This window comes from Rhinoraja longicauda, chromosome 5 (genome assembly GCF_053455715.1).
Source record: "Rhinoraja longicauda isolate Sanriku21f chromosome 5, sRhiLon1.1, whole genome shotgun sequence".
In the NCBI taxonomy this organism is placed as follows: Eukaryota; Metazoa; Chordata; class Chondrichthyes; order Rajiformes; family Arhynchobatidae; genus Rhinoraja; species Rhinoraja longicauda.
In genome coordinates, this window is record NC_135957.1 from 25,111,968 (window position 1) to 25,184,056 (window position 72,089).

General features: G+C 41.8%; 1 protein-coding gene across 3 annotated transcripts; it reads right to left on the bottom strand.

Moving 5' to 3' along the window:
* Positions 1-3,390: 3,390 nt before the first annotated feature.
* On the bottom strand, positions 3,391-56,163 carry extl3 (exostosin-like glycosyltransferase 3). Of its 3 annotated transcripts, none has more exons than XM_078399158.1 (6): positions 55,939-56,163; positions 17,961-20,592; positions 9,596-9,723; positions 9,347-9,491; positions 6,666-6,758; positions 3,391-4,235 (listed from the first exon to the last, which is right to left on the bottom strand). In XM_078399158.1, exons 2-6 carry the CDS (start codon positions 20,091-20,093, stop codon positions 4,026-4,028), a joined length of 2,709 nt encoding a protein of 902 aa, XP_078255284.1. In that variant the 5' UTR covers positions 20,094-20,592; positions 55,939-56,163; the 3' UTR covers positions 3,391-4,025. The 3 variants fall into 3 exon arrangements, with proteins under 3 accessions (XP_078255284.1, XP_078255282.1, XP_078255283.1); XM_078399156.1 differs by having other exon boundaries at positions 6,666-6,794; positions 55,939-56,162; XM_078399157.1 differs by lacking the exon at positions 55,939-56,163 and adding an exon at positions 55,665-55,870 and having other exon boundaries at positions 6,666-6,794.
* Between the last annotated feature and the right edge of the window lie 15,926 nt (positions 56,164-72,089).

Here is a 72,089-nt window from a genome sequence, read left to right on the forward strand (position 1 = left end):
TTAAATAATTTTTAAGGCCCCATTTCCTAGTCTGCCATGTCTGTTGTTTCGGCTCGGTGCCAAGTCTGGAAAACTGTCAACATAATCTGGATTCCACATCAAAGGAGATCCAGTGTGTGGAATGCATGGAATTCTAATCTTGGGAGCTAGTGTTTACTGTGACGATATACCCATTCATTATTGCTTTGCGAACTTGGATAGCACCAGGAAATTCTAAATAGTTTGAAATGTGAAAGGTAACAAATTCACAAGATTATTGGAAAGTGCAGAGGTAACAGGGGCCTCTTTCATAGAACTAATCATGATTACCACGGACCGTTCATTCAACGTTGGTTCGTGAATGGGAAATCCTGTGTGTGAAATTGCCGATTTGGGTTGACTACGAAGAATTAAGATAATGAAAAACCTGTGGGACAACTTCTTCTCTCCACAACCAGCATAATGTTATGCTGAGAGAGTGGCTTTTACATAACCTGCCAGTCAAATTGCATTGGGAGTGATGAGACTGAGAATGCACTTTGAAAAATTGCTGGTTCAGGGACTCAACAGCATCTGAAAGGGAACAGTCAGTAAACTTTAGCTATGAACTAGAAATATACAAGATGTTTTCTTTCCACCCACATGTGTGGGGACTGATAATTTTCAACACCCACCACAAAATTTCATCAATTACTATTGCAGCATTGTGACTCAACAGAATCTCAGTTTCTCTCATCTCATCATAACTAGGCCCAATAAGGCACACAAATATTTATTTGAAAATGTTCACTCTGCTCCCTCTGCTGATTGAGACGTGTCCAGGAGATCATAGTGTGTTATCTTTTAAGAAAATTTACTTCCTGCACATTGCAACTTTGCCCACTTAGGTACTGAAAGAGGTCCCTTGGAGGTCGAGTTAGTACTTACACCAAACAACACATTCAAGTCTCTGGTCAATGGAAAAGTTCAACCAACTAACTTGCTTGCTTTTATTCTTGGATAGTTTAAATTTGAACACCTTGACCTCATTAATCTGTTGAAGTGGAAGAATACTCATGAACCAATTGGTTCTTACAATTGCATCTAATTGGTCACAGCAAAGTCCTCTGCACTGGAGTAGATGTAAATGCTTAAAGAAGGAATTATTCTTACAGCTTTCTTTGTAAGATTTGAACAGGCTGAGAATCAAATACTATTAAAAAACTGGTATTTCAAGCCTTACTGAATGTAAGCTTAACCCATGAGTTGACAAAGAATTATAATCAAAAGGACGATGCTGTTTGTGTAACCAATTATTTTTAAAAATTGGTCTGTTAAAATGGGTGGCACAGTTACTGCCTCACAGCTCTAATCCTCACCTCTGTGGAGTTTGCATGTTGTCTTGATGACCACAAGGGTTTCCTCTGGGTGCTCCAGTTTCCTCCCACATCCCAAAGACATGCAGATTTGTAGATTAATTGACCTCTGTAAAATTGCTCCTAATGTTAGGGAATGGATGAGAAAGTGGAATAACATAGAACTGGTATTAACAGGTCAGTGTGTGGACTTGGTAGGCTGAAGGGCTTGTTTCCATGCTGCATCTCTAAACACAACAGCTAATTGGGGAAAGCTTACAAATTATGCAAGACTCAAACCAAGTTCAATATTAGATGCTGTTGCCAAAATATAGATCTAAAATAACTAGCCCAAGTAATCTATAATAATCCATTTAAATGAGAACTGGACACCTTCTGTGGCAGGGCAGAGGATTTTTTTTTGGGGGGGGGGGTGAAATCATGTCACAGAGCCAGTCAGTTATTGTTCAGAATGTGTTCCTGGACTGGTATCTATCACCTAACATATGACATAGATAGCGTAGACAGAAAGTTTTCACAGGGTGGAACTATCAAAGATTAGAGGGCATACCTTAAAATGTCAGAGGGGGTAAAAGTTTAAAAGATGCGCAGGGCGAGTCTTTGTTTTTACACAGAGTGATGGGTGCCTGGAGCAGATTCAGATACAATAAGGCATTTAAATAGATGTGCATGGAATGGAGGGATTTGGATCACATGCAGGCAGAGAAGATTAGTAACTTGGCACCATGTTTGGCCCTAATATTGTGGGCTGCAGAGCCTGTGCCTGTTCTTGGGTTGGAGAGGAATATTAGTGAACTTTCCTCTGTCTCTCCCACCCACCCCTAATTGGCTAGGTTCTAAAATGTTTCTCCACACTTACCTGGACTAACGTTCCTCTCTTCCAAACCTCCCGACCCCCCTTCACATTTATCTTGTTTTATGTCTACCCCCTGTGCACACACTTTTCCCCACATGTAATTTTATGTATAGTTTATGTTTTTATGTTCAAGTCTGTGTGTCTGCAAAACTGCTTGCATGTAAGGTTTTCATTGTACTTGTATCACACCATACCATGGCAATAAACTCAACTAGTTGGACCTGTTGTCAGATTAGAAATGTGATAAATGCAAGGGCTTTTATTATAACCACATTTATATCAAACATCCTGGAAGCAAATTAATTACTGCTGATGTTCTTATATATCCATTATAAAAATAGAGATTATCCAGAAAATTTGAGTTTGTTTAATTTTTGAAAAGAGTAAAAAAAACAGTATCAGTAAAAGTGACTAAGGTTTTTGAACTGTTGTTAAAAAACTCAACAAGTTCATTAATTCTCTCCAGGAATATAACCAGATGTTCTTTCCTGTCATGGGTATAGATAGATTCTGGTTCCAAGGTAATTGTAACTGCTCTCTAAAGTGACTCAGCAGGTTGCACAAGATTGCTGCTAGTGCTCCACTACTCTCTTCTCTGGGCAAGTGGGAAAGGGAAACAAATGGTGATTTTCTCATTGTTGCCCACATCACAAAACAAAAATGCTTTTTCGTAGTATAAGAGAGCTAAAGAGAAATGTGTCCACTAAAGGATTTGCATGTCATGGTATATTTGTGGATTGTCACACCCTAGAATGTGGACTGTTCCCAGGGTCAATGGATATGTTGTATATCAAACCAACAAACCTAGGAAGAACAAAGACAGGAGGAGATTGTGCAGCCTCTCGAGTCATGTTACAGCATCACAGAATCATGGAGCACAGAAACAGGCCCTTTGGCCCAACTCATCCACGCTGACCAATATGTCCCAAGTGAAGGTAGTCCCCATAGAATGCATGGGAATCCATAGTCCAATTCTATAATGTGATGGTTAATCTGTGCCTGCCTCTGTCCTTTCACATATACCAAATTCTTGAAACTTTGCCTGCATGTCACTGCTCAAAGAATGAGCTACTCACTTGTTGAAGGTTAATTTGACATCACTGGCTGCATTGATAAGAGTCAAATAAAACCGCAAAATATAACAACATAACTAAAGAAAAAAACAATGTTGTAAATAAAATCCAAAGTTTAATATCTTTAGGAGAAACAGTGTGTGTGGCAGTGAAATGACATTATCATCATACCACCAGCTGATGTAATGGACTAAATTGTTGGCCTGCTAATGTTTAACATTGTCGATGAGATTGGGAGAAATGATGGAAATGACAGTACAATTTTACATTTCCTACTCTCCTCATGGCACCTCAACCTATTCCTGATGAACATCATCTCATATTAAACAGAACTGATAAAGAACACACCAGAGAAAGATGAAGACATCGCACTCAGATTTGGCCAGCATGGAATTGGCATTTGGTGAATATAAAGTCTTCTTTCACTGACAATTTGGTTCATGTAATCTCATTTTACGCCACAATTACAAATCAGCAAACCAAATATGGTCTCTCTCTCCACAAATAGGGGCAAGTTCATGCACCATAATTTCCACATGGTGAATCTTTGCATGTCATTTCATCAGACTTTACATACCAAGTCTTTAATTTAAAAAATAAAAACCAGCCAGTCGTAACTAGCCATGAGATTAGGTTGCGGGTGGACAAGAATTTAGTGAACTTTTCCCACTCCTATTCCCTCAGGTTTACGTTGGTATAAATGGAACCATATGGGCTGGGATGAAGTTTCATGCCCTTTCCCATCTCATGTGGCAGGCCTCTTCAGATAAATTTGAAACACTTGGTCTTGTCATGTGGTAGGCGTGTTTTGAATAATACAGAGTCCACACGGAATTGGGTGTAGAGCAACGGCATGTACCCATATACTTTCACAAAGAAGTTGATGCACTTGTGCCTCTCGTGGAAGTGGGAGTCATCATGCGATAATGCCTGGGGGCAACCTGGGCAACGGAAAGTCCAACGTGATGTGACCTGGAAGGAGAGCAGACAGACAGATTACAGATCTGAACTCTCAACTGGGAGGGTTGTTGTGGGAAGGGAGGAACACAAACAAACTGCTACAACCTCTAAAGTCTCTGTAAAGTCAGACAATGAATCCTCTACTGTTTCCATCCTGTAACCCGCACCTTTCCGCTCCAGTTACATGCAAGAAGCAAACAGGTTTCCATTTAAAATTGTGGTTGTGACATTTTATTATGTGTACAATGTAGTAAATGTAATTGCTTTTAAAACAGGAAAACACCTCAAGGTGCTCCATACAAGTATAATTGGAAACTACGTGGGAAATATTAGGAAAGATGGCCCAAAGATGGCACACTACTGCAGTTAATGGAGCTACTGCCTCACAGTGCAAGAGACCCAATTTCAATCACAGTGTTCTGGTTTCCTCCTACATCCCAAAAGTAATAGGTATTAATAGATTCATTGGTCACCAAATTTCCCCGAGCAAGGGAGAGTGATGGAATCTGGGGGAAACTGATAGACATTTGGGGAGAACTAGGTTTAGGAAAGAAAACCCAGAGCATAGACCAGGTGCGAGGCAAGACGAGCAGCAGGCTTAAGTTTAAGGCGTTAGAGCAGTGGGCTCAAGTTTACAGAAGGTCCAAGGTGGGAGGCAAGTCAAAAGAGAACTGAAATAGTCAATTCAGGAAGTAATAAATTCTGCAGGTAACAAATGAATGAATGAATGAAAATAGAGACATGTTGTAGGACTGCAGATATTATACTGAACTAATGATCCAAAGATGAACTCTAATCTTATATGGAAACTGGGGCATTTAAATTCAGTTAGTTAAATTAATCTGGACAAATTCATCAGGTCACAAATCCATCAGGTTCTCAATGGTTCAACAGAGGGGGAAGGGGAGTCAAGGATTTTCTTGAAATTGGAGAATTCAAAGTTCAGTTTATTAGGTTGTAGGCTACCCAAGGTGGAATACGAAGTGTTGTTCTTCCAGTTTATGCGTGGCATCACTGTGGCAGTAAAGGAGGCCATTCTACAATGCTGAGTACTCCCAGAACCCCTTTCTCATTATTCCCCCAACCCTATCTAAAAGACTACATCTCCAGTAGTGTGGTGTTCTCTTATGTGGCACCAAGAAATATCAGCTTGGATTACGTGCTCTGGTTTGTGACCCGAAACCACATTTTGACAAAACCTGCACAATACTGTCATTACTGTAAATTAATGCTCCTTCACAAGTCAGTGATGCTTAATTAAAGTGCCTGAATTTACGGAAACAATGCTGGAGTAACTCAGTGGGTCAGGCTACAACTCTGGATAACACGGGTAGATAATATTTCAGGTTAGGGCCCTTCTTCAGAAAGCTGGAAAGGAGACAAAGCATGCCAAGTGATAGGTGGATAAGGTGAGGGGGGTTTGGTTGGCAATTGGGTGGATCAGCCATGATCTCATTGAATGGCGGTGCTGGCTCGAAGGGCCGAATGGCCTCCTCCTGCACCTATTGTCTATTGTCTATTAAGACCAGAGATGAAAAAACAAAACAGCTACAAATTAAGGAGAGAAGAGGAGTGAAACATGAAGCCAAAGGAAGGGATATAGGTGGAAGGGAACAGGGATGGGGAAAAAGGGGCTGGATAGTGCAAGAAATACTCGTGTGTCAGTCTATTTCAATTATTTTATTGAGGTGGTCTCATTAACTAACAGCCATGTAACAACAATTAATTATTTCAGTCTCAGTAACACTAACCTTTGTGGTGCCTTCCTAGTAATATGGGAGAATAGGAAGTTCATAAAGTCAGAAGGAATAGGGATAGAATTAGGCTATTCGGCCCATCAAGTCTACGCCGCCATTCAATCATGGCTGATCCGTCTCTCCCTCCTAACCCTATTCTCTTGCCTTCTCCCCATAACCTCTGACACCTGTACTAACCAAAAAAGGTCAATATCCTCACAATTAATGTACTTTAAGTAGGTGGCCTGCGATATGACATAGGAGTATAGGTACAAAGAAGAGAGGGGAAAGAAAAAAGCCAGAGGTGGGGTTGGGTTGTTACCTAAAGTTGGAGAATTCAATGTTCATACTGTTGGGCTGCAAGCCACCCAAGTGGAACATGTTCCTCTAGTTTGTGTGTGGCCCAACTCTGGCAATGGAGGTGGCCCAGAACAGAAAGGTCTGTATGGGAATGGAAAGTACCTGACCACACTTCCAATACAGACAAAATGCCTCCACTCCAAACTTTTCTTTAACATGTCTACTCCAAGATTCTTGAGAAAAAACAAACTGCAAGAGGAACTATTTGGTGTACTCAAGATTCCTTGATCTTGTCTATCACAAAATAGTTTGAAATATCGATTATTTCCATTATTTTATTGCAGTGGTCCCATGAACTGACAATCACAGGACACCAGTTAATTATTTCAAATCCAGTAACACCAACCTTTATTGGTGGCTTCCGGGTAATATGGGAGACGAGGAAGTTCATGGCAATATCCTCGCAATTAATGTACTCATCCACCATGTCTCGGATAGCCTGTGGCATGACATAGGAGTATAAATACGCATAGTACTGGAAGAGAAGAGGAAAATTATCAGATGGCAGTCTGCAATTCCCCTGCAAGTCAAGTGGAGAAAGAAGGAAGGGATGGGTGAGATACGAGATGAAGCTCCCTCCCTAACGTCTGACTCATTCTCTCTTTGACCAAGCTTTTGCTCACGCGCTTTATTATCTCTTCCTTTGACTCATTGTTAATTTTTATTGGAAAATGCATTCTTAAACCACAATGAAATTATTACTAATGAAGCAGAACGTCAAAATGCAAATCTACAGTGCCCTCCATGATGTTTGGGACAAAGACCCATCATTTATTTATTTGCCTCTGCACTCCACAATTTGAGATCTGTAATAGAAAAAATGTGGTTAAAGTGCACATTATCAGATTTTAATAAAGGCCATTTTTATACATTTTGGTGTCACCATGTAGAAATTACAGCTGTGTTTATACATAGTCCCCCCCCATTTCAGGGCACCATAATGTTTGGGACACAGCAATGTCATGTAAATGAAAGTAGTCATGTTTAGTATTTTGTTGCATATCCTTTGCATGCAATGACTGCTTGAAGTCTGCGATTCATGGACATCACCAGTTGCTGGGTGTCTTCTCTGATGGTGCTCTGCCAGACCTGTATTGCAGCCATCTTTAGCTTATGCTTGTTTTGGGCGCTAGTCCCCTTCAGTTTTCTCTTCAGCTTATAAAAGGCATGCTCATTTGGGTTCAGATCGGGTGATTGACTTGGCCACTCAAGAATTAACCATTTTTTAGCTTTGAAAAACTCCTTTGTTGCTTCAGCAGTATGTTTGGGATCATTGTCTTGCTGTAGAATGAACTGCCGGCCAATGAGTTTTGAGCCATTTGTTTGAACTTGAGCAGATAGGATGTGTCAAGACACTTCAGAATTCATTATGCTACTACCATCAGCAGTTACATCATCAATGAAGATAAGTGAGCCAGTTCCTTCTGCAGGCATACATGCCCAGGTCATAACACCCCCACCACCGTGTTTCACAGATGAGGTGGTATGCTTTGGATTTTGGGCAGTTCCTTCTCTCCTCCATACTTTGCTCTTGTCATCACTTTTTCCAGAACTGTGGTTGCTATTTTAAGTACTTCTTGGCAAACTGTAACCTGGCCATCCTATTTTTGCAGCTAACCAGTGGTTTGCAGCTTGCAGCCTCTGTGTTTCTGTTCATGAAGTCCTCTGTGGACAGTGGTCATTGACAAATCCACACCTGACCCCTGAAGAGTGTTTCCGATTTGTCAGACAGGTGTTTGGAGATATTTCTTTATTATAGAATCGCGGGGCTTGGGTTGGCCCACTGCGAACCTTTCACCATCCGGCGCGGCCTGGAACAGGCCGTGGGATTTTCTCCGCCCAGCGGGGGCTTCAATGTCGGGAGTCCCGACCACCGTGACGTGGCAACTTCAACAGCCTGACCATGGGAGAAGACGGCAGGGGAAGAGAAAAGACATTCTGGCCTTCCATCACAATGAGGTGACTGGAGGAGACTCACTGTGATGGATGTTTCTTTTTTTTGTTTTGTGTTGGTTTGTGATTGTGTGTATAATTGCTTATTTTTATTGCTCTTATTGTTGGACTGTGGGTAATGGAATTTCGTCCAAAAGACCCTTTTTGTTTTGGATGACAATAAAGGCTATTCTGATTCTATTCTGATTCCGATTCTTCTCTCATCAGCTGTGGAGATCTTCCTTGGCCTGCAGTCCCTTTGCAATTAGTAAGCTCACCAGTGCAGAAATTTTGGTTTAAACCGAACAAAGACACAAAAAACTGGAGTAACTCAGCTGGTCACACAGCATCTCTGGAGAAAAGGAAGATGTATTGCTATATACAATCAAATACCAGAGTTATTCTTAAAAGTGACCTGAACAGACCATGCCAATCGGACTGACCTCACTCTGACTAGCTAATTCCAACTCTGTAGTGAAAGGATAATGGAGCTGCTGGACACCTCTTGAGGCAATGCGAGAACTAAATTCTACAATTCCCTCTCTAAATCACTAATTTTTTCTCCTTAATATTTTTCCTGGATTCATGTTCTAGATTCATACTAGTGTCAACTTCAACTGTCCCAGCTGGTGGAATTGCTGAAAAGGATGTAGTTTAGAATAAAGTAGAAATTGGTATCAAAAATAGCGCTTGGCGTGGAAAAGATGAAATGCGCACTTGCCAGCTGATCATGATCCCAATGTAATTCTTAATAACAATCTTCACTGTCCCTGAAACCACTTTTTTAAAGTGTCATCTGCAAATGTATTAATTATGCCTTGTGCATTCTCATCCAAATCCTTGATATAGATGATAAACAGCAATGGCCCTACCAATCCCTGAGGGACAGTACTAGTCACAGAACTATTAATAACTAGGTTCACCATTAAGTAAACAGTCAAAATGGGGCTTGTGAATTGATCTTGCCACAAATCATTTTGAATTGGCAGGAAATTAGGGGGTGTGTATAATAAAGGTTTTTGGTAATTTCCCCATATCCCATCCAATTTCCTCTTCTGATCCTGAATCACACTTAAGATGGAGATGAGAAGGTACCTTGTGAAAGAAGGCAGCACCCGTCAGTACCATGGAGAGTTCACAGGAGTAGTTGGAATTGTACAGCCAGGATTGGTGGGACATATCCCAGGCATGATACCTGCCAGGAAAACCCACAATTCGATCTCTTGCCTCTCGCCAAACCCTGAGGAAGACATGGTGAAAGGAAGTTTAGTGCCAGTCTTTAGGACAGATACAATTCTCCACAGGGTTACCAAACAGACAATTATGAAGATGTGTTCCACTCACCGAAAGCCAAACATGATCTCGTCATGACGAAGATGGGCATCATCATCAATAGAAAGAATTGCCTCAGTTTCAATAGTATCCCAAGGTAGGAAACGATTATTTAAACTATTCTTATCAGTGTGAACAACCTAAAAAGGAGAATAAACCACTTCAATGGAGATTTTTTTTTAGACTCTCGCATTCAATCCAATGATTTGCATTTCAAAATCATAGCAGCATCCATGAAGATTGTACAAAGCATTGAATTAATTACACGATTCAAACTACACGAGTCTCCTCAGTAGCAAATACCTGAACCAACAAGGTGATGTGATAAGACGGTCCATCGTTATTTTCTTTTCGCTATCTACTCGTTCTTGATTTTCTCCTGCTTTTGGACTTCTAGTGCCATAATCACGGAGTTGTGAAAAAGGGAAATCGGTTCCCAATCTTCTATATTAAATCATTCCAGCACAGTGGGTAAGATATATTATTGCTGCCTCATACTACCTGTGACCTGGGTTTGATTCTTATCTTTTGGTGCAAACTACACATTCTCTCCATGACCACAAGGCCTTTGCGCTGTGCGATGCAGTTTCCTCCCACATGGCAGGTTAACAGGCTTCTGTAAATTACCACTGAGTGCAGGTTATTGGCAAAATCATTCAAAGGGTCGTCGATCGGTAGGAAATAAGGGGAGAAATGGGACTGATGGGATTTCTTCCCTGAAGGCCAGCACAGACCTTTTTGTGTTGCTATCAGTGTCAGATTTAACAACAACTGAAGTGAGCAACAAGAGGGGATACATAAGCCACATTTATGAATGAAAATAGTTGACATTTGGACAGATACATGGATAGGAAAGGTTTAGACAGATATGGGTCAAATGTGTATGTGAGCACATTGCTTGGCATGGACAAGTTGGGCTGAAAGACCTGTTGCTGTATGACTGTCAGTGCAGTTCAGAGGTGCTACCATTTTTCAAATGATGACAAACTAGGGCCATTCTTGCACTTTGAAATGAACACAAGATTATGGTAACAAAAAGCAGGAGCACTATCCAGCACATCCAAGTCTTTTAAAAAAAGGTCTATGATCATTGGATCTTTATACAGTTCTGCAATTGTGCTGTGGAAAAATTAGTTCCTATATTTCCCAATTTAGAGGTCTGACAAACCTCCGACTTGACTATTCCTGCTTGTCCAGATGCTGCACGATCAGAGTATTTCCAGCATTTTTTGCTTTTCTTTGCATTTTACAACATTGACTGCACATAAAAACTAATTTGAAGCAATTCGGGCATAAAAAGTTCCATATAAAAGCAAGCCTGTCTTTCTAAGATGACTTTATCTCCATGTTAATTAAATATAATTTTCTGCACCCAGCTGCTCTTTGAATTTACTCTATCTTAGCATCATTTTTCTCAACTCCTCTACTTGCTAATGTGATACCCCTTAACTTGTAACAAATCTGAAGCTAGTGATGTAGTTTCTCATCGAAACCAACCACATCTATATGAAAGTGCTTGAGTTGCTAACAGTGTTTTTTTTTTAATCTTGTGGATTTTTTTTTCAGCAACCTGAAGTGTTTACAACTCAACGGATGCACTTTCAGTTTTCATTTCAGATTTCTAGTATCTGTGGCATTTTGCATCCCCTAGTTCCAGTTTCTGCAACACATTCCAGCTTTGTTTTATTTTCCTTTCCTTTTCTGTGTTCAGCTGTCCCATTCTACTTTCATTTCCCCCAGGCAAATCATCTGCAATTAACAAGCCTTTGCCATCCTGTCCTAGTGAGCACCACAAGTCAGAATCTCCCAGTCTTCGTCCTATTGCTGACACTGCATTCATAGTCACCATCCCTTTCCTTTCCCCAGTTTTAAATATTCTGATTCTTTTTTTTTCTCTGGGTCTGCAAAATCAACTTTCTCTTCCCTGCCGTGAGGTGGGGAGTGTATGTCTGTAGAAGTTGGATTCAGACCTAGTTGGCCTAAGGCAGGAACAAAAAGAGCAACATGGATCACCCCACTGATGACCAAAATGAGGCTAGAATATTAGTTCAAGACCAAATATGTCACCAGAATTCCATATTAAAGTTGTTACGCAAATGTTGGTTGCTATTGTTGCAAGTAGGTAGCGCGTTTGTGCAAAGTCTGTAATCAGGAGAAAAGGTTTATCAGAAGCGAGTAAGGTTTATTAAAAAAATGCTGACTAACTTCCTTTTTTGGACATTCGCCAAATTAAAGAATTAATGATACCCGGTTAAAGTTCAGTATTCTTGGGGCATCTCAAATGATATTCTTCATGCTGGTTTAATTTGTGGCAATATGGACCAAACTGTGCAAACAGCAGATGTACAACCTCATGCAAATATTATTTTTTTCAGTACTCAAGATATTGCAAATTACAATAAGTTTCCAAAACAGGATAACATGCAAGTTGGTGATTGTTCAGCTTCCTTGCACCTGCTGTTCTAATCTTCTGGGAGCAAATCAAAGGTTTCGAAAGCATTTAAAGAGCTTTGGCAAAATGTTGCAGTGAATCTAGTTGACGCTACACACTGGAGGCAGCAGAGAAGAGAGTAAAAGTTTAAGATGGATCCCGATAATCAATTTGTTGAACGTTATTGGAGCTGCATTTATACTGGCAGATAAGAGTATTCCGCCACATTTTTGACACTGCCTCATTGACAGAAGAAGACATTACTCAAGACAGTAAGCGAGTCACTTACAGTAGGATACTCAGCTTCTGATTTGAGTTCATTGTCAGAGTTTGTGTTTGGCTGGTCCAATTGTGGTTGGCTGGTCTAATACATTTTGATGGTGATGGCCAGAATGATAATCATGATAGGTTCTGTTAAAGTAATGCCATTGAAGTACAATTCTCTCTCATTTGCTTACTCCTGTCTCACACATTTGATTGAGTATTTTGAGCAGGGTATTTAACTGAGGTGATTGACGCAGGATAGCAGACTTTGTTCTATGAACTTTAGTAAGGCATTTGACAAGATCCCACGTGGTGGGCTGATTCAGAAAGGCAAGACAAATGGGATCCAAGGCAAAATGGCTCATTGAATTTAAAATTAATTGCATCATGCCAAATGTATTATCATGTTGTTATGCAAATGCAGGTTGCTGGTGTTGTAAGAGGGTGGCTGGTTTGTGGCAAGTTTTTAGTCAGGAGAAACAGTTAAAGAACATGTTGATTTGCTTCCTATTTTGGACTCTCTCCAAAGTTCAAGTTCAGTACTTTTGTGGAATCTCAAAAGTATAGTATTTTTGGTATACTTTTGAGATACCAGGTGATAGATAGGAGGCAGAGGGTGTTAGTGAAGAGATGCTCTTCGGATTGGATGTTAGTCGTCTACCACAGGGAATGGTGCTGGGACCCTTGTTGCTTGTAATACATATAAATGACTTGGATGTGAGTGTTGCAGCAATTATTAGCAAATTTGAGGATAACACAAAAATTGGTGGGGATGTAGATAGTGAGGAAGTTTGTCTATGCGTACAGCAGGGTATCAATCAGATAGAAAGTTGGGCAGAACATGGCAGAACAGATTAAACTTGACCCAGAGAAATGCAACATAATGTATATTGGGAAGTCAAACACGGCGAGGATATGTACATTAAATTGTTGGGCAAGGATAAATTGTTTTGAACAGCAGAATCATGGGGTTAAAATCTATAGTTTCCTGAAATTGGTAACAAGTTGATAGGATGCTGAAGACATAGGCCTTCATAGATTGGGGCAGAGAATATAAAAGTTGAAATATTGTGTTGTATCTTTACAAAACACTGATTAGACTGCACTGGATTATCTTGTGCCTCTACAGAAAGGGTGTGGTTGAGGAAGAGAGAGTGCAGTGGAGATTCACTAGATGTGACCTGAATCAGAGGACTTTACAAATGGGGAGTTATTAGATAAGTTGGGATAGTTTTCCCTTGAGCCAAGGAGGCTGGGGGACAACATGATAGAGCTATATAAAATTATAAGAGGCATAGATTGGGTAGATAGTCAGAATAGATTTCTCAGGGGAAGGGTAGGGGCAGGGATATCAAAACAAGACTGCATAGGTTTACGGCGTAAGGAAGGCAAGTTTTGTTTCCCCTCCTCGACTACAAAGAGTAGATGAAATCTGGAAATTGCTGCCAGACAAGATGATGGAATCAGACAATCCTTACAAATATAGCCGTTTGTTGTGCACTCAACACCAGCCAATGGAAAATGTATTACCACTTTAAATTATGTTTGATGTTATCAGGACTTGTAGATGTCTTGAAACATTTTTTAAACGTGTGTGGACCAAGTTTGCAATGAGATGTGAAGCTGAATAGTACAGAAAAGAACCCAAACATATTGTATCCAGGTATCCAATGGTGTAGCTTCTGTATAGGTGGGGGTCTTGGGGAAAAGTCAAATCAACCACATGCACTTCTGATAGAGATATCTGCTTCAGGGGAAAGCCCAGGGCCACTCCCTCTCAAATACGCCACCGTCGCCTCAAGTACGTCACACCCAGGAAAATGAGTTTCCTCTTGGGAAGCTCAACATGGCAATCTCAGCAGGGGCTGCTGCTGGAGGCAACAAATTGTGCATTTGTTCTGTTCACAGGTCGTGGTGTCCATGGAGGCAGCCGTGGGAGGCCCTGCAGCAGTTACGTGAATGGGTAGATCGAGCACAGCCTACAGCATAGATCAACAATAGAAAGAGCCGATGGCATTGCGCTGGGTCAATCCCACACCTACTTCATCGGTCCAGAGTCACCAGGCCTAAAAGTGCAAAAATACGAAATTTCATATCTCCTTGGGCTCAGATTGAACTTTTCAGATATTTGCAAGATGGCACTGGAACATAATGACCATCTGCGTGCTGTTTCAGAAGAGGATCTACTGCATTCACAGAGAATACGATTTGACTGGATAATATGCAGAACAAGCAATTTGCCATATCTCTGTACATGTGACAATAAATAAACTAAAACTAAAATAACTAAATGTAACGGACAAGATTTTACTCTAGTGATTGATGGTGCTGCAAGGTTCATATTCGAAAATACTAACAGAGTTTAAAATTGCCTTGCTGTTGTAGCTGGATAATTATTGCAGGCATCTGGGGAATAATTATCTGGAGCAATGACTAAAAATTATTATATCCACTGCACTATCAACAACTCAAATTCATGTCAAACATCCATGGGAAACTGCACCCATCCTGGTCAAATGAATAATTTCCTGTTTGTCTACCACGGTGGTTTCCAACCTGAAAGAAAATCTCTCTTGTTCAGGCTTCGTGGAATATGCAGCCTTCAAACCCCCAATAAACACCCACTGGTGTTTTCAGGACTGGAGCTCTCCTGACAATTCTCTGGGTCTCTGAGGACCTGGCATACTCTGCTGGCAACCACTGCTCTGGAATGCGCACGAGAGTCAGGAGTCAAATGAGATTCCTGCAACAAAGAGTAATATCAGGCACACTCAGTTTATTTTTGCGTAGAAAGGGTATTGAATGAAATGCAGAAAATGGAAGTACATGTGATTTATTAAGATCAATAAAGATTTTGTTGAATATTGAACATTTGTGGGATTAAGCAGTCTCCTCATGTTGCTGTGGGCACATCGGAGATGGCTTGCACCTGTCCTACTAAGTTGAGCATTTTGTAACCCAGATGTTTTCTGCACTTGTGAAAAGGCTGTCTATGTGATTCAATGTGGAAGAGGATAAAAATATAAGCTTGCATTTGTCTTGTGACTTTTACAACCTCAGGAATTCCAAAGCATTTCACAATCAAGGGCAGTGTTGGACCAGTGGTTAAGTTACCAGGCTAATCGTCCTAAAGGCAAACAATCCACAAATAACAGTTTAGCCTCCACCATGACAGCTGTGAAATTTAGCTGCTTAATAAATACAGCTAGTCCGAGTAATTTGACCGTGTCATTAATGATTCAATCTGGTTAGTCAATGCCCTTCAGGGGATGAAATATGCTATCCTTACACAGTCTGGCCTATACACAACGCCAGGCCCACAGCCATGTATCGGATTCTATTAGTACAAGGGTAATAAATGAGAACTGAGAAATAAGAGCAAGGCATTTGGTCCCCATTTTCCAACAAGATCATGGCTGTTATTCTCTCATAAACACAATTTTCCTGCCTTATGTTTCCGTCACTCAATTCCTTTAGAAACATCTAGAAATTTATTGATCTTTATTTATATCGAACACAATCAATGACTGAGCTGCCACAGCTCACTGGGGTAGAGAATTGCAAAAATGTATTTATTATCCTCTAAATGAAAACGTTTCTACTAATTTCAGTTCTGATTACTTTTTCCTCCTCAGAATCAGAATCAGAACTGCCTTTATTGTCATCCAAAAAAACCAAGTCTTTTGGACGAGGTTTCGTCACCCACAGTCCAACAATAAGAACAATAAAATAAGCAATTACACACACAACCACAAACCAACACAAAACAAAAAAAGAAACATCCATCACAGTGAGTCTCCTCCAGTCACCTCCTCACTGTGATGGAAGGCCAGAATGTCTTTTCTCTTCCCCTGCCATCTTCTCCCGCGGTCAGGCTGTTGTAGTTGCCACATAGTTGTTGTAGTTGTCCTCCAAGCCTCAAAGATCTCTGCATTCCTCCAATTCATACCTCAACAGATCATCTATTTTAATTACCAACACCAGTGGTCACACTTTCTGCTCAATGGGCCCTCACTTCCAATTTTATTCTGGAACACAACCATTCTCCCTCTCTTAGGTTTTAAAACCTAATAATTTGGTGGTTGGTCACAGTGCTATTTGGACACGAGGATCTATATTTTGGTATGTAGCCTTAACATCAATTTTAGCTACAATATGAAACACTTAGCCACTTTAGTCAGGTATACAGAGTCATAGCAGTCTGCAAATAGACAATTTTCCCTAACCAGTGCACGCCAATCAGGATGCTCCACTAAGTTAGTCCCATTTGCCCACAATTGGCCCATGTCCCTATAAACCTATACTATCCAAAGTTCCATTCATTTCCTGGGGTCTAGAATCCCAGGTGGGAGGAAAACAGTTTTTGGTCATGAGAGGAGGGAAAGGAAAACATCGTGTGTCAAAATTACACCTGCGGTCCATTTGTCTTGTGTTTTTGTTGGTTTTTTTTGTCTTAATTGTAGTTGTGATGTGGTGTTTTTGTGTTGTGTACTATGTGTGTATGTGGGGGGGAGGGGGGGAACTGTAACATTGTAAATATGTAAATATGTATCCCTTCCGAACGGAGACCCGACCTTTGTGTTCTGGGCCGTGTCTCCGTTCCATCTGCGGCCTACCATCGGCCCAACTCCTGGAGCTGGCGGCCTCCAGGGCTCTGGTTCGCAGAGCCCGCGGATCGGACTTACCACCACCGGAGCCGGCCGTCTTCGGAGGCTGCGGGAGCAGCTGCGACTCGCCTTAGGCTCGGGCCGCGTGGATGCCGACATCGGGAGCTCCGGCAGCGGCAGCGTGTTCGCCCGCCCCGGATCACGGGGCTTGGGTCGCGGACATTTCACCGTCCGGCGCGGGATATTTCTCTGCTGGGCGGGGGCTTCAATGTCGGGAGCCACGACCGCTCCGACGTGCAGCAACAGCGGCAGCAGCAGCGTGTTCGCCCGCCCCGGATCGGACTTATCATCGGCGGAGCCGGCCGTTTTCGGAGGCTGCGGGGGCGGCTGCGACGCGACGCGCCTTGGGCTTGGCCCGCTGTGGTCCGTCCGGTGCGGCCTGCAACCACAACAGCCTGACTGCGGGCGAGGACAGCGGGAGAAGGGAAAGACATTGTGGCCTTCCATCACAGTGAGGAGAGGACTGGAGGAGACTCACTGTGATGGATGTTTCTTTGATGGATGTTTCTTTTTTTGTGTGTTTTTGGGGTTGGGTAATTTTAATGCCTATTTAATGCTTTTATTGTTGGACTGTGTTTTGGGGGTTTTGGGGTTGTGTAATTTGAATGCCTATTTAATGCTTTTATTGTTGGACTGTGGGTGACCGAATTTCGTCCAATATTGGATGACAAATAAAGCTATCTTGATCTTGATGTTCAAATCCAATCATAGTACCACGGGGCATTACGGAAGCCAATAATATGTCAAACAGTCAATCAATCATGGAGGTTTGATAAAAAGATAAAGTTCATTCATTCTGCAGATCTCAACACAGCCAAGGCTGGAATATAAATAACTTTTAAAACATGCATGCCTCTTTGCATACTTACAAGTACAGGTAATCCAAATTTGAACTTAAGGTTTTAAGAAATACATTTAAAAAAAATCTAGCAGCTCAGAACATTACCGATATAGCACATATATAGAAGAGTTTCTTATCATAAGCAATACACAAGTGGAAGGAACACATTCTTACCACAATAGGCACTCCGATCTCAGGCCACACAAGGTCCTCAGATGGTGGTTTGGGAGAGTTCCATACCACAATGACTTTATTCAAGTAAGGAAGACCATTTAGCCTCTCTAAAGAGTTCATCAGGACTTCCTCACGCTCGTAGGTCAACATTACGACTGTGAACTGTTCCCTGGGAACATTCCCACCTAGAGCAGCCTGGAACTCCTTCCCAGAACCTCCTGCTCCGCCACCTATCGGTCGGAATCCGGTTCCAGATCCGAGGAATTTGGCCTCAGAGGGCAAGGTGGGGTCAAGTGGCGTGTGCGGAAAGAGGTGGAAAGGTCCTGGGGCAGAATTCCAGGCTCTGTAAGTGTCCCGGACAGTGACTGTGAAGTTCCGCAAGTATTTAGGGGAGGCATAAGGTGGCTCAGTCTCAACGGGCCCCAAGTCCAGGTCTCCTGTGTCTGCCATGTTGGGATCAGTACCAGCAGCCTTTCCAGTCTTATGAGGGATCTCCTTAGATGGTTCTTCTGCAATGGGAGCTGCAGGGATTTGTATCCGGGTCCGCACAGTGGACAGGATGGTGCTCAGTACATTGTCTGAAGTGGAAAAATAAGTCTCCCACAGGAAGCGGCCCTGACGTCTCATGTTAAGCAGATCGCTGTCCGAGATGCTTCTCAAGAGGAAATGCAGTTCAGTAATGCGTGGTTTCGGCACCACCAGAGCTGCTTCACTCCAGTGTATCATGTCATGGTAGGGTAACTGCACGTGTTCCCCAAGGATTACTGGAATGGCTCCAACCTCCAAAGCTTCAAAAAGCCTCATAGAACAACCAGCAGAAGCAACAAGGTGGCTGTTTCCCGGAGTTATGATTAATACAAAGGTGGACAATTTCAACAACTCTAGCCTGTCGTCCCTCTCACCACAAAGCGCCCACTCAGTTGGTAAAGCAGGCCGAGGCTGGTTCTTACAGGTGAACTCCACAAGGACCAAATCCAACTTACTGTCCTGAACAGCTTTCAAGGTGGCGATAATCCGATCATCGTAATCTGCTGGAGCATTGCCCTCAATCTCCTCCTCAAACGAACGAGCCTCCTGCAAACTGGACATGAGCGATTCTAGTTTCTCTCCTTGGAAGCTGAAGAGATACTTCCTTTTGACCGGGACTTGGGGTGGAATCTCCAAAAAGTTGGGCTCGGACATGGCATGGATAAGGGGTGATGGGATGAGATCAAAGCCAGGACGATACTGAACATCATAGAAAGTAGACTGGGCAATCATAGCCCTGCCTGTGCTGATGTTATACAGCAGGTTCTGAGTCTGGGACCTCCTGGATAGATTAATGAGAAGATGATTATGTCCATCGGATCGCCAATAAGGGAGGGAGTGCAACTGCTTTTCAATTTCAGTGGATTTCAGTTCCGATGAATCTTGTACTTCCCCGACCAAGACCACGTAGACACAGGCAACATGGGGATCGTTTGTAACATAGACGTTAGTCCGAGCAGTTGCCTGGAATGCCTGTTTAATTAACGGATCGATAAAACTGCTGAATTGATACTGTTCCAGTGGGTAGATATAAACTGGAAATCCAGACGTCAGTGGGCACCGAGAGTAATCAAAACAAGAGTACGAGCGACAGCTATTGGGGAACTTTGGCAATGGGAAGTTGGTCTCATCTTTCTCTGGCAAGAGGCGGATTGGCAGCGAGAGTTTGGGCTGGTTCTGTGCCACCAGCTCTTTGTACGAGTGCTCGGTTTGGCTGATAACATTCTTGAGCTGAAGCAGGTCTTGCTTGGCATTCTCAATGCTTTTCTTGCATGACTCAATCTTCAGGTTAAGTTTGGCGATTTCACTGTTGAGCTCCTGCCGCTTGGCCTCAAGCTGGAGCAGCTCCTCACTGACCGATTCCCGAATCCGGCACAGGTCCTGTACATGTTTGACCTCACATAGAGCATTACCGGAGCGCGGTTCAAAGATGCGTGGACCAGAGTCATCAAGGTTGTCGATGGTGGTCAGGTAGTAATGGGCAATCAGAGGGAAGAAGACCAGTATGATGAACAGGGTGAAGCTGAGCCAGGTTAGCCGGATGCGATTGGACCATCGTAGCATGCACGGTTGCCCAACATTCCCAACACCTCCGTTCCGTAGCATGTTATAAACTGGCAAGAGGTAGGGGGAAAACGTTTTTAAATTAAAAAAGGGAGAGGGGAGATGAAACCCTCTCTCAATCACGTTTGATCAGAAGCCATGATAGGGAAACATCTCACTCATTGTCCAAAGGGTCATTGTATACTTTCCTTCAATATTCTCGAGCTATTTGCAATTTACCAATAAAATGGAAATTTCATTTTCTTTCTTCGTCCTTTCTCAAAATGTTTTTCTCCTCTCTCAAGACTACCAAACCAATTAAAATCGTTCAGTTTTCACTTTCAACTTTGTTTCCACTGGAGGTGCCACTGATGGTGACGATGATGAAGGGTCTCCAAGGACCATGACAGATTCCTGTCAAGTTGGTTGTCCTCATCAGTGACTCTTAGCATCTTGTATTAGCAGTCCAACAGATAATCACCATTCACGGCCACAGTAGAAAGCAATAGATAATCTTGTCCTTTCCCCCCCTCACTTCGGCATCTGTTGGTAGCATCACCATCTGCAATAGGAGAGATTTCAGGTTAGAGGCTTCAAACAAATCAAGCAATTACAAAGCATTGGAATCATTTCTTTAAACAAATAAATCAATGAAGCTGAGAGTTAATTACATTTGATTCGCACACTGTAGTTCAAATTCTGCACTGTTCCTTGTATCTCTAACCTGTTCCAGTCCTACGATGCTCCAAGATTTCTGCACGGCCATAATCCCACTGCACCATAGAGAACAGATACTCTCTTATGTTAACTCTCACGCTTCACTCAATTTCTAAAACATGAACCTCACCCCATGTAAAAATACAAAGGAAACCCTTGCCCTTTTCAGTATGTTGTTTTATCAAGGAAAGCTAGCGAGGCAGGTATGTTTTGTCACTCATGAAGTGAATAATTTGAGAACATTTAATCCAGTAATCTGAGAAATTTACTCAAGTACTCCAATACTATAGTAGTAGAGGTTGCTCAGGCACATTTAAAAAAAAATCACACATGTCCAATTGGAACTCTTTAATATCAATCAGGTATCACAAAATGCTGGAGTAACTCAGTGGGTCAGGCAGCATCACTGGAGAGAAGGAATGGGTGATGTTTCGGGTCGAGACCCTTCTTCAGACTTCATCAGTCTCGACATGAAATGTCACCCATTCCTTCTCTCCAGAGACGCTGCCTGACCTGCTGAGTTACTCCAGCATTTTTGTGATACCTTCGATTTGTACCAGCATCTGCAGTTATTTTCCTACAATATCAATCAGGTAGTCAATTCAGCCCATCATGGTCTAAAACCTATATTAATGCAAATCAAAATGAGGCTCTAGTCATGGTATACTATGTGGCATATCTGTATTACCTCTTGTCCAGGAATGTGTTGAAGGGTGGATGGTAAATGTAAACATGAAATAGTAGACGGAGATAAGGAAGCTTGTTTCTCTCAGCAGTGTGTTACAGTAGACCACCCGCGCCCCGTGCCACTAGTAGCGTAGATACACTGCAGTAAATAGGGGCTTATGATTGGCTTGGAGAGGTGATGGTGGCGCGGGCCGCCTAAAAGGTGAGATAGAATAATGTCAAGATGCCCTTGTATTGTGTTTGGCTTGTATGTTATGACTAATGAAATAATTGGTACACATGCCGTCGATAGTATATTTTCGTATAGTTGTATCTAACAAAAAAAGTTATTTACTGCACAGTATAACTGTCAACTAATTCTGCTGTGAAGGCAGAGAACTGGTGACCAGTTAACTGCTGCCATCTCCCCATGATATCATGCAATAAAGTCTCTTGAAGCAAACCTGCAAAGTCTCCACTTTTCATTTTCCTTTAATTTCCCTCTAATTTAATTTATTCCACACAGAGCCATCCGCAATCTTAGAATCAAGCTATTTATAGTGAATAAGCTACAATATTTTTTTCAAATGCAGTCACTGTTACAATGTATGAAATGTTGTGGGCAATTTAAACACAGCATGCCCTGCAAGCACTAATGTGTTAATTATCAGATTCTCTAAAAGGAATGATGTTCATGATTGAAAACTAGTCCACATGAGTCTTACATTTAGTGCCATGGGATTCTACACATCTACCTGTGTAGGTGATGAGGCCCTGATTTATCATATCCTCCAAATTATTTAAGACATTGCAGTATTCCCACAGTACTACACCTACAGATTCATCCTAGAGTTTTGTGCTCAGGTTACCTCAGTGGCACTTGAACTCATCATTTTCTAACCCAGAGTGCTACCAATAAAAAAGAAAGCAAATAAAGCTGCATGTAATTTGGCCCTTAATATCCTCTCCACAATTCAATTAGATTACAATTGATCGCAGACAACTTTCCTAATACATTATCAAAATACAAATATGACATGAAAATGTGACATGAAAATCTCAAACAAATATGACATGAAAATGTTGTCACTTTTAGATGTGCTGCCTGATCTATATTATGTTCCCATTTTATGGGGTTATTACAATGCGTAAAGTCTATTCCTACAAAATGCAGTCTGTACCAAATTATAAAACAGGAGAAATCCCAGAAGATCTGTTTAACAAAGGATGGTACGTTTCTTGCTTGCAAATAGGAATTTCATTTTTACCCTGAGCCAAAGTTCCAACCATGCAGCTGCTTCATTGTCAAAATACCTACTGGCACCTCTTCAATCACTTGATCCCACCTCAATCCACCTGTTACTCATTATTATTGCCACTTGACTCGATTATTCTAATGCACTCTTGGCTTACTTCCCTTCTTCCTCAAACTTGGATTCGCCCAAATCTTTGCTGCATCACAGACCATTCATACAACAGCATGCCCTCCGTTAGCACACATGCACCACCACAATCCCATCTCCTCCCACAATGTAAAAGTGTTTGATTAATTATCTTATTTTTCAAATAGTTCTGTGGCTTTGCTGCACCCCTCACCTTTTACTCTCCATTTCTCCACCAGTGTCTGACAATTACACCCATGACTCTACATTCTCCAAAGAAATGCTGGAGCTTGTTGCTTTTATAAGGCACCATGAAGTATAATGGGTGGAACATGAACACTAGTATGGGCTTGTTGGGTTGAATTTCCACATTTCTGTTGTCTCACTTTCCACGCAAAGAAGCATTGATCAAGTTTAATCAGGTTATGTTCAAATTACTCATGCACTGTGTCCCAACATGATTTTTTTAATTAATTTAAATTTGAGAACAATTAATTCAAACTGCTTCAAACTCTTCCCTCGGGAGCTTATTCTTATAAATTGACCAGTCGTTTAAAAGTGAAATATGGACACTAGAAGTAAAGCAGTAGTGCCTATCTCGTGTTCAGTGTTACCTGAAACTAGAGGACAGAGGACCTTTTTTTTTAAAAAAGGAGAAAAAAAAGCAGTGGTGCAGGGTACTGGTATAAATCTCATATTCTCTGAATAATTCCATCAGTGTCTTCTTCTGTTCTGCTTGTTGGAAATCCGTCCCTGTGAGTTCCACACATTCCATGTTCTAGCATAGACCATCTGCACTGAGCAGCTGCTTAATTACAAGCACATCACATCTAATTTTAAACCAACAGCTCCAGACGTTGCTAGTTCCCCTCACTCCATTTTTCTGATCATTCTGTCAAAAACTGATAAGAACTATATCACAAAAGTAGTGAATTCACTGAAGCAAAGAAATGGATTCCAAATACATGAAGCACATTGTGGTTGGAGGTCATTCACACTTTGCTCCAGCTTTGCACCATCATTCAACTCCATGCCCAAATGTAATGTCTTCCATCTCTCTCCCTCCCCCCCCCCATATTCCTGCTACAACCCACCAGTTTTCAAACATAGAAACATAGAAAATAGGTGCAGGAGGAGGCCATTTGGCCTTTCGAGTCAGCACCGCCATTCATTGTGATCATGGCTGATCATCTACAATCAGTAACCTGTGCCTGCCTTCTCCCGATATCCCTTGATTCCACTAGCCCCTAGAGCTCTATATAACTCTCTTTTAAATTCATCCAGTGAATTGGCCTCCACTGCCTTCTATGGCAGAGAATTCTACAAATTCACAACTCTGGGTGAAAAAGGTTCTTCTCACCTCAGTTTTAAACGGCCTCCCCTTTATACTTAGACTGTGTCCCCTGGTTCTGGACTCACCTTACTGCCTTACCTACTCACCTTGCTGGCTTACCTACACCAAAATACCACCCTGGAAAGTTTCCAGTCAGGTTTCAGGGCCCACCACAGCACAGAATCTGCCTTGTTGAAGGTACACAACGACCTGCTTCTCATCATCGACACCGGCGACTGTGCAATCTTGCTCCTTCTCGACCTCAGCACAGCGTTCGATACAGTGGACCACACCATCCTAATTGACCGTCTCCGGCACGGGGTTGGCGTTGATGGCACTGCCCTGAGCTGGTTAATTTCCTACCTCAAAAATAGGAGTTTCTCCATCAATATAGGCAATTTCTCCTCTTACCCAGTTAGCCTCTCCTGCGGGGTTCCACAAGGCTCCATCCTAGGCCCCATTTTCTTCTCTCAGTACATGCTCCCCCTCGGCCAAATTATTCAAAGGCACGGCATTTCTTTTCACTGCTATGCTGATGACACACAGCTTTATCTCCCCCTGAAACCCAACAACCGGTCAAATTTAATCAGCCTCATGCACTGCCTTGAGGACATAAAATGATGGATGGCACAGTTAAACGAGAGCAAGTCTGAGGTCATCCTATTCAGCCCCCCCATCTCCCCCGGACTCCATCAAAACGATAACAAGCAGCCTTGGAAGCCTATCCTCCCAAGTCAAACCTCATGTCAAGAACCTTGGCATGATATTTGACTTCCCTCTTAAGTTTGACAAGCAAGTCAACTCTGTGGTAAAAGCCAGTTTCTTCCAGCTTCGTACCATAGCTAAAATCAAACCATTCCTCCAATCTGACGAACTAGAAATAAATCATCCACGCATTTATTTTCTCCCGCCTGGACCACTGCAACTCCCTATACACTGGGATCAGCTAATCATCCCTGACCCGCCTTCAATTGGTCCAAAGTGCCTGACAGGTACCCGTAAAAGGGACCACATCACCCCGATTCTGGCCTCTCTCCACTGGCTCCCAGTACGGTACAGAAACGATTTCAAGCTCCTCCTATTTGCATACAAAGCCCTAAACGGGCTTGTCCCCCCCGCCCTATATCAAAAATCTTCTAACCCACCACTCAATCCCCAGGTCCCTCAGGTCGGCCGACTTGGGGCTACTGACTATCCCACGGTCTAGGCTTAAGCTCAGGGGTGACCGCGCATTTGCAGTTGCAGCTCCTAGACTATGGAACAGCATCCCACTCCCCATCAGAACTGCCCCCTCCATCGACCCCTTTAAGTCCAGGCTCAAAACCTACTTCTATTCCCTAGCGTTTGATAACCTCTGAGGGGGCACTGTAAACTGTTTATGTACGTGTTGTTAGGTTTGTGTGCTATTGTATGTTCTTTTTTAGTACCTGCACTGATGTACAGCACTTTGGTCAATGTGGGTTGTGTTTAAATGTGCTATACAAATAAAATTGACTTGACTTGACTTGGACTCCCCCCAACATTGGGAACATTTTTCTTGCATCTAGCTTGTCTAGTCCTTTTATAATTTTATACGTTTCTATAAGATCCCCTCTCATCCTTCTAAACACCAGTGAATACAAGCCTAGTCTTTCCAATCTTTCCTCATATGACAGTCCCTCCATCCCAGGGATTAACCTCGTGAACCTATGCTGCACTGCCTCAATAGCAAGGACGTCCTTCCTCAAATTAGGAGACCAAAACTGCACACAATACTCCAGATGTGGTCTCACCAGGGCCCTATACAACTGCAGAAGGACTTCTTTGCTTCTGTACCTCTCGTTATGAAGGCCAACATGCCATTAGCTTTGGCCTCCAAGAGTTGTTTTTCTAATCCTCACAGTTATTGAATAGCTGGTGATATTTCCCAATGTGGTCTAGTGGTGCATATCATCAAGGTGATCACCATCAATATGGCCATTTCTAACTCAATACACAGAATGAGCTGCCAGGAGCTAGTTGAGACCTACTATAACAACATTTAAAAGACAGCTGGACAGATACATGGACAGGAAAGCTTTGGAGGGATATGGGCCAAATGCTGACAGGCGGCACTAGTGTAGATGGAGCATTTTGGTTGGCATGGGTGCGTTGAGCCGAAGGGCCTGTTTCCATGCTGTATGACTCTGACCCTCCTTGCAATGAATTAACTGGTCACTTTTATTTCCCCAAATCATAAAGTTTTAAAAAGGCAAAAAATCAATTCAGCAATGTTGGCTAGGTATTGGCCAAGACACCAATGAGAACTTCCCCCACCCCCACACTTCATTTTCGCAGGGATATAATGGGCGTAATTTCCATATGTACATGTCAAGGCAGACCAGAAGAACCTCCAACCATGCAGCACCATCGCAATGCTGAATTTGGAGCAATCCGCTAAAAGACAGTCGAGCTTTTGACTCAACAAGAGTGCTCCCTGCTGAGAGTGCCAGACACTCACATAGTCCCATACAAACCATGGCAATGGGAAAGAGGCAACACTTGTTTGGAAACACACCCTATGTAAACACATAGTAAAGACCATGAATACCACAATGTTTGGTACCCAGTCTGCATGGTGGTCTGGTCTCAATGTGGTCAGCTCTCAGTGAAGAGAGATCAGGAGCTGTTTACAGCCAGCCTTCATCTCGCTTGACAGTAAACTGCTGCTGTTTTAATAGCACCGTGTATGGTATAGAATCTGAAGGACAGAAACAGGCCATTTGGGACAGATGGTTTATGTTGGCATTTGTAGCCCGATGTAGATTTCTCCCATTCCTCTTAATCAAACATGGACATTCCCAAATTGCAGTACCTGATACACAATACATGTCTGCAGGACACATGAGAAAATATACAATGATAGATCTGTGAACCTGTGGATTCATGTAGTGGACATGCACATGGAATTGGAAAGAGAATTAATTATTGCTCTGAACAGGAGTGTCCAAGAGAAGATCTGTGGGGAGAATTAATTAGAAAATATGGTCAGGCACACGGGCAAGGGAAGGAGAAACAACAGATGGTATTTATGGGGTTAAATACAATGCATATGCAGATGGGAATCACAGATAGTTGAAAATCTAACAGTTATGCAATTAAATCTTGCATCCTTGGTCTTTATAATTCAACATAAACTTGCCATTTGCTTCTCCCTCAAGTATTTATCTGGCTTCCTCTTTAATATGTCTGCGCTATTCATCTCAGCTATTTCCTGTGACACCAATTTCCACTTTCTAATTGGTCCCGAATATCCTGCTGGAAACAGCCATTTGTTCCCTCGTAAGGATTGAAGGTTTGAGTTAGGAGAGTGTCCTATGTGTTGCAATCATACACAAGATAGATCAAGGTGTTGAACACCTTGAAGCCCTCCGTGCTAAAGTCTCGGCACGGAACATCCTTCTGCGTTGCTTGGCTGGGTCGCCATGGGGCGCCAGGATACCCTCGACCTGAAAGGTCAACCATCCCTTGCCTCCACAGATGCCGCCAGACCCACTGAGTCTCACCAGCAGTTTATTTCTTGTTTCAGATTAGAGCATATGCCTTCTCTTGAATCTCTATATAAAGCTGTTGATATTGATACAGAACTTCATTACATTGATACATTATTTATCTCAATGGATTCCAGTCTCTCCATTAGTCTCTGCTTTAGCAGAATGGTGCCAGAATTCCAGTTATGTGGAAACATTTGAGAACCTGCAATTTGAGCAGAGAATAAAGGCCAAATTTAATAAAGGTCTTCAAAAGTATGAGGTAATCAAGAAATACTCATTCCACCAGCAAGAAGGCTAATAACAAGAACTAGAAAAAAACAGAGTGCATTGTCCCAAAGAATGGTGGCAACAGATTCAATAGCAAACATTCAAATGGGAAATGTTTGGAGTGAAATAAAATGTTGGCCTACAGAGAAAGAATAAGAGGAAACTGGATTCATTGTTTAGTTCTTTCAAGGAGTTGGCTTTGTGTGTGTGTGTGTGTGTGTGTGTGTGTGTGATTTAACGATAACTTTGTTCAAAGCTGTTTTCCAGATATCTTTACTCAAGATAACCTTCCCAAATATATCCTTTTAAATAAAGCCACCCAAAAAGTTTATCAATGCTTTGCCATTACATAAATGCTTCGCACCAGCTTGTAAAATAGAAAGTCAAAGATATGGAAAGTCAAAGTCATGGAAAAAGGCCCTTCAGCCCACGTCAACTGTAATACAACCATTTTCAGTAATCCGACACTAATTCCATTTTATTGTCCCCACATTCCCACCAACTCCTTACAGATTCTATTAATCATCTATACAATAGTGGCAATTTGCAGTGGACAATCAACCTATGGACCAGTACATCTTTGGGATGTGGAGGAAACTGAGCACCTCCACGGTTACAGGGAGAACGTGCAAACTCCGCACAGCACAGGTCAGGACTGAACCAGGATTGATGCAGCTTTGCAGCAGCAGCTCTACTCGTTGCACTAATGTTTTTGCTGGCAAGAATACCACTTGAGTAAAGAATGTGTTACAATCACTGATTTGGTAAGGCGGCCTTGAAACAGAATGCTATCAACATTTATTTCTGATCAATCATACAAAACTTTCAGTAAGACTCATTTATTATGCAGAGCGTGTAAGCAGAACCCCTAAGGGAACACAATGCACAGGCAGGAAGGAACAAGTCGAATTTTAAAAGCAACAGCCTTTTGAACACATATCCACAAATAAAATGCAATGTCATGAAAAGTTGAGAAAAACATACAAGATTAACACCAAATAAGGGCCTGAAGAAAGGTCTCGACCTGAAACGTCACCCATTCCTTTTCTCTTTAGAGATGCTGCCTGACCCGCTGAGTTACTCCAGCATTTTGTGTCTACCTTTGATTTAAACCAGCATCTGCAGTTTTCTTTCCTACCAAATAAGATTATTTACTCTGCAAAAGGGAAGACCAAGGAAACATGGAGTGCTTTAAAACGGAAGGGGCTCAAGAGGTTTTTGTTGCTAAAGCATTTCCATTTGCAGGGAATCTAAAAACAAGTGTACAAGTATGAGATAGCCTCTAGCATAGCAAATAAAGAATTTAGTCAATTTCATTGGCGACAATGACTAACTCACAATTCCAATTTCAGCATCAGATAATGAAACAGTCCTGTTTTTCCTTTCAGCAAGATTTGGACAATATTCAGATTTGAGCTTATAAATGATGCTAATGTTCACACTGCTGGCAATTACCATTTCCAGGTAATATTCATGCCATGCAAATGGCAGACAATCACAATATCCAAAAAGAAAAAAATCCTGCTATCACCGCTTGACATTCAATAGAACTACCATTCCTGAATTCCCCCATATCAATATCATGGGGCTGATCATTGACCACAAACTACGGCAAAAACTTTAACCACAAGAGCTGGTCAGAAACTAGGAATCTTACCCCAGTCTGGATCTTGGGGGAAGGTATTAAATTTGAGTATGGCAGAGAATTACATAATTATTAGGCAAGAGCCAAGGAGAGTAAAATGACAGCAGTTGTTGTTGGGCAAATCTGCATCTAACATGTAGGGATTGTTTAAAGGCCACTGATCAGAGTTCAGGAACAGCATCTGACAGGAAGGATGAAGGATAAGGATGGCAAGGTAAGGGGACCTTGAATGCCAGAGGTTGTTAAAGAGGACAAAAAAGAAAAAGGAAGATTATGTAAGCTTTAGAAAGATTAAATCTTTGAGAAATATAAAAAGCACACAGGGAAGAACTCAAGTGAGCAATTGGAAGGGGCCAAAAGAGGCCATGAAATGTCATTGGTGAGTTGGATTGAAGAAAATCCTAAGACTTTTTATATATACATTAAAAACAAAATGCGTAACCAGGAAGAAGGCAGGATCACTCGAGGATAAAGGAGGGAATTTATACTTGGAGTCAGAGGACGTACACGAGATACGAAATGAATACTTTGCATCTGTATTCACTAAGGAGAAGGAAGACAGTGAGATCAGTGTGGGGAATACTAATAGCTTAGGGCATTTTGAGATCAGTATGATGGTGGTGAGGCGATCTTGAAGAGCATTAAATCCCCAGGGCCTGATGATATCTATCCCAGGTTATTGAGAGAGGTATGAGGAGTTTGCAGGGTCCTTAACGAAGACCTTTGTATCTTCTCCAGCCCCCAGTAAGGTCCCATAGGACTTGCCCTGCACATCTCCTTTAAACTTTGTTCCTCTCAACTTAAAGTTATGTCCTCTCTAGTCTTTGCCATTTCTTCCCTGGGTAAAACATTTTGACCGTCTACCCTATCCATGTCTCTCATAATTTTATTCACTTTTATCAGGTCATCCCTCAACCTCCAATGATCCAGAGAAAACAATCCAAATTTGCCCATTACCCTCTAATAAAGGCAGAGTTTTGGAAACCTCTCCAGCATCCTCTTCAAAGCTTCCATATCCTTCCTGTAATGAGGCAACCAGAACTGCACACTATACTCCAAATGTGGGTTAATCAAAGACCAATACAGTTGCAACACGACTTCCTGACCCTTGTACTTAATGTCCCAATCGATTACGGCAAACATGACATATGCCTTCTTCACCACTCATGATTTGTGACACCATCCTAACTTGTAAATACATAAACACCCGAAACCAGAATATAAAATCTCCCATTTGTTGCAGACGTGGAGAGTCATTTCTACTAAGTGAGTGTCTACTTATTTTCCCTTTGTCACGTTCTTTGTGTGTTCTCATTTCGATAATCAAATAGATGAGGGAATTTCACATACATTTGAAATAGCTCTGGGGAAATCGGTAGTCAATTGAAGTCTCTTTTGAAGAACCACCACAGACAACTTTGTATTTTTATTTGCTGCTGATTACCTCTAGTGACTTTCTCCCATCCACAATTCCTCTCACCCTAGTTCTACTCTTCCTTTCACTATTTTCCTTGCTTACATCAACACTAACCACCAACTCACTTATTTTCTTTTCCCTTTCTCACCTGCTTGAGCTTTGCCATTCCATCACTTTTCACTCTATCCTTTTCTTCTACCCTATTTCTCTCATTCTTCTTCCCAACTCAGCCATTCTCCTTACCCCTTTCCTTCCCTGCCTCCCTTCACTCTCCTCCCTCTCACCCTTCCCTTCATCATCCCCCAATCAAATATCATTGGCTCTTGCCTTCCCTCTATTGCAAAGATGATCTGTCAGTCTACAGGTTGTAAATACAGAGAGAATTGAAAGCAGTTCAAACAGTGCAATTTGTGTTTCAGTTCACTGCTATCCCCCGAGCACTGCACAGCCATCAGCTGGATCTAGCTGTTGAATTCTCTATTTTTTATCCAGACTGTATTCCATGTAAATAATTTCCCAGTTCTTTGGACTCAATGTTCAAAAGATGCTTGGGAATGTTTTCTTGCAATCTTGTCTCTTGTGAATTGCATTAGGGAAAAGCAAATGGTCCATAGAGTGATTGATAATGTTCTCCAGCATTTCTTCTGGTTGATTCTTTCAGGTCCACATCCCTTTTCAAAAGGAAGACAGACACTAGGAACTGTAGATGCTGATTTACAACAAAAAAAAGGTAGTGCTGGAATAACTCAGCAGGTCAGCTGCATCTCTTGAGAACATGGATAAGTGACTTTTTGGTCAGGACTCTGCTTCAAACTGATTGTAGCAGAGGGCAGAAAGCTAGAAGATAGGTGAGGGTAGGTTATGGCCTGGCAAGTGATAGGTGGATGTAGGCGAGGGAGAGAGGGGGGGGGGGGGGATTGGCAGATGAGTGGACAAACGCCAGAAATGGGAAAAAGATAAAAGGCTGAGGCAAGGAGATATAATGTTGGTTAGCTAGGAGTTGGTTAGGAGTAGAAGGGTGGAATGCGAAGTCAGAGGCAGGGATATAATGTTGGTTAGCTACGTTAAATAAGAGAAATCAATACAGAACTCAGTCAGAAAGAATAAAGCAGACTGTATTGAGGCAATTAAGAGGTCAGATGAACATGGAGGAAGTAATATAAGCTTGTGAGGGCACAGAAGATGGAATTCATCAGAATGAGAATTATTTTTAAATACATATAGATTGGCTCATTCCCCTGCTAACCAAACTATCAGGTTCCACATAATTTCACACAGTACGAGTCTCCAGCACAGATCCCTGCAGAAACCCACTGGTCACAGACCTCCAGCCAGAATAACATCCATCCACCGCAAGCAACCCTGTCTCCTATGAGTAAGCCAGTTCAGAATCCAAGACGTCCAAGTTACAATGGATTCTATGCATCTTAATCTTCTAGATCAGCCTAGCATGGAGAACTTTATTAAAATGCCTTTCCAAAATCCAGACAAAATCCACTGCGCGGCCCTCATCGAACACCTTCATGACTTCCTCAAAAAACACCTCATGTTCCTAAGATATGACCCACCACGGGCAAAGCCATGCTGACTTTCCCCAATTAGCCCATTCTCTTCCAAATTGTTAATTTCATTAACTTTTTCACTAACTTGCACCCTGCCCTCAAATTCACTTGGACTATCTGAGACCTCTCTCCCCTTTCCTGATCTGTCTTCATCACGGGTGACATACTATTGACTGACATTTATGAAAAACTACTGGCTCCCATAGTTATTTGGACTAGACCTTCTCAGACCCTACCTCTTGCAAAGATGGTCTCAATTGCTCCATCTCCAGCGCATCTGCCCACCAAGATGATGCTTTGCATTTTAGGACATTCCAGAGATCCTCTTTCTTTAGCAAACATAATTCCCCCCCGCTGTCATAGATGGATCCCTCACCTGCAAGTCCTCAGTCTAAAGAAGGGTCTCGACCCGAAACGTCACCCATTCCTTCTCTCCAGAGATGCTGCCTGTCCCGCTGAGTTACTGCAGCATTTTGTGTCCTCTGTGTACCATAGCTTTCTCTCAATCTCCCACCTTTCCTTTCATGCCAGCAATGTCCATATTCAGTACATTATTCTCTGATATTTGCACCACCTTCCAACATGATCCCACCACCACATATATCTTCCCATCCCCATCTCTTCCTGCTTTCCGCAGGGAACACTCTCTCCCAATGTCTTGGCTTGTTCATCCCTTCCCACTCAAATGATTCCCTCCCCAAGCATTTTCCCCTGCAATGGCAGAAGATGTAACACCTGTCACTATACCTGCTCCCTCACATCCATCCATAGACTCCAGCAGTCCTTCCACATAAAGCGTACAGGTGCACGTGCACTTCTTGTAACCTCAGCTACTGTATACATCTACTATATTTGATGCTCCCGATGTGGCCTCTTTTACATCGCCGAGGCCAGGCATAGACTATTGTTTCGCTGAACACTTGTGCTTGGTCTGTCAAGGCCGGCTGGATGTCACAGTTGTTAACCATTTTAACTCCTTTTCCCATAGTGACCTTTCTGTCCTGAGCCTTCTCCAATACCAGAGCAAGACCACATGCAAACTGGAGGAAGAGTACCTCATATTTTGTTTGTTTAGCTTACAACTTAATGGTAGGAACATTGAATTCTCCAATTTTAGGTATCTCATCAACAACAATCCTTTCCCTTTCTACTTATATCCCTTCCACTGACTTCACATTACGCACCTCTTCTTTCCTTACCTCACAGCCTTTTGTCTTCTTCCCTTCTCTGTCCTTTGTCCACCCATCTGCCAATCGAACCCAGCAAGAATGAAATTTTCCTACACAAATCCTCTTGGGTACTATGATATAACAGAGTATTGTACCTTCATATTTGGTTATCAGACAAAGCAAGATGTAAGCAGATATAATGTCAGTCAAATGCCAAACAGGTAGTAGGGGAGTTGCAACTATCTTTGTCTGTGCCTGCCCTAATCTAATGGGATGTAGTCACAGAACTGTGCCAAATGACAGTGAGACCATATTTTCTCTACAGTCCCTTTACACCACAAGGTTGTTCTCTCCAGCTGCTAACTGAGAAACTGGGGCCAGCTCCCAGCACTGACAATCAAATGAGTGGGGAAACGCCTCACATTATGTGGTCATGTTCAATGTGCGAACGAACAATACCACAAAATGATGAAACTATTTTTTTGTAATCTACAATTCATGAACTGGCTGAAATTCTACATATTTGCTCTATTTCAATATTTACTTTGTAAGTCACTAAATGTTGAACAATTTTGAAATCTTGTGTATAAGAATTGACAGATATGTCGCAGACGGCAGATAGAAAAGGGTGGGTTTAACAAATATTAATGCAGAAGCCCTGGAATTGGTCAATGAATAGGCTTACAATCCACATGTGGCCTATCTAGAGAACTGCTAGTTCTGATAAGAGTCAGCACTTCGTGGAAAACATGCCACATCTCTCCAAGGATGCAGACTAATTCAGTGAATTTTCCCTCGATAGATACAATCTTGGCTGAAGAACATGAAGCTAATTAACAAAAGCTGAATATTATAGGGAACACAAGACAAAGCTTCCAACATCTGTGGTCAGGCAGAGAAACGCTTTTGTAACTATCCTGAAGTAATACTTAATATTATTTACAAAAAAAAATCTTTCTAACTTGAATCTCTCTTTTCTTTTTAAACATGCCATTGTACTTTTTTATTTCTAACCAATAAGTCATCAGAGTCATTCTTTGGAAAGTGAACCAAATTTGAAAAAAAAGAAGATTTTTCTTTTAATTTTTTTGTTGTATATTCAGAAAGAGCATTGTCCAAAGTTACGCAAATAATATATTTTTTCGAATTAAGACCCCATTCATACTCACTTGCATAAATTTACATAGGTGTATATTACTATGAAAATAACATGTATTGTCCCCTTTTATTAGACAACTGTAAAATTGTATCTAATATCTTCTTTCTATTTTAATGTTATGATATGCTTGTCCACGCCCATTTTTAAATATTTCACTTAAAAAGAATAGCTTTCATTCAATTATAATGAAATAATTAATGGAAGAAGTTTAATTAACTTTAAATGTCAAACACGTGGCCGAAAAACACGAAAAGTTTATGCCATCTGAAAACCACAGCTTTGATTCATTTTTCATGTCAAAAGCTAGCTTTATTGTGTCTTGATTTTCACCAAATATGAATGCACTAAACTGTCACTTTTAATTAATATAGAACTAATTAATCGGTCACACACGTGTGACATTTATGGTCATGTGTGGGACCAAGCAATCCATGATGCACTCTGTTTATACCTATCATTGCTCCTCTTCCTGACCAGATTACCCATAAATGTAATGGTATAGTCCACTCAGTTATTGCAAGAATGTGATCTGTGAAACAATGGAGTAATTGTATGTTATGTCAGTGTCTAGCACTTGGCCCACACATGACCAAAATACCACACAAAGTACACTGTATGAGCTGGCCATGGGTCTGCTGGACAACTGGATGCACCTGTACAACCTCTTTACTACTGCTATACCTTGCTGAGCTGTTTTGAGTTATACTGTGCAGTAAACAACTTTTGTATACTTTTGTTAGATACTACTCTACGAAAATATTCTATCAACTACATGGGTACCAATTATTTCATTAGTCATTACATACTTTCACTTATGTTAATCTTATTCAACAACAGATGGTTAATACAAGTCAAATACAATACAAGGGCATCTTGACATTATTCTATCTCACCTTTTAGGCGGCTCACGCCACCATCCTCTCTCCGAGCAATTCAGAAGCCCCCCCATTTACAGTAACATTTCTATGCCACTAGCGGTAGGGGGCGCAGGTGATCTACTGTATCTTCTCAAAGGGAAAACAAGCTTCGTTATCTCTGAAGAAGGGTCTCGTCCCAAAACGTCACCCATTCCTTCTCTCCATAGATGCTGCCTCACCCGCTGAGTTTCTCCAGCATTTTGTCTACCTTCGTTATCTCCTCCACTATTTCATGTTTACATTTACCATCCTCCCTTCAACACATTCCTAGATAAGAGGTAATATGTCTAATCTTACTTTGCCGATTTCCACAAACATGGATGAACAGGCTCCTGCAACCAAAAGACCAATGACTTCAACAGAGTAAATAAGGAGACTTCGAGCAAAAAAAGAAACAACAAGATCCTGACTTTTCTTCTAAGGAGTCAACGAGTGGAAGCACTAAGCAAGAAACGCTTACAAAAAATGACAAAGGGGCAGATGACTGCATATTGCCAAGCTGCTGCTGCAAGAAAGGAAAAGTCACTTGAAAACAAACTCAAAACAGAATTATCAGAAGCTGCACAGAAAGCCTACAAGAGTCCAGAGTCTAGGATGAGCAACTAATAAAACTGAAAAGCTTCTACCCAGGTAAAAGGAGGTAATCAACAACCTGGCAAAGAAAGTCGGCCTCAAAATCCACCCGGATCCAACTTCGTCCTCTTCTTCTCATCGCTGCTTATCACAAGAAACTGAAAAGCTGGTTAAGGACTTCTACGTACACATCTCTACGGCTCCTACACAGCTCCAGGAATTAAGGATGAAATCACTGTCTGGAAGCAAGGGCTAAAAATGAGAATGAGGAAATTCTACCTCACCATGCATCTTAAGGAAGCACATGTACTCTTTCAGGAACACCATCCAGAACATCCATTAAGCTTCTCAGTATTTGCAAAGCTGCGCCCGTCAAATGTCTTATTGCTTAAGGACACACCCGCGGATCAATGCAAATGTTTGCAGCATGAGAATTTTATGCTCCAATTGGCAGGGCTTGGCATCACCTACAACAATGAATTGTGGCAAACGCCTGTTGTACAATTATGAGAATATACATGATAAATGTTGGAGAGGTGAATGTAGTCATACATTTTCTTTCTTGTTATGAATAAACTATGAGACAATAACAAGACCTTTCTTCTTTTGTCTTTATTTCCAGGTTCAGAGACTCACTCTTTACAATATCAGTTAAAATCTTGAACAGCAATAACCAAAGATAGTTATGTCTTGTTTAGTACCTGGCATCCACTACCCACATGCTGCCATATCTGCACATATTTCCTCCATGCATGTCATACACATGACCACCCAAAATGTCACACGCATGACCAGACGTCATCACATAAAGTAATACATTAAAAAATTCTTGTAAGAGATTAATCTTATTCATTGCTATTTTCCTACCTACAGAACTATAATGCATATCTGTTAAAGATATGAACATTCTAACTTTTTAAAATTCACAGAGTTTGTAAGATGAAACTGAGTTATGAAAAAAATGCTTCCGTGCGAGGGCACACACGTGACCAGTCACATTTGACCTGTAACCCTAAACAAACATTGTCAGCAAAACATAAAAATTTCACTTGATAAACTTCGACATACAAGTCATATATACAGTACAAAACAATATACCTGTAATGCTTTCAGAATTAGAAGATATGTATGTTGGCATTCATAGCGAGGGGATTCGAGTATAGGAGCAGAGAGGTTCTGCTGCAGTTGTACAGGGCATTGGTGAGACCACACCTGGAGTATTGCGTACAGTTTTGGTCTCCTAATCTGAGGAAAGACATTCTTGCCATAGAGGGAGTACAGAGAAGGTTCACCAGATTGATTCCTGGGATGGCAGGACTTTCATATGAAGAAAGACTGGATAGACTCAGCTTGTACTCGCTGGAATTTAGAAGATTGAGGGGGGATCTTATAAAAACGTACAAAATTCTTAAGGGGTTGGACATGCTAGATGCAGGAAGATTGTTCCCGATGTTGGGGAAGTCCAGAACAAGGGGTCACAGTTTAAAGATAAGGGGGAAGTCTTTTAGGACCGAAATGGGAACTTTTTTTTCACACAGAGTGGTGAATCTGTGGAATTCTCTGCCACAGAAGGTAGTTGAGGCCAGTTCATTGGCTATATTTAAGGAGTTAGATGTGGCCCTTGTGGCTAAAGGGATCAGGGGGTATGGAGAGAAGGCAGGTACGGGATACTGAGTTGGATGATCAGCCATGATCATATTGAATGGCGGTGCAGGCTCGAAGGGCCGAATGGCTTACTCCTGCACCTATTTTCTATGTTTCTATGTATTGCGCAATTTTTCATATTTTGGTCACACACGTGACTAAGAATGGCCCATGAAGGGTTTTGGTGGAGCTTTTTTAATCTAAAAGATGGCACCTGTGGCAGTGCACCACTTCATTGGGAATCCCAGTCTTGTACAATACACTCGAGATCCAAAATCATAATCCTATTGATCAGTTCTGGAGCATTTGGATTTTAAATAAATCACAAACTTGTTTTAGCCTCAGTCACAATGCAGGGTACAACTGAACTGCTCAACTGACAAGTACACCTCACAGAATAGAAGTGAGCTGGGAATTAAATCTACTCATAGAACTGGCTACATAAACATAAGGAAGACAGCTCACCATCAAATCACAGCAACTTGCATGATGGAAGTGACCTGGGAATTAAATCCACACCCACACAACTAGCTACAAAAACATGAGGTCGACAGCTAACCACCACCTAATCACTGCAACTAAATAGTGTTGCCCATTTAATGAGAATTTGAAAATTACATACAGCAATCCTACATACCATTCTGACCAGAACATTGGTGGAGTATACTGCCCAAAGATTTGTTTCTTAGAAATAAAGTTTGTTTGTTGAATAATGTCTGCATTCTTGTTAAAAATCTGTTTACAAATCATATATTAAACCAGTTTGTACAAATTCACAGAATAACATTAAAATTCGCAGAATAACAATATATTTCTCAAAATCTCATCTGCAGAAAGAGGAAGAAATTCTCACAAAAGGACGCAAAGTACTGGAGTAACTCAACAAGTCAGGCAGCATCTCTGGAGAGCCTGGTAGGGTGACATTTCATGGTGAGACCCTTCTTCAGAAGGTCAAGCTGAAGAAGGGTCTCAACATAAAATGTCACCTATCCACATACTCCAGAGATGTTGCCTGATTTGTGGGGTTACTCCAACACTTTGTGACCTTGTGTGTATTAACCAGCATCTGCAATTCCTTATTTCTACTAGAAATTCTCAGTCTAAAATGGGGAATTGACAATAGGCTTCAGCAAATATTGTAAGAAGCAAACTCCGGTGAGTATTCTGAATACGAGAAGGTACAACCACCTCTTTGATGGCACTGCTCTAAAATCTAACCCGTTCTACATCTCCATTTATACAAAATGACGTTGGAATTTCTAGAAGGAAAATAAGTTGATGAAAGGATCTGCACTGATAGCTACCCTCCACAAAGTTTCCTCCCAGACTTTTCTACTTTTCCATTTCTTTCCTCCAAAAATTCTAAACAAGGTTTCTCTTAAATGCATTTGTACTATTTCCCACCACCCAGAGCATTGATGTTGACAATGACAATGGGGTCAGCATGCAAGACCAGAAAGCAAAGTCAATGTATTCACAGCTACCTTCAGCCAGAAATGCTGAGTGGATGACCCTTCCATATTTTTTCACAAAGTCCCCACTCTCACAGAAGCCAGCCTTCTCAGTTGCAGAGAGTGCTGGACTCAGTCCCGATCCATCATAGGCACAGCCCTTCAACCATCAAAAGTATCTACATTCAGTTTAAACCAGCATCTGCAGTTCCTTCCTATACGTAAGGTGTTGCTGAAGGCGGCATCTATCATAAAGGATTCCTAACAGCTGGGCCATGCCCTTTTCTTGCTGTTACTGTCTGTCAGGAAGCAAAAACCCTTAGGTTGCTCACCACCAGGTTCAGTAACAACTACTTTCCTACAACTATCAGGTTCATGAACCAATCCAGACAACCCTAATCCAATCTTAACAACAGAACATTATGGACCACCCCTTGCACTAGCTTGAACTCGTTTTTTTTTTAATGTGTTTTGCACTAAAGTTTATTGCAGTCTTTTCTTTTTACTGTCATTCAAAATTATGCACAATTTCTGTACGTTGTATAATTTATAATTGGAGTCTTTTCGTCTGTGTCTGTGATGCTGCTGCAAGCAAGATGTTTGTTGTGCTTGTTCCTCACCATAAGTGTGCATATGACAATTAAACACTTTGGAAGCAGCAATCATTATTCTGTTAGGCTCAGATATGGAAAATACCAATCAGGAATACAAATTCTAAATTAGGAAAGACCCAATTTTAACAGACTACAATTCAATTTTGTAAAAGTGGACTGAAATTACTACAAGGTAAATCTGTATCAAAGCAGGGAGAGGATTTCAAGAAGGAGATAAAGGTTTAAACAAATATATTATTAGTACACAAAAAGGGGTGGGCAAACTAAATTTAGATGTTATGAATATTGAAGAATATGCAGGGGAGGATAAAGAGCAAATAGCAAGCTAAAAACTGATCCCCAAGAGCCCAAAACTGCAAAAAGTTCAGATGAGTACATGATATGCAGTTAGAAAGGAAATTCGAAACGCAAAGAGTAGACATGAAAAGATATTGCTGGGTAATAGAGAAAAAAAAATTACAGAATGATCCTCAAGCTTCTTTTTTAAAAAAAAAGGAATTTGCAAATGATACAAAAATTGACAATCTGTCAATAAGATGATTGGACTGGTTAGACGGTTACAAGGTGTCAAATGGAATTTAATCCTGAGATAATGTATTGAGAGAAGGAAAAGAATGCAAGAGAATGCAGTAAATGGTAGGATACTAAGGAACAGAGCAAGAGAAAGAACTTGGAGTGCATCTCCATAGATCCCTAGAAGTAGCAGGACATCCAGAGCAGCTCAGACAGTATTTGCATAACCTTCCTCTAATGGTCAATGGATACAATTCAACAGAAGTGAGGTCATGCTAGAACAATATAAAACACTATTTAAAGCCACTGAGAGACCATTACGTAGAGTTGTGATCACCATTCAACCGGAAGGATGTGACAACATGCAGAGGAATTAGTGTGGATGCTTTTCCAGCCTAGAGAGATACCGTTACAAGCCTTGGGTTTGCTTTTGCCAAACAAGAGGACATTTAATCTAGGCATACAAAAAAAGGGGAAAGTCCCATTTCATTTAGCAGAGGGCATTAACAAGAAAGAGCCGACTTGTAAATTCCTCATCATCTCTATCAGGACAAGCAGTTAACTATTCCAATGAAAGCAAGTGGCATTTCTTCTCTCAAAGGGTCATAATTCTTTGGAAATCTCTACCCGTAGAATTAAGGGAACAGAGCCATTGAATGTACTTAAGATGGAGATCGACAAACATTTAATGAGCAAGGATGTCAAACGATACAGAGACTGAGTGGAAAGTGGTGTTGAGTCTAAAATTGGATCAGCCATGAATTTACTGAATAATACAAAGGGATGCCATCATCATGTCCATCCTTGATGCAGAAACTTATAGTATCAGGATCACAAAAATGACTCATGATGGAAATTGTCAGTTGATTTGCTTTTAGTGTGATGAAAAGGGCATTGTCATATTTTACTTGGGGAAAAAAAATCAATTGCATTAAGCTGAATCATTGAAATGCAATTGAATTTCTCGATTAAGGTTTAGCACACAGTGGAGTGTAGCGGAATAATGGCGATCAAGTTGCAGGCTACAAATCTACTTACCAAAAGCAACGATAAAGAATGCAGAAAAACATGCAAACAGCAGCACCGAGCACACCCAGAAATGAGGAGCTAACATAAGGGCCACATTCAACCTCTGGTGTGTGTAAGTGACAGTGTAAAATCCCAAACTTGTATCAGCTCAAGGTACTGCTGTCCTACCACATCCAACTGTGAATGGTGATGGACAATAAAACAAGAGGGAGCATGTTCAGAAGCAGCCCTATCATTGACCGTACGAAGACAAAGCCCAAATGGTTTACAAGAACTTAGGAGATGATCCCTTGAAGTTCCATGCCATGGTCCACCACCATCCTAGAAGCCAGTCTTTGTCCAATTCATTTTGTTCCATGTGAATCAAGGGAAATGGCCAAGAGCACTGGATTCAGCAAAAACTGTGGCTCCTTTCAACACCCAAGCATGTAATGTCCACAAAGAAACAGGACACATCCAATTTGATTACTTACAACTCAGTCTGCACAAGTCATCTCTAGAGGAGAGTGTTTTTTTCCCCCTCAAACTTCTCATATTTAGATGTGCGGATATTGCTGACAACCTCAGCACTTATTGTCCATTTTAACTGCCTGGGGTGAGGCAAATGAGGGTCAAGCACATTAGAGGGTCTGGAGTCATACATAGACCAGGCTAGGCAAATACTGCAGATTTCCTTCTCTGTTAAATATTAGTCAACCGGGTGAATTCTCCCTCCCCAACCTACCAATAACTCAGCAATTCCACAGTTGCCAGGAGTGAGACTATTTTTGAAAATTCTAGATTCTTTTATTTAATTACTTGAATTTAATTTCTCTTGGTGCCATTATGGGATTCAAACTCATGACTCTGAGTGAATGCTTCAGAACTGCAGTGAAGCAAAAAAAAAAGGGGGGGGGGGTGTGTGTGTGTGTGTGTGCGTGCGTGCATGCGTGCGTGCGTAAACATCATGACCACTGATAGGTGAAGTGAATAACATTGATTATCTTGTTACAATGGCACCTGTCAAAGGGTGGGATATATTAGGCAGCAAGTGAGCAGTCAGTTCTTGAAGTTGATGTGTTGGATGCAGGAGAAATGGGCAGGAGTAAAGACCTGAGCGACTTTGACAAGAGCTTAATTGTTCTGGCCAGACGACTGGGTCAGAGCATCTCTGAAACGGCAAGGCTTGTGGGGTGCTCCCGGTCAGCAGTGGCGAGTACCTACCGACAGTGGTCCAAGAAGGGACAAACCACAAACCGGCGACAGGGTGTTTGGCGCCCAAGGCTCATACATGTGCGAGGGCTATCCCGTCTGGTCCGAGCCGACAGAAGGTCTACTGTGGCACAAGTCACAGAAAAATTTAATGGTGGTCACCGGAGGAATGTGTCACAATACACAGTGCATCGCACCCTGCTGCGTATGGGGCTGCACACGGAGGACCAACAGCATATTAGGCAGGTGGCCATAATGTTTTGAGATATATAAATAATAGAGAGATAGAGAAAGAGAGAGAGATTAAGAGAGAACAAATGTTCTCTACTCTTTATCAATGTTTGACATTTAATTCTCAGATAAATTAAGACATTGTTTGTGATTGTTACATTTACACAGATGACCATGTCAACTCTCATAAGACAAACAATTGTAAGTACATGGAGTTGGGTTGTGTTGGGATTGCCTGTAATGGAGTTGAATTTTAATTCTGTACCCGAACAGATCCTCGAAATCATCCAACCAATAGAGATATTCCTTCTCAAAATACAAGCAAAATACTGAACCTCCACAGTAAACCTCCCACTGGAAAATTTTAATCAGCAGTGAAAGAAACATATGGTGCTTTATTGCATAGATGTCAAAACATCCGTGACCAATGCTATAAAGCAACTGCCAAAATGAAGAACTTCACACTGCATGCAAGCCAATTCATGGAGACAATCGAAATAAAACAGAAAGTGTCTTTGAGTGCAAGAGGAAAATCCCATAAAAAAATTAATAATAGTTAATTAAACTTGATGACGTTCCAAGGTCTTTAGCATATGGGGCATCACCATGTGAATTCCAATAGACACCAAGGATCCAGTCATAACACAAGAGAAGTGCTGATTGCTGACATTACACCAAACATTTTCAATGCAAGAACATTCACTGCAATAATATCTAGCAAGTCAACATATACTCAGATTTAAAGACCAAAGAGAAACCTGACAATTTCATCAATGCCAGTACTCACAGCAGTAATCCTGTTGTGCCATTCAAAACAAAGCAAAAAATCTGTATCTTAGCGGCCTATTGCTTTATAGACAGAGTAGTTTAAAATGTATCAAAGTCAGCCTCAAAGATATAGTGATCCCAATTTTTCACATGTCTTTTTGTGGGATGGAGTAAAAGTTCAAAATGCCCACTATTGTCTGAAGTGGATATTCCTAACATTTCTCTGGTTATTATTTTAAGATTGAGTCCTCTTGTTCTGGACTCCCCACTAGAGAATAAGACTACTTTTCATCTCTCTACTGTGTCACCTCCCTTTGCCCATTTCACTATACTTTAAAACTCTCATATCTAAAATTAGACCACTGCTTAAATCAATTTAACTGAAAGTTTAGGTAAGGCAGATTTAGGTGAACTCATCTGACAATTCAAAATCCAAGCTCTGATGTTATTCTGTATTCTTATCCTTTCAGTGATGTGATGCTCAGAATCAACAGTGGTCTGCTGGTGGGCTCTTTTTACAATCATGCCAGTAATTTGCATTTAGATTATGGTTAAAATTTGTTTTTAACTTTTTGAATTTATTTATACTATGCAATAGTTCAGTAGTGATGTCAGTAAATGGAAACCAAATCAGTTTGCTCTGGTCAATCCTAGCTTCTCCATTGAGAACATATTCTAAATTGTATACACTCGAGGTTTCTTGATTGAAAACCTATGACAAAGATAAAATATATTTCAAAATGCGTAGCAGGGCCATTCTTAGTCACGCGTGTGACCAAAAATATGAAAAATTGTGGAAAGCATCTCTTCTAATTCTGAAAGCATTACAGGTATATTGTTTTGTACTGTATATATGACTTGTATATGTAAATGTTTATCAAGTGAAATTTTTATATGTTATGCTGACAATGTTTAGGATAAAAGGTCAAATACAAACTGGTCACATGTGTGACACACACGTGACCAGTCATATTTGACCTCTTACCCTAAACAAACATTGTCAGCATAACATATAAAAATATTACTTGATAAACGTCGACATATGCAAGATATATATGCAGTGCAAAACAATTTACCTGTAATGCTTTTAGAATTAGAAGAGATGTATTCCACAATGTTTTCACATTTTTGGTCACACACCTGACTAAGAATGGCCCAGCAATGAAGCCAGCACAGCAATGAAGCCAGCTCTAGGTTTCAAATCAAAAACCTTAAAACAGAGACCCACATAATGACAGGAGAAGATGTTACACTCAAAAGTTCATGATTATTAAACACTGCGGTTGTATTAAGTGAATTAACAATTATCAAGTCATTCTGCTGCTGTCCTTCAACAAATTAGACCTTTGGGAATGCTGACAACAGTAAAGGCAGAATTCATTACCATAAATTAGTCACATTGCACACTGCTGTTCTGAGCAGCTAGCTATTTTATTCCAGTTTACACAGCTGTGATTCATCAACAAACTGGTATCAAGCTGAGAGTTCTTCAATACTAATACATTGACGCACTGGACTGCTCAGATTTCAGACAACCAGAACCTCATCACGTGACATTACCAGCAATACATTAAAGACATAACGTCCAAGTACAATTCCTGCCAACATTTTGAATAATTCGCTACAAATATGTGTTTAGATTTGTTATTAGACACAATGTGTCTAATAACAATAACAACAAAGCTACAAATGTAAATTTGGCACTAATTAGCTTCCCACTAATGATGGTACTATTCCACTTATTTTTAATCTCCTAGCTTCAACCTTTTCATTCAAGTAACACAGCTTTCTTATTACTATAAATTATAACTAAACTTCTTTCAACTCTACAACTGTCCATTCTCCCATTCAGCCATGTTGGACACCTCTAATTCCACTCACATCTTCATTACCAGCTCCTGTGTGCCAAGTTGCCAATGCTCCAAGCTCAAACTCCCTACTACACCTCTCTATGACACCGCCTCTCACTTCAAAGAGGCTCTTTTATCCTTAGCTCTTTTGACTCAGTTTTTGGTCAGCTGTTCCAACATGACTTGATGCGAGGCAATCTCATGATTTGATTTGGAAGCCAATTTGTACTTGTACAGACTAAGTTTCCACAGACGGTAGCCTAACAATAACTGGATAATCTGTAGTAACAAGGAAAGACACAATGTGCTGGAGTAACTCAGCGGGTCAGGCAGCATCTCTGGAGAACATGGATAGGTGATGCTTCAGGTTAGGACCCTTCTTCAGACTGATAACCATTTGGTTGAAGCACGAATATTAGGCAGAATATCTGGAACAACTCATACATTCTTTACCCATTAGTGTCATAGGATCAGTAGCTGTAATTTCACACCAAAAGATAACCCTCCCAACAATCCAAAATCCACTCAGTGATGCACTGGCATTATCATCCTGAACCTCCTAATCTAAAAGGAAAGAAACTTGCCATCAAGATGGAAGGTTTGGCAACAGAGGGAATAATGTGTATCACAAACAGTTTTCCAGCAATCAACCAGTTGGAGTATGTTTCTATTCATGTACATATGAAAATAAATAACTTGCAAAGGAACATGCTAATTCCATGCATCAAAACACCATCTCACCACCGCCTTGTTTCAATATGAAATGAGCAAATAGCTAGAAATTAAATATGTGCAACACGGTGTGAGAAGAATGATATGACAGTTATAAAACCACCCAATCTTTGGCAAATTATGGTGTGTGTAGAAGAGGTTATGGTGCCAATAGCCAGGAGAAAGTGCCAAATGTGCCAAAAGAGGTATTATACATTTTCTCACCATTTCATGAATTCTAAATTGTTACATTACAAGAAACATTCAATAGCATTACATTATAAAATGTAATCCATTCATATCTGTGCACTTTGTCTCTTAAATGGACATGTAAAATAAGTGCATTGGAATGCCAACATTCCAAATTTCCTTGCAAGTCCTTTTTCAGTCAGAGAGTTGAGAATCTGTGGAATTCTCTGCCTCAGAAGGCAGTGGAGGCCAATTCTCTGAATGCATTCAAGAGAGAGCTAGATAGAGCTCTTAAGGATAGCGGTCAGGGGGTATGGGGAGAAGGCAGGAACGGGGTACTGATTGAGAATGATCAGCCATGATCACATTGAATGGCGGTGCTGGCTCGAAGGGCCGAATGGCCTACTCCTGCACCTATTGTCTATTGTCCTTGCAGGAGTGCAGAACCAAGGGTCACAGTTTAAGAATAAGGGCTAGGCCATTTAGGACTGAGATGAGGAAAGACTTCTTCACCCAGAGAGTTGTGAATCTGTGGAATTCTCTGCCACAGAAGGCAGTGGAGGCCAATTCACTGGATGTTTTCAAGAGAGAGATTTAGCTCTTAGGGCTAAAGGAATCAAGGGATATGGGGAAAAAGCAGGAACGGGGTACTGATTTTAGATGATCAGCCACGATCATATTGAATGGCGGTGCTGGCTCGAAGGGCCGAATGGCCTACTCCTGCACCTATTTTTCTATCTGATTTGGAAGTTATTCTATATATTTTTTCTGAATCAAAATCCAGAACTCCCCATGTAATAGGACAACTAAAAAAAATTCACTAGACAGTGGATCATGGATGGGCAATGTATTTTAGTCTTGCTCCGGATATCCACATCCTGTGAATTAACTAAAAAAAAAATCAGCTCTTTACCCCGAGCATAGTGACCACAAATTAGATTACAGTATTACCTGCACAAGCCACAGCACCATTTGCTAATTGCTACATTTGATCAGGAATAACTGTGTCCCAACTCCTTTGGCCATTCTGTTACCCATGTTGAGGAGGAAGTACAAAGTGACCACTGATACCTGTGGAGGAGGCACCTGACGTAGGGTAGGATATAGCATGTTTATGGATTTTGGTCAGCTGTTTCAAAAAAATACTGAAACTGTGATAACCCCAGCCCCACACTGAAGAGTTAAATCCCCCAGACTAGTTTAGGTCAATCTGAAACCTAGAGCTCAACTCCCAGGCCTGCAGTATCATGGAGCAGATTTTGGCTGAATTTCTTTCCAGCTGTTATCAGACAACTGAATCAAGGTCTCAAGGTCAGTTTATTGTCACATGTACCAATTAAGGTACAGTGAAATTTGAGTTACCATATAGTCATACTAAGTGAAAAGCAACAAAACACACAACCACATAAAAGTTAATATAAGAAAATAACTGCAGATGCTGGTACAAATCGAAGTTATTTATTCACAAAATGCTGGAGTAACTCAGCAGGTCAGGCAGCATCTCTGGAGAGAAGGAATGGGTGACGTTCCGGGTCGAGACCCTTCTTCAGACTGAAAAGTTGAGGAATTTAACTCTTTAGTGTGGGGCTGGGGTTATCACAATTTCAGTATTTTTTTTAAAACAGCTGACCAAATCCATAAACATGCTATATCCTACCCGACGTCACACATAAAAGTGTGCTAAACATCCATCACAGTAGGTTCAACATTCCTCACTGTGATGGAAGGCAATAAAGTTAAATCCTCTTCTTTGTTCTCCTGCAGTCAGGGCACAACCAGAGAGCAGTGCTGAACTACTATCTACCTCTGATGTCCCTCAGACTATCCTTGACCAGACTTTGCTGGCTTTACCTTGCACTAAACGTTATTCCCTTATCATGTATCTATACACTGCAAATGGATTGATTGTAATCATGTATTGTCTTTCTGCTGATTGGTTAGCACGCTACAAAAAGCTTTTCACTGTACCTCGGTACACATGACAATAAACTAAACTGAATAGTCCATCTGCCATTAGTCTCTGCCCTCATACTGCCTTGACCCCAAATTGGAAAAATGAATCCAATCACACACATAAGGCAAGGGTAATTATCCTTGACGACATGGCAACATTAGACCAAGTGGCATCATGAAGGTTAAACAAAACTGAAGCCAATGTAATCGAAAGAGAAGATTTGCCCATGATTGGTACCACATTCAGCACAAAATGTGGTTCCAGCTGTTTGAGGCCAATCACCTCAACTTAAGGAAACTGATGCAGAGGCTGCTTGAGATAGTGTCCGAGGCTTAGCCACCTTCAGCCTGTGTTATCAACCTTGTTTCCTCCAGCACAAGGTCAACACTGAAAATGTTTATTGTGTTCAGTTCCACAAAGGAGCTCGGACCACCTGCACTTAGGTTGTGATTATAAAAGGCGATAAAAGATCTAACTACAACAAGAGAGGCTAACTATTTCTTGTGAATGTTCAAAAGCTTTCCAATAACCAAATAACTCCGTCATCAGCATTTTTGAAGTTACAGCCAGGTTACAAGAAACTCAACTGGACCTGCCGATGCCGAGGTTGCAAGGGTGGGTTAGAAACTGGGCTTTGTGCAGTGTGCCTCACTTCCTGATCCTTACCACTGTTGCACACAGCTCAGATTCATTTGCGACTCTTTAAATAACAGAAGGCCAAATGCGCAGATGCAGCAAGATTCATATAACGTTCATGTTTATGCTGATGTGGCAACTAACACATGCTGGGCAATTATCACCTATTACATCCCGCTGACATTCAACAGAATTATTATTACCAAATTCCCTATCAACATGCTCAGTGGTGTTACTGTCGATCAACTGCATAAATACTGTGGCTATGGTCAGATTCTCAGTATTCTTGTGTCTCCTCAAAATCTTCCCTCTTTCCACGAGATGCTGTGTTCAACTCTGTGACAAGTTGAAAAATGGTGATATTATCCCCATTTACCTGGCTGAGTACAGCACTAACAATGTTCTACAAACTACAGAACTAACCAAACATTTAACTGGAACCCATCATCACCTTAAAACCCTCATTCCCTTTACCACCACCACAGAGCAGCTGTAGTGAACATCTTCTGGAAAATGCAAATCAGAGTTCTTTGCGAGGCTTTTTTTTCACACCTGCCAAATGTGCTTAGAAAGACAATGGCAACAGATCTATGGGAAGTTGTAGGAAGGAACTTCAGATGGTGGTTTACACCAAAGATAGACACAAGATGCTGGAGTAACTCAGCACGACAGCCAGCATCTCTGGATAGAAGGAATGGGTGAAGTTTCGAAATGTCCCGCTGTGTTACTCCAGCATTTTGTGTCTATCTGAGGTGTATGGGAACATCACCACCTGCAAGTTGTTTTCCAAATCTCACTTTCTCCTGATCTGGAAACATATTACCATTCAGTCATCCTTCTAGGATTAACAGGCACAGAACTTCCTTTCTAACAGCTTTAGTGGGATATGTTCATCACAAACACTGCCACTGTTCAAGGTGATCGCTCACCATCACATTTTAAAGGAGCATTAGAAGACAGAAGCAATGCTGGCCTTGCCAGTAATATTTACTTCCCACAAATGATTTTTTTAAAGTCGGAAGCTAGCAAGTATGCTGTATCAGCTAGAAATGCTGAAAATTGAAAATGCTGGAATGCTTAGCAGTTTGGGCAGCAGCTGTGGAAATGAAGAACAGTTAATGATCAGGGTCTAAAACATTTGACAGAATGTTTTCTTCAGTTTCAGTTCTTGTTTCAGATTTTCAGTATCTGCACTTTGGTTTGGATTTTCTTTTTTTTTTGCTTTCATTTCCACACCTGAGATTAATGTGGTTTCTTGATACTACTCTCTTATCAGAGTCGGGATGGCTTCGGTTGAAATCCTATTCGAACAGTTGAGCACCCATTCAGAGATGATACTCCTACTACAGTGCCAGGCAATGCTGCACTATCAGGAGGTGCCTTCCCAGGGTGACAAAAAAAAGATAGTTTCCTCACATGAAGTTGGCCACCAAACAATATTTCTTAAATATGATTAATAGTCAATATTGGATCACACATTGTGGGATCTTGCTGTGCTCAAATATGCTTCTGAATTTATAATCTTATAGTAGCAAAAGCACTTCAAAGGTTTATTTAAGAAATATTGTATATATACAGTAAATGCAAATGAGACATGACTTTTTCTACATTCATTGTACCATGAATCTAATACATTCTCCTACAACGCAGAAATACCATTTACGTATCCAACTGATACAATGTGGCCCGTGAAGCATTGGAGAAGCGGTCACATTGGCCCAGACCACATAGTGTACAGCAGTGACAGTACCATGCACTGTGGTCCTCTCCCACAGAGCCTTTGCAGTGATTGCACTGAGCTTCAGTGCATCACTTAATATATTTTCCTGAACCTTGGAATGTGACACTCAACAGCATTGCTTACAGACATATGTATTTCAAAAGTTACTTAGCGGGCTGTAAAACCCCTGGGGAAACGTGGGGAAAATGCCATAGAACTGACATTGTTCCTTTATGAAAAGACTCCTATGGCTTTGCATTTGCTTTTGGCAGCTCTAAACACCAGGACAGCAGTGAGAGATGCATCTCAAGCACAGAATGGCTGTGACCAACAATGTGGGAGCAACTCTGACACTGCTTCACATTGGACTCACAGTACAGAAATGCCCGGCCCAAGTGATCCATGCTTGTGTTTATACTCTACAATCCACCTCCCACTTCAATCAGCATAACTTATGTTGCTTTTTCTTGCTTCCCCATAAATGGAGCTATACTATTCATTTCAGCAACTCCCTGGAATGAAAGTTCAATTTTCTCAATGGTTTGTGGGTAAATAAATCCAGACCTGGCTTTATGTTGAGCTTATATTAATTACTGCTAGATCTGGTACCCTCTCCCCACAGTGAAAACATAAGAACATAAACAGAAAGACAAGTAACCCATCTTCTCCCCCCATCCCCCAGTGCCTGCCCCTCATTCAATAATATATGTCAACAAGAATTTACGGAATTGGGCAGAAGACTGAAAAGCTGGACCTGCAGGGTAGTGATCTCAGGATTGCTTCCAATACCTCGTGCTAGTGATGGTAAGAATAGGTAGGGGAAATGAATGTGTGACTGAGGAGTTAGTGCAGGGGGCAGGGATTCAGATTTCTGGATCATTGGGATCTCTTCCGGGGCAGGGATAACCTGTATAAAAGGGACGGGCTACACCTAAACTGGAGGGGGACCAATATCCTAACAGGGTGGTTTGCTAATGCTACACAGGAGGGTTTAAACTAGATTGGAAGGGGGGTGGGATCTGGTGCAGGACAGAGGCACGTGAGAGGCTAGAAGTTGCTATGGAGGGTGGTGTGGCAAAGGTTAGTAGACAGAATAGGCAGGTGAAAGGCAGAGAGTGAGGAAGGAGGGTTGGTTTAAACTGCACGTATTTTAATACAAGGGGCCTGATGGGTAAGGCAGATGAGTTTAGGGCAGATGATGGATCGGTACGAGCGACTGGGATGTTGCAGCCATGACTGAAACCTGGTTAAGGGACGGGCAGGACTGGAAGCTCAATGTTCCGGGGTACAGGAGCTTCAGGAGAGACAGGGGTGAGGGAAAAAGAAGAGGGGGGATTGTATTTTTGGTTAAGGAGGATGTCACTGCTGTGTTCAGAGGTGACATTATGGACAGTTCGTCTAGTGAGGCTACGTATATGGGTGGAGCTGAGGAACAAGAAAGGGATGATCACCTTGTTAGGGGTGTACTACAGACCCCCGAATACTCAACAGGAATTAGAAGAACAAATGTGCCGGGAGATTGCAGACAGCTGCAGGTCAAATAAGGTTGTTGTCGTAGAGGATTGTAACTTTCCCAATATAGATTGGGAAAATCATAGTGTGAAGGGTTTAAATGGGGTGCAATTCCTCAAAAGTGTTCAGGAGTTTTCTTCAGCAGAATGTAGAGTCCCCCACATGTGAGAGGGCAATGCTGGATCTAGTATTGGGAAATTGGGAAGGGCAAGTTAATGAAGTGTGTGTGGAGGAGCCACAGTTTGATTAGGTTTAATATAGTTATGGATAGGGAAGGAGAGGCTCCATGCTCAACTGGGGTAAGGCCAACTTTGAGGGTATGAGAGAAGGTCTCGCTCAAGTTGACTGGAGCAGGTTATTTGAGGGGAATGGAACATCGGCCAAATGGGATGTTTTTTAAAAGTGTACTGAAGAAAGCTCAGAATGTGTTCGTCCCCGTTAAAGTGAAGGGCAAAGCAGGCAAACATAAGGAAGCTTAACTAACAAGGGAAATTGAGATGTTAGTCAAAAACAAGGATGCATGGGACAAGTATAGGCAGCTGGGATCAAGTGCATCCCTGGAGGAGTTTCGGGGACGAAGGAGTAAACTAAAAAGGAAATCAGAAGGGCAAAAAGGGGCCAGGAGATAGCTCTGGCAGGTAGCATTAAGGACAATCCCAAAAGATTTTATAAATACATAAGGGGGAAAAGGGTAACTAGAGAGAGAGAGAGAGAGTGGGACCTCTCAGGAATCAAAGCGGTCACCTCCGTGTGGAGCCACAGGAGATGGATAAGGTCCTCAATGAGTATTTCTCCTCCGTACTTACCAAAGAGAAACACAGTAGGACGGGGGAAATTGTGGCAGTCACTGGAAGTGTCTTGCGAGCAGTCAGGGTTACCGTCGAAGAAGTACTGAAGGTACTGTCGTGTTTGATGGTAGACAAATTTCCAGGGCCTGATCAGATATATCCGAGAATATTGTGGGGAAACTAGAGAGGAAATTGCGGGAGCCCTGGTTGAAATTTACAAGTCATACTTTAATACAGGAGAGGGGCCGGAAGACTGGAGGGTGGCAAATGTTGTGCCTCTTTTCAAGAAGGGCTGCAGGGAAAATGCTGGGAACTGTAGGCTGGTGAGCTTAACATCTGTAGTCGGTAAGTTACTGGAGAGTATTCTGAGGTACAGGTTATACAGGCATTTGGATGGGCACGGGCTGATTAGGGATAGTCAGCATGGTTTTGTACGTGGGAGGTCGTGTCTCACAAATCTGATTGATTTTTTTGAGGACATGACCAAAAAGGATGATGAGGGCAGAGCTGTAGATGTTGTGTACGTGGACTTCAGTAAGGCGTTCAACAAGGCTCCGCAAGGTAGGCTGCTCTGGAAGGTTAGATCGCATGGGATCCGAGAGATAGCTGAATGGATAGCAAATTGGCTCCATGGAAGGAAGCAGAGGGTGATGGTGGAAGGTTGCTTCTCGGAGTGGAGGCCTGTGACTAGTGGTGTGCCTCAGGGTTCCGTGTTAGGCCCGTTACTGTTTGTCATCTACATCAATGATTTGGATGAGAACATACAGGGCAAGATTAGCGAGTTTGCTGATGATACAAAGGTTAGTGGTTTTGCAGATTGTGAAGATGGTTGTGAAAGATTGCAACAGGATCTGGATCGATTGGCCAGGTGGGCAGAGGAATGGTTGATGGAATTTAATACAGAAAGGTGTGAGGTGTTGCATTTTGGGACGCCGAACAAGGGCAGGACCTACACATTAAATGGTAGGCCTCTGGATAGTGTTGTAGAGTAGAGGGATCTAGGAGTACAGGTGCATGATTCCTTGAAGGTCGAGCCGCAGGTAGATAAGGTGGTCAAAGAGGCTTTTGGCACTTTGGTCTTCATCAGTCAGAGTATTGAGTATGGAAGTTGGGAGGTCATGTTGCAATTGTATAAGACGTTGGTGAGATCGTATTTAGAATATTGTGTTTAGTTCTGTGCACCATGTTATAGGAAAGATATTGTCAAGCTTGAAAAGGTTCAGAAAAGATTTACAATGATGTTGCCAGGACTAGAGAGTGTGAGCTAAAGGGAGAGGTCGAGTAGGCTGGGTCTCTATTCCATGGAGCGCAGGAGGATGAGGGGAGATCTTATAGAGGTATACAAAATCAGAGAGGAATAGATCGGGTAGATGAACAGTCTTTTGCCCAGAGTAGGGGAATCGAGGACCAGAGGACATAGGTTCAAGGTGAAGGGGAAAAGATTTAATAGGAATCCGAGGGGTAACTTTTTCACACAAAGGGTGGTAGGTGTATGGAACAAGCTGACAGAGGAGGTAGTTGAGGCTGGGACTATCCCATCATTTAAGAAACAGTTAGACAGATACATGGATAGGACAGGTTTGGAGGGATATGGACCAAACGCAGGCAAGTGGGACTAGTGTAGCTGGGGCATTGTTGGCAGTGTGGGCGAAGGGCCCGTTTCCACATTGTATCACCCAATGACTTTACCAACCATCAAGTTGGAGATGGGGTTACACACCACAGAAACTGGCTCATCAGGCCATAGAGTTCATGCTACCCATCAAGCACCCATCTACACTAATATGTTCACATGCCTCGTGTCCAATCTGTTAACATTTTTCTGCACAGGTCCAAACATTTAGTCAATTTAAAATTCTAAAGAACTTCTCAGGTTACGATATAGCCACTATTTTCAAAGAGCTCCAGCCTGTTAGTTACGCCCTCACAATTCCGTTAATGTTTATCTGTAGCTTCTCTCTTGCACTTTTTCTAATGGAGGTAGAACTGGGCAATTACACTTCTGGCAAAAATAAATGTATATTTCCACTGACTGTTTTGCTGATGTACCCAAGTGATCCTGCTCATTCAACTCATCGATTTCAGGATTTGACATTGAACATTTTTGTTATTTATGGAGCTGTGGAAGGCTGAACGAGCTGATCAGCAATTACCTAAGTTAGATAACAGGCCCACCCCAAATAACTTTTAACATTGCTGGTTAGTTGGTATCTGGAGGTTTGAGAAGAAATGGTCAAACTGCACTGAATTTCGCCGTTATCCTTGTTGCCCATAACACACAGCTGGCTAACAGGAAACTAGTCGACCACATTCCTCAACCAAACAGTAATTTATTTTTAAAAAACGCCAAGCACTTGGGGTTTGCGTGCTATTGAAACAAGAGCTGCTGGGAACTTGCGTTTGATTTTTTTGTTTCAAAATTGCCACTAACGCAAAACAGGATCTGCGAAACATTTCAAAGATTACATCAAAATTGACGTCGCAGTACCAAACACACACAGGAAGACAGCTTACCTGGAGATGTAAATGGCCAGGCCCCAAAGCGGGTGAACATGACAAGAGAAAAGGTGCATTTTAAAAGCAATTAAGGTGGAGACCCGCAACCGAGAGGAAGCCTGGTCGCAACATTGTATCGGATTTGTTGCAGAAAACAAACCCGTTGCAGCTTCTTGCTTGCTGATCCAGGAAGGCCTGTGCTCAGACCCCGGTTCACTCTACACCCTCTCTCTCGGTCGCTTTGCGTGTCTCACACAACACTCACGGGCTACAGAAAAAGAAAATTACTTACGTGTTCTGGATCACGTTGTATTTTTTAAAGGCACCCGCTCGTTAGTTTTTAAAAAAAAGGATTTTAATGCAACATCTAAGCTTTGTTGTGCATTTAAAGCACGTACATGAGAGGAGGGGGGGGGGGGCGTTGGCTGGTATGTGGGTGCACGAATCGCTCTGAGGCTCAGCACACCCGCATTGTTGAAGTCCTCATACACATACACACACACAGGGCATTGCAGGAGCATTGTGGGAGCCGCGGCCGGCCAGCCAGCCAGCCAACCAACCCGCCCGCCCTCTGCTGCCCACGCCGGCAACAGCAGCCTATCAAGCACAGCTCGCCTGGACAGTTAAGCTGGATGCTGGAGGGTGCTACAGGAGATTAAACATGGCATGTGCGTGCTGTACTGAAACCCTGCAGGTTCGTACGAATATCTCCCCCCCCCACCCGAAACCCCATCTCAGCTCCTCACGAATCTTTATTTTCCTAAGTAACTTCATCCCAGCCCCTCTTTACTTCTATCCCGTTGTCCCTCATGTCAAGTCAAGTTTATTTGTCACATACACATACACGATGTGCAGTGAAATGAAAGTGGCAATGCCTGCGGATTGTGCACAAAAAAGAATTACAGTTACAAGCATTTCAATAAAGTTAATAAGTTACTATAGTGTAGACAAAAAAATCGTCTCTGGAGTTATAAAAGTTGACAGTCCTGATGGCCTGTGGGAAGAAACTCCGTCTCATCCTCTCCGTTTTCACAGCGTGACAGCAGAGGCGTTTGCCTGATCGTAGCATCTGGAACAGTCCGTTACTGGGGTGGCAGGGGTCCCTCATAATCTTGCTTGCTCTGGATCTGCACCTCCTGATGTATAGCCTCCATGTGCATAACCGAAAAGCTTCCCTTGAAGTTCCACTTTCCGAATAAATAACCTGTTGTGGAACTGTCAGGCGTGACTCAATTGGCAACGTTTAGTTTTGGTTTCTGAGTCTGTTACTTTTTGGGTTGAGGAACCGCTGCAGCGAATTGACCATAAATAAATCTGGGCTGACACTCAATCACTGCAGAGTCACTAGCTTTCAGACAAAGTTTTAAATGAACTGTCTTTTTTTCAGTCGGAAGTAAAATAGGATATGGGTACATGAATAAGTATTTCCTACAGTGATTATATTTGGCCTTGGTGATAACAGCCAATATGCCAAAAGCCTTTTTGACCACCCTATCGACCTAGGATGCTACTTTCAAGGAACTATGTACGTGCACTCCCAGATCCCTCTACTCTCCAAAGTCCTACCATTCACAGTGTGGGTCTTGTCCTTGTTAGATATCCCAAAATGCAACACTTTGTATTTCCCCGCATTAAATTCCATCAACCATTCTCAGCCCACCTGGCCAATCGATCAAGATCCTGATACAATACCACCCACTTTAAAGTCTGCAAACTTGCTAATCATGTACGTTCTCTTCCAAATCATTGATATAGATGACAAACAGCAATGGGCCCAGCACCAAACCCTGAGCACACTAATCAACGGCATTCAGTCTGAAAAGCAACCTTCCACCATCACCCTCTGCTTCCTTTCATGAAGCCAATTTTCTATCCAGTCAGCTATCTCCTTGGATGCCTGTCTAAAGCTCTACCCTCATCAATCTTTTGGGTCACATCTTCAAAAAAACAGATTTGTGAGACTCGTTCGCCCAAAACTGTACTGACTATCCCAAATCAGCCCCTGTCCATCTAAATGTATGTATATCATCCCTCGGAATACTCTAGTAACTTTCCAACACACCAGTTTCCAGGCTTTTCCCTGCGGCCCTTCTTAAATAGAGGCACAACATTTGCCACCCTCCAGTCTTCAGGGACTTTAGGGACTAAATGGCCTCCTCCTTTTCAGGTTACCTTATAGCATTCTTTTAAAGAAAAACAGAGTCCTGAATAATATGAAAAACAGAGTCCTGAATAATATTTATCATCAATCAGCATTAGTAACAGATTCAGTGTTATTATTACATTCTTGTTTGTGGATGATTTGCATGCTTGGGATAATCTATAACAGAAGGGAAATATGCCGTTTTGTTGCAAGCCTTTTAGTTAATTTGCTTGTATACGATTAATATTTTAAATACAGTACATCTAAAAATATCAAGAGATTTGCATAACAAAACACAAAAGATGCTGAAATACAAACAGAAATTGTTGGAATCTCTTGCTGGTCAGATAATATCTGACTAAGGGTCTTTGATTTAGACTTTAAACTTGAGAGATATAGTGCAGTAACAGGCCCTTCAGTCCACCAAGTTCATACCGGCCAACACTAACACTAACACTATCCTACACACTAGGGACAATTTACAATTTCACCTTAGCCAATTAATTTACAAACCTGTACGTCTTTGGAGTGTGGGAGGAATCGGGAGCATCCTGAGAAAACCCATGCGGTTACAGGGAGAATGCACAAACTCCATATAGACAGCACCGTAGTCAAGATAGAAACCTGGGTATCTGGCACTGTAAGGCAGCAAATTAACCACTGCGTCACTGTGCCACCCAAATCTAAAATGCTATTTTTTTATGCGGATGCCATCTATGTGTTTCCTACTTTTCAAGTTATTTTTATATAAAGCAAGCTGTTTGCTTTAAGTTGAGGCTGTCAATCAGTTTGTGCTGCTGATCTCTGAAATAAATTGCTAGAAAAATGAATTCCTCATAATTAGGGCAAAATGTAAACATACCAGAAATCACTGCAAACATCCTTTCCCATTGCCCACCAGCCATCCTTTATGCTCCCTCAGCATAAATTGAAAACACCAATCATTGTAAGGCCAAGGATTAGCAGAAAAGGAAAATGCTTTATTTGTCTGATAGCACCCAGACTAACAAAGTGGATTGCCTCAACCTTTCATAAATCCAAACTCACTGCTTCACACTCCCTGGTTTGCAAGGTCACTCATTAACTGCACCACACCATAGAGGCAGTTTGGTGAGTTTATGATGCTTGCATTTAAAGAGTTCAATGCAAGGACAGATGTCCTGACATTTTTACTAAGCAAAATCATTTTCTAAAAAGGCGGAAAATGCAATCATAACATAAGCCCAACTTGAGGGGAAAAATGTAGATGACATTACTTCACATAACAATTATTTAATCAGAGTGTGTAAAAAAGGATCCAACTGCAAAAAATGTTTATTTTTGCTCAATGTGGTCATTGAGAATATGTTTGTTTTATGAAACAAAGGCAAAAAAATAATAACACAACATGCAAAATGCAAACCCTGATTATGACAAACACAATTATACGGCAACTTTTGATTATGAGGATTTTGGGCAATCTTCAAGTTGTAACTCAATACATTAGTTGCTGGGATTATAGATTGTTACTACTTTAGTTTTTGAATAAATGTTCCAAGGCTATTATCCTCTTTCAATATTTTCAGTTTATGTTATTTTGTATTTATCCTCTTTCAGATTTTCTTTGCTTTCTAGATGGCCTTAATAGCTCCTTGGGTACGATTCTTATGCTCTGAATAATATCACCTTCAGGTTATGCTTTACTCATCCGTACATGCATTGTTTATCCATAGTTATCACAAACGTCCACAAACTTCTTTTGGGATGCTGGAGCTCCCTGTTGCTAGCCATTTTTACTCCTCTTCCCATATGGTTTCCATCCATGGCGTCCTCCACTACCACAGTGAGGCTCGACCTGCCGGAGGAGGTAGGTGAGGCAGGTACTATAACAACAAAACAAAATTTGGACGGGTGCATGGATAGGAAAGGTTTATAAGGATACGGGCCAAACACAGGCAGGTAGGACAAATGTAGATGGGGCCTCTTGGTCAGTAGGCAAGTTGGGGTGAAGGGGCTGTTTCCATGCCATATGACTCTCTGACATGCAAACGGGAAGAACAGCACTTTATATTCCCCTTGGGTAGTCTGCAACCGAATGGCAAGAACGTTGAATTCTCCAGTTTTAAGTAACACTGCCATCTCTTCCACCCAGGTGCGGGCATATTTTTTGTACCACCACCCCATCATCCTGTTCTTTTCTCCTCCTCCTTACACTCAGCTCCCATCCCACCCATCTCAGAGTCTGTAATTTCCCTGTTACCCCCCCCCCCCCCCCCACTTTCCTCTCCTGCCGTTCTCGGTCCACGTATAACCCTCCCTTTGGGTTTACCTTTCACTCTTCTTCTTTCGTTATCTAACATCCTTTTGTCTCCTTTTCACCTCCAGTCCCTGTCATATCTCCACCCATCTGCTATCACCCACTCTTCCATCACCTGTATTCTTCTATCACTTGCCAGGCAATGCCCCATCCTTACCTCTCTTTTCCAGCTTTCTCCCTCCTACTTAATCAATCTGAAGAAGGATGAAAAATGGCAATGGTCCCTTTCCCTCTGGAGATGCCGTCTGACCCATTGAGTTCCTAGGAAACAGAAAACATAGAAAACAGGTGCAGGAGGAGGCCATTGTCCCTTCGAGCCAGCAGCGCCATTCATTGTGATCATGGCTGATTATCCACAATCTTTAACCCGTGCCTGCCTTCTCCCCATATCCCTTGATTCCACTAACCCCTAGGGCTCTTTCTAACTCTCTTTTAAAGTCACCCAGTCAATTTGTTTTGTTGCTAAAGGTCCCAGCATGCAGTCTCTTGTGTATCATTGAAAATATGCAACATCTTCTTCTCATGGGTGTTCGGGAGAGGCAATAAATGCTGGCTTGTCCAGAATCACAAATCAATTAGATTATATAGGTGATTGCTTTGAAAAAGGTATATTGATGTCATTTGAACAATTGAAAAATAAATATCATATATCAAATAATTCTCTTTTCTGTTACTTTCAATTAAGAGCTTATTTAAAAGATAAATTGGGTCAAACAATGTTATTGCCGAAATCTAAGGAAATTGAAAACCTAATTCAAAAAGGACAAATTAAAAAATTTACTTCTATTATATATAATCTAATTCAAAAAAAGGCCCCTAAACAAGGAATTCATATATCAAGGCGAAAATGGGAAACGGATTTGAATATTAATATTGATGGAACAAATTGGTGAAAACTATGCCTTGACAGTATGAAAAATACAATAAATGTTCGGTTTAGACTAGTACAATATAACTTTCTGCATCAATTATATATCACACCACAAAAATTAAAGAGAATAAATTCAAGTTTATCTGACCAATGTTTTCGGTGCAATCAAGAAATTGGTACTATTTTTCATTCTACTTGGTCCTGTTCAAAAATACAACCTTTTTGGACAAACTTAAGAAGTTTTCTAGAACAGATTATCGGAATACAACTTCCATACAACCCAAGATTTTTGTTATTGGGTGATGTTGAAGGAATAAGACCACAACTTAAAATGAATAAATATCAGAAAGAATTTATAAAAATTGCATTAGCAGTAGCCAAAAAACTATCGCAGTTACTTGGAAATCTGATTCCTATTTAAGTATGGACCTTTGGAATAATGAAATTTCTAACTGTATCCCACTTGAAAAAATTACTTATAATTTAAGGAACAAATATGATACTTTTTAAAATATCTGGCGTCCTTATCTACAAAAGAGGGGCCTATATATATAGAAGAATTGTTCATATTCACAATGGTTCTTTTGGGAGAGATGTATAAATATATACAGTTTATTCTGTTTGGAATTCCATGGGGCGTGTGCAGGACCCCCAACAACCAGGCAGCCTTTAATCTTTTTTTCTTTTCTTCTTTTTTCTTATTTGGGGTTAGTATAAGGGGGAAGGGTGGGAGGGTTTGTTTTCTAAAAAGTTCTGTAAAAAATAAAAACAAATAAACAGAATCACAAATCAGTTAAGGTGTAAAAAGAGGCAATTCTCGTAATTCTATTACTGCTATGTGAGAACAATCCAGCTCTCTTTCAAACCATCTCTTTTTGAAGCTGCTCTAAAGACTTTCCTAAGTTTCTAAGTACCACAATGTTATTTGAGGCTGAACCAATGTTTAAAAAAAAGTTCATCATGACTTGTTTGTCTTTGTACTCTAAGCCAAGGATCCCATGTGCTTTTTTAATTACATTCTCAGTCTGCCTTGTCACTTTCAACACACATTGTGCCCGTATATCCAAATCTTGCACTCTTTTTTTGTACCCATTTATCAATTGTGCCTTCTAGCTTGTATGGCCTCTGGTCAATGTAACTGTATATTTCTCAGCATTCACTTTCATTGCCATCTATTTATCCATGCCAGCACCCTGTTTATATTTCCTTTAAACCTACAACTATCTATTTCATGTTCACAATAATAATGTATTTTCTTATTTATATAGCGCTTTTCATATACTCAAAGACGCTTTACAGAGATTTAGAGAACATAGGGAAATTAATAAATAGATAAATAAGTAAATAAATAAACGAACAGAGAAAGGAGACAGAAGGTGAGGTGACCTTCAGTGGTTGAAGGCAGTACTGAACAGGTGAGACTTCAGCGATGTTTTGAATGTGGTGAGTGTGGAGGAGTCTCTAACGTTTTGGGGTAGTGAGTTCCATAGGGTGGGAGCAGCGATGGAGAAAGCCCTGTCCGCCCAGGATCTGAGTTTGGTCCGGATGTGGGGGGATAGGAGATTGGCAGCAGCAGAGCGGAGGGTGCAGGTGGGAGTGTGCCTGTGGAGGAGGTCGGTCAGGTAGGATGGGGCCAGGTTATGGAGGGCTTTGTAGGTTATGAGGAGGATTTTGTACTGGATTCTCTGGGGGATGGGGAGCCAGTGGAGTTTATAAAGGACGGGGGTGATATGGTCACGGATCGGGGTGTGGGTGAGTAGACGGGCAGCGGAGTTTTGAATGTATTGAAGTTTACTGATGATTTTTGAGGGTGCGCCATAGAGGAGGCTGTTGCAGTAGTCCAGACGGGAGGTGATGAAGGCGTGGATGAGGGTTTCTGCAGCAGCTGTTTATGCTTTGGGTCATTTGAAAATTGTGGCTTGTGTGCCTAAGTCCAAGTCATTAATATATATATATATCTCCAAGGGAACTCCACAGTATTTCACTGCATTTTCCTGCAGTCCAGAAAATATGCTTTCATTACTGCTACTTGGTTTATTGTTACTTAATCAAATTTCCCCTGTTATTCTATGGCCTTCAATCTTGATAATGCCTATTATGTGGCAGCTCATTAAATAGCCATTTTATATTTCTGTATACATCACATTTCCCTCATCAACTCTTTCTGTTACTTATAGAGAAACAAGGAACTGCAGATGCTGGTTTATATATTTTTTAAAAGGCACAAAATGCTGGAGTAACTCAGCAATCAGGCAGCTTTTCTGGAGAACATGGATAGGCAAAGCTTCGAGTCGGGTTCCTTCAGACCGATTGTACGATGGGGAGAAATAAAATTGGAAGAGATGAAGGACAGGAAAAAGATGGCCATTATAATCTGCCTCCATCACTACCCCAGCAGCGAGTTACTGCCACTTACCTGTAAGATTTGAGAAGTTTTCCCTCATTCTGCAAAACAACAAAACCAAAGAGCTGCAGTTTAGACATTTTATACGGGACTGGGGCTGATAGCAGAGAAAGGCTGCGGTCAGTTTTTTAACAAGCAATGTCACAATCAGTGGGTCCCAAGATGGCCGCGGGACCTCGTGACCAGCCACAAAAGCAAAAACCCCACAGCCCAGTCTCTAGGTTTCTGCAAAGCCACGGCCAGAACAATGGATGGATATTGGCCGTGCAGAAACCTGCGAAACCAGGTCGAAGTCCAGACACTGGGGCGCTGACATCAGCATACTCACAATGCCCCAAGCCGACCTACACAGTTAATCTCTTTAAGGGGGCACAATAGCCCATAGAAACCTACCTGGCAGGAGATGGGAAACGGCCATCACCGGTACCCCTGGACATAACGCAGATCAAAGAGAAATCTCGAATACCCATCTTTGAAACGAAGAGATCCCGAGATCTGGCGGGAGATAGGACGGGTCAAGAATAGTATAACTGGCCACGATTATTGGGTTTTAAAGTCACAAAAGTCAGAAGGCAGAGAAACTCATGCAAGACAGAAGTCAGAGGACGCAACAAACGGCACGGAGCACAGAGACTCACCGAGAAGAACGGAAGGAAGAAACTCACGGAACAAGCACGACCCTCACGGAGAACAGCGGAGAAGCAGCACGAACAGCCAGTAACCCCAGTAATAGCCCCATGGTGAGCATGTACCCCGATCCTGCACATCCTGGACATAGTTTAGTGTAGAGGGGAGGGTGGTTTAATTAACGTGGGTGTATAAGTAAATATGTGTTGACCAATTTTGCGATGTGTCGTACGTTCTCCATCTCACAGTCGTGTATATGTCTTGTAGAACTGTACGTTTTATAATTCAGAGTAAAGGGTATTCGTGTATATGTCTTGTAGAACTGTACGTTTTATAATTCAGAGTAAAGGGTATTCGTGTATATGTCTTGTAGAACTGTACGTTTTATAATTCAGAGTAAAAGGTATTCGTGTATATGTCTTGTAGAACTGTACGTTTTAGAATTCAGAGTCAAAAGTATTCATGTATATGTCTTGTAGAACTGTACGTTTTAGAATTCAGAGTAAAAGGTATTCGTGTATATGTCTTGTAGAACTGTACGTTTTAGAATTCAGAGTCAAAAGTATTCATGTATATGTCTTGTAGAACTGTGCGTTTTATGATTCATAGTCAAAAGTATTCATGTAATTCGGTATGTGTCTTATAGATATGTCTTATAGAACTGTGAAGAGCATTCATGTACAATAGTCCCAAGCGCTCAATAAAAGCCTTTTCCATTTAAACCCTGGTCTTCAAATCTGGTCTGGTTGAGTTTTTCTGCACTATCAACGCTCCTGCATCTAAGTCCAGTGTCTAGAACCGTAGGGGGTGAGTGGGTCGAACCACTCACGGGGAACCAGTGTGCGCGGCCTGGTCAAGGGATCAGAGCAAGGCACGGGGACCTTAGGTCGGGCGAAAGCTCGGCGCAGAAAACCCCTTACAACCAGTCTCTGTGTAAAAAAAAACTTGCTCCACTCATCTCCTTAAAATCTTGTCCCATCACCACCTCAAAACTCCAATCAAGGTCATAAGGCATAATTGGTCATGGACAAAACCATGTGCTGATTGTCCTTAATTAGTCCATTAACTTCTTATTGAGAGTAAATCTTATCCCAAAGATTCCTCTCTGGTAACTTCTTAAACACTGACACGAGGCTCACCAGCCTATATATTTTAGAGTCATAGCGTGATACAACGTGGAAACAGGCCATTCGGCCCAACTTGCCCACACCAGCCAACATGTCCCAACTACACTAGTCCCACCTGCCTGCATTTGGCCCATATCCCTCCAAGCCTGTCCTATCCATGTACCTATCTCACTGTTTCTTAAACGTTAGGATAGTCCCTGCCTCAACAACCTCCTCTGGTAGCTTGTTTCATACACCCACCACCCTTTGTGTGAAAAAGTTACCTTTCAGATTCCTATTAAATCTTTTCCCCTTCACCTTAAACCTAGAGAACCAGAGGACCTCAATTTGTCTACTCTGGGCAAGATTCACCTAATCTGGACAATGTTCCTACAATCTTCTTTCTTATCTCTCTCAATAACCTCAAATAGATGCTAACAGGCCGTGTGGATTTATCCACCTTCAAGAATCCCAACATCATCTCCTTCCTGATCTCAATCTGCCAAAGCTTATATCTTCCCCACACTGATCTCACTGTTCTCCATGTCCTTCTCCTTGGTGAATACATATGCAAAGTACTAATTTAGTACATTGTAGATCAGTGCCAGGCGAGGTATAAAATCTGACAAAACAACAATGTTAAAGAGGTGTTTAGGGAGTCATCAACAGGCAGGGAATAGAGAGATATGAACCATGGACAGGACAGGTTTGGAGGGCTGTGGACCAAATGCTGGCAGGTGGGACTAGTGTAACTGGGACATGTTGGCCGGTGTGGGCAAGTTGGGCCGAAGGGCCTGCTTCCACACTGTATCACTCTATGGCTCTAAGGTATCACAAAATGCTGGAGTAACTCAGCAGGTCAGGCAGCATCTAGGAGAGAGGGAATGGGTGACTTTTTGGGTCTCGACCCGAAACGTCACCCATTCCCTCTCCCCTAGATGCTGCCTGACCTGCTGAGTTACTCCAGCATTTTGTGATACTTTCAATTTGTACCAGCATCTGCAGTTATTTTCCTATACTCTATGGCTCTATGTGCAGGCAATTGGGATTTGTTTAGAATTACATCATGGTTCACCCAGATATGGTGGGCTGAAGGGTCTGTTCATGTACTCTTCTGTGCTCCATATTGAACCACTGATCATTACTGAGCATGAACAGACATAGAAGGGAGTTCTAATATTTCATGGTGGGGATAAATAAGCTCCTCAACTGATCCTATATGCCCTGCTTTAAAAACAATTATGATTAAGGAATATCAATCCTACAACGAGATAGTGAAAATATTTTATGGCATGTGACTAAGGTGATGGCTAAATTTGACAAATTTACTGGACACATCTGCACTCAAAGAAGAGATGCTTTCCATGATTCTGTTCTTTCAGTCTTCCTTATTCTTATTGGCAAATTTGAGGAATATTCACAAGGATATCCACATTCACAAAGCATGGCTGAGTGAGAATGATGTCAACACAACTTGGTTGCCCGCAGTAGGAGATGGTAATATTGAGTATTTTTGGAGGAGGATGTTTCCACTGAGCAAACGCCTCAAAAGTTGTGATGGGGTCTGCACAGAATTTCATCTCCTTTTAATCCTTTGAAAACAATTGGTTCCTTTTTATCAACCAGAGCTTAAGTCAATGAGCACATAATACATATTACACTGTTTGCAAGTTTCCCTATTATTTTCTTAACTTGCACATTTCCATTTTCAATACAATTTAATCTTTATTTTCAGTTGCTGTTCTAAACCAATTTCAGTATTTATGCAGTCAGATTGTGCCAATAATAATGACAAACGCTTAAGATACCCGTTCCTCCCATCCACTCTTTACATCTCTGTAATCTTCTCCAGCCCATGATTCACTCAGATTTCTGCATTCCTCAAAATCTGGTCTCTTGTCAACCCCAGTTCCCGTGCCTCTGTATTGGTTAGCCATTTAGATCCCAAGTTGTTGCTGCACTACTCTACCTATCAATCCTTCAGTAAAGTGTTCCTATAAGCCTATTTTATTGACTTCTTCTTGTGTATGGCGTGCACAGCCTAAAGTTGTAAGTCAAGCGTAGATGTCCACGCCAGGGCAGCATCAATTGCTGGGTGGGTGGCCTTGATGCCACCAGGGAAAAGCCTCAGTGAGCAGTCATTAATGATGTGTGGGATGGTCTGGTCTGGATATCCGCAGTCGCAAGCAGGGTTGTCTGTCATCCCCCACTTGTGCAGGCTGTTCTTACATGGAAGGTGTGGATCCTGTTCAGGGTTAGCCATTGCTTGCGATGGAGGTCAAATCCCAGTGGTTTCACTGTGGGGTCTGTGATGACCTCTCCATTTTTGATGTTGGCCTCTTTCCAGGCTCTGCGCTACTCAGTCTTAGGGTCAAAGTTTTCCAGGGATTTGGCTGAAGACCAGAAAGGTTTGCGGGACTTCAGGCGCATGTTGGGCAGATTGTTCAAATCAGCATGGATGGGAAGGTTAGGGTTAGCCTCGATGGTGCACCAATCTTTCAACATTCTCTCCCTCCTGCATATGCTGGGAGTGCAATTTGAGAGAGGACAGGGAGCCACTGCAAAGCTGTTAACTTAAGCGTCCCTGTGATGACCCGCATTGCAGAGTTAAGGACAGTGTCAATTAATTTGGTGTGGCAGCTAATAGCCCAAGCTGTTGAGCAAAACTCGGCTGTTGAGTAGACTAGGGCTAAGCTTGTGGTACAGAGGGTGTGTGCATTGGATCCCCAGCTGTTGCCTGCAAGTTTCCTGGTGATGTTGACCCTTGCTTTCAGTTTATCAGCCACCGTCTTCAGGTGTTCACGATAGGTGAGGGGCAGTCCGGGGTGACTTCGAGGTACTTGGGGAATTCCTCATTCTTCACCGGCTTACCTCAAAAGGACACTTGGAGCTTTGCATTGGAAAGCCGATTGCTGAGGTGAAAGGCAGTGACAATTGTCTTAGATGGGTTGGGGCGAAGTCGCCAGAAAGTGAAGTACTCCTCCATCCCCTTCAAGTCTTGGGTTAGCACTCTGCTGATATCCTCAAGAGCAGCTCCCTGGTCATCTGCATATGCAAACTTCCTGGTCGAAGTTGTTGGCATGATTTTATTGATTGATTATATTTCTTCACTGCACTAATAGATAGAAAATGAGAATGGGTTGTAATTGAACAGTTTTGAACAAAATAGAACTACAGAAAGTAACTTTGACTGGGGTTAAATGGCATAACAGACCTGATTATAATTAGCTGCACATTGGAATGAATGAATGAATAAGTTTATTGGCCAAGTATGTGCATATACAAGAAATGTGCCTTGGTGCTCCACTCACAAATGACAACACAAACAGACAGTTAACAATTAAGAATAAAGCATAGACACATCAAAACAATAAGGATACGACATAATGGTCTAAACGTGTGGGTGAAAATAAACCAGAGCAAAAACGAGACTACAGACTTTGGCTCATCTCTCCTGTATGTTATTTTATTGATTTTAAAATTGGAATTCAATAATTAAACTATTTCTTTATACCTGGTGTGTGATAAATCATTTGCGCAGACAGCAAAATAAAATAATTAAAATAAGCTTTTCAAATTGGTTCCTTGTGTGCTGGATCAGTTTATCTCACAGGAGTAGCAATTGGGATCCATAAATTTCCTTAATACTTATTTCTTTGATCAAGTGTTTGATCACATCTACTTAACATTTCATTTTTTCTTGAGATCCATTTGTCATTTAAACCTCTTGGAGATGCCTTGATACATATTTATATGTTAAAGGCACAGTATAAACTAAACTAAACTAAAGTAAAATATTAGTGAAAGCCTCTGTAGTATTTATAACCTAATTACATTGTCTAACTTAAAGAGATGCAGTGATCAGCCAATACAGGTTTATGTTCGTGCAATCTCAAAATTTTAAATCTTTACTGCCTGGATGATATTTGTTCATATCTCAACGTTCTTGGCATCTTTCTGGTTTCCTCAAAGAGTTACAAAAGTGGACTTTAATTTGCACATCTGACACATTTTATGGTCTATTTGCGAGACTGCAGTCATCATCCATTATCATGCGGTTTTGAGAAACGAAGGAGATTACACATCAGAAAACTAGCATCAAAGAATAGTCAAGATGATCTCTCACTAACCCTCCTGCTTTCAATATTTTATCAGCTCAAGAGATATGCTGAGGCCCAAGGAGCACATGGGTAAAGATAAAGGAAGAGAGGATTGTGGATGATGGTTAACACACAAAAGGACATAAAGTGCTGGAGTAACTCAGCAGGTCAGGCAGCATTCCTGGAGGACATGGATAGCTAACGTTTCTGGTTGACCCTTCTTCAAACTGATTGTGGGGAGGGGAGGAAGAGAAGAAAGCGGGAAATGGGAGAGGCAGGACAAAGCATGGCAGGTAATAGGTCGATATTGTAGATCAATCGCTATTGCTGAGTTGATCCATACTTGGTTTTCCTTTTGCCGACCTGATCCCTGATCCATGCCGGGTTTTCCACGTCCATCCAGTGGTATGCAACTAGCTGGTGGAAGTCTGATCTACAATGTGGAACCCGTTCGGAGGCTAATGCATGGTCTCTGTATGTAATCTTAATAAAGTATTTTTTGTGAAGTTTAACGGCTTATGGTTAACACTGTTTCTTACATGGAGTCAGAAGTGGGATTCAAACCCACGCCTCCAGTCGGAGACGAACTCACAATTGAAGATGGGGTCATTAAGAAAGGCCACAAGGCAGTGATCCCGGGCATCGCTCCAACCGGAATACTTTGACGCCGTACACAGAGGACATCCCGGTTCGGAGGCCACCGTGCAACGAGCAAAGGGCATGTTTTTCAGGAAAGTTGACCACATTCATCCATCTTATAGTATAAGAAAATAACTGCAGATGCTGGTACAAATCGATTTATTCACAAAACGCTGGAGTAACTCAGCAGGTCAGGCAGCATCTCGGGAGAGAAGGAATGGGTGACGTTTCGGGTCGAGACCCTTCTTCATCCATCTTGTCTGGATACCTTGGTGCCTTGGTGACTCGCACGGCAGAGGATGCCACTCTGCAAAAGCTCGCCTCGATCATCAAACACGGATGGCTCAGCAAGCAGCACATGCTTCCACCTGCCGTTCGGCCCTACTTTCCCGTCAGAGACGACCTCACCATTGAAGATGGGGTCATCAAGAAGGGCCACAACGTAGTGTTCCCAGCATCGCTCCAACCGGAGTACTTTGACGCTGTACACAGAGGACATCCCAGTTCGGAGGCTATCGTGCAATGAGCAAAGGGCATGTTTTTCTGGCCTGCAATGACTGACTTTATACGCCAGAGGGTGCAGTCCTGTGCTGTCTGCAACAGCATGACCAGCAAAAAGAAAATTTCTGCTTCAACCTGTTCCTGACCTGCCTTGGTCCCTAGTGGCCACCAACATCTTTGATTGGCACGGATGTCAATACCTGATCCTGGTGGACTCCTACTCTGGATGGTACAAGATTGATTTGCTTCGCTCATCATCTGCGGTGGCAGTTATCCTGAAGCTCAGAAGTCTCACCTCTTCAGCACTGCCTTCAACCACTGAAGGTCACCTCATCTTCTGTCTCCTTTCTCTGTTCGTTTACTTATTTATCTATTTATTCACTTCTCTATGTTCTAGAAATCCCTGTAAAGCGTCTTTGAGTGTTTGAAAAGCGCTATATAAATGTAATGCATTATTATTATTATTACTTCTCAGTCCATGGGGCGCCTCGTACCCTCTTGTCCGACAATGCTGGACAGTTCACTAGCCAGCGTTTTAAGGACTTTGCGAAACAATGCAAAACAGGTCTGAGAAAAGACCAGCAGACCAGGGTCAGATGTGTTTGTAGATCTCCTCAATCTCCGCAATGTCCCACGAGACTCAACACTTGGCTCTCCGGCTCAACGACTGATGTCCAGACAGACCCGAACCACTCTTCCCGTCTCAAAGCAGCTGCTCCAGCCACACGTCTACGAGCCTCAGGTAGTTCAGGCACAACTGCACTACAAGCGGCAGACTCAAAAGGCGTGCTACGATCGGTCCAGTCATCTTCTTAAACCGTTGTCAGATGGACAGACTGTCCGGCTACAGACCCAGAAGGGGTATGATCGCATGGGCACTGCCAAACAGATATGCCTAGAGCCAAGGTCCTATTTGGTTCAGTCGGAAGGAGGTCTTTACAGACGGAACCGGAGACATATCCTACTAGTGAGTGAGCCGGTGCCATTGCAGCTACTCCTATACGATTTCACGGACCATCCAGATGACGTGTTGTGGAAGAAGGGTCTCGACCCGCAAAGTCACCCATTCCTTCTCTCCAGAGATGCTGCCTGACCTGCTGAGTTACTCCAGCATTTTGTGAATAAATGTTGCGGACAGGGGATGGAAATGTTTGTCTAAACGATGGACATGTAACAGCAGACCGTGAGCAGGAGCTTGTCTCTACACCAGTGAGAGAACTGCCAGTGGGATCGGTGCCGATCATGAAATTACCTAGAAGACCTGTCGAGGAATCCCGTGAAACCAGTGCCGGTCAATGCATCACCTACAAAGAATACCTCTGAGGTACCCGTACCGGACATGTGCGGGACGGGTCTGCAAGCCTAATCCCAGATACAAGGACTATGTCTAGATGCAATCGTTGGACTCTAACTAACATTACTCGCTCATATTTTACATTGCATCCTCTGCCGCTTTGCTGTAGTTTGCAGCTAATTGTTTTTAGCATCTATGATGTCTTTGCATACTGGTGTTTAGTTTATGGGCAGAAGCCAAAGGGGGAGGATGTAGATCAATCGCTATTGCTGACTTGATCCATACTTGGTTTTCCTATTGCCGACTTGATCCGTGATCCATGCCGGGTTTTCCACTAGGCCATCTAGTGGTATGCAACTAGCTGGTGGGAGTCTGATCTACGATGTAGAACCTTACGGAGGCAATGGTCCTGTATGTAATCATAATAAAGTACCTTTTGTGAAGTTTAACGGCTTACGGTTA

Coding starts and splice junctions, on each gene's coding strand:
- extl3 (XM_078399156.1), bottom strand. CDS start 20,093: ATGCTACGGAACGGAGGTGTTGGGAATGTTGGGCAACCGTGCATGCTA. Junction 9,492..9,595: donor GAGATCATGTTTGGCTTTCG/GTGAGTGGAACA, acceptor TGTCTTCCTCAG/GGTTTGGCGAGAGGCAAGAG. Junction 4,236..6,665: donor CCCGGAAGCCACCAATAAAG/GTTGGTGTTACT, acceptor CTCTCCTTCCAG/GTCACATCACGTTGGACTTT.